The sequence below is a fragment of the Mirounga angustirostris genome, unplaced genomic scaffold (assembly GCF_029215605.1).
Source record: "Mirounga angustirostris isolate CCGP_5_RB_7025 unplaced genomic scaffold, mMirAng1.0.hap1 SCAF_3, whole genome shotgun sequence".
NCBI lineage: Eukaryota > Metazoa > Chordata > Mammalia > Carnivora > Phocidae > Mirounga > Mirounga angustirostris.
The window spans coordinates 95,716,818-95,777,597 of record NW_026991711.1 but is presented as its reverse complement, the minus strand read 5'-3'; the positions used below and the strand labels follow the sequence as shown (position 1 = coordinate 95,777,597).

The 60,780-nt window shown below is 42.3% G+C and overlaps 1 long non-coding RNA gene across 1 annotated transcript; it reads left to right on the top strand.

Annotated features, from left to right (window-relative positions):
* The first annotated feature begins 11,617 nt into the window (after positions 1-11,617).
* Positions 11,618-60,020, top strand: LOC135363765 (uncharacterized). The gene is made up of 3 exons (XR_010409823.1): positions 11,618-11,650; positions 23,009-23,175; positions 58,961-60,020. It is a non-coding gene; the product is annotated as an uncharacterized LOC135363765 (long non-coding RNA).
* Positions 60,021-60,780: the final 760 nt, after the last annotated feature.

Here is a 60,780-nt window from a genome sequence, read left to right as displayed (position 1 = left end):
CTTCTTTTAATCCCACTTTAACCTAGGATGGCGTCTGAAGTTATTTTGGCCCTTGATTTAGACAACTGCTCTCTTATAAAGACTTGCCTCTCTTAGCTTCTCAAAACACATCTGAATAGGGACATAATAGTTATTAAATGTAGCCCCTCAACAGAGAAATGTTGAAAATAAAGTGCAGGTTGGACCACTGTGGAAACTGTTATATGACATACTTGGTCTAAAATACAGCTGAACTAACAAGAGGCTATAGAAAGATAACACTTTGGCAACAAAGAGAAAATTTCTGCTATCTCTGGATTGGAGGGCATTTTGTGGAAATGGCGATAAGTCAGTCTAGAAAGTATCACAGTCAACAGTTGCTCATCAGCACAGTGGAGGAAGGAAGAAAATCCAAGAATAATTCTCTGGTGCTCTGAGCTACACCTCATGATCTGGTGGCCACAACCCATCAGTCAACAGACATTTATTTAGCCCCTGTGGTGTGTTCAGCACCAGGTTGAACACTGAGAACCAGTTTGACATCCCAGTCCGCTCAGATAACAGTTGTGGGAGGCTGTGTGCCATCCAGGCCACAGGGAGGGAGACCCAGGGAGGGTGTGGAGCAGTGGAAAAAAACAGGCTGGAATTACAAGGGAGCCACATGTAATCCATAAACAGGAAAATCCTCTCCTGCAGAACCGAGAGTTGACTGCCTAGGTGCAGACCAGGCCAAGCCAGTCAAGACCTGCCTTTCGCTGTGGGGAGGGTGGGACATGAGCAAGCGCAGCTCAAGCCCTCAGTTCTGTCCTCATCTCTGCTCAAGGGCAGCACCGCATCCTCCCATCCAGGCGCGGAAAGCAGGGCTGGAGGGGCAGCCGTAGGTTCTCCTTCATTCCTTGTCTGGCTGGACAGATAATGGGGAGATGCTGAAGGAATTGTTCCCAGGGTTTGTGATGACACTGTCCACATTGGACCGTCCCCAGTGGAGGTGGAGAGTGGCTGGCCAAGGGTCCCGGGAGCGTGCTTTGTGGTGCGTCCCAGGCTCCATAAGTTTCCCACAAAGCTGCCTGTTAATGCGCCTCTGCTTGGGGAAAGTGCCCTGGAGCTCAGGCTCATGCCCGGTGGTGCCTAAGCAGCTGGCCTTCCCTCTCTGCCTGAATTGGTGATTTCAACTCTGACGACCCATTAGAATATCCTGGGGAGATTTAAAAATAGACCCATGCCTGGGCCCACTGGAGATCAAATGAACCTGACCCCCTGGGGGTATGGCCTGGACATGAGAATGTTTGGAAGCTCTCTGGGCAATGTTAATATGCAGCCAGGGTTGAGGACTGATTATTAAGGGCACTCTTTGGGCTAATTAATCTCTTATGGTCTGTCTTTGAAAATTACCCCCCACCCCACCCCCCCGAATCCCTATTCAAAATCCCTCTGGAGGCGGGCCCACTTGTCCGGAGCCCAGGGTCACAGCCCCCCCTGCTGCCGGGTGGGAGCACTGCCACACACAGATTCCACCCCCGCAAGGATCTGGGTGTTTCTGGGTTGCCTGGAGACCCCTCCCCAGGCCAGGAGCTAACATCAGTGGGCTTCCTGCCCTGTCGCTGTGCTGCTTCATCGACATTCCCACCAGTCCTCCTCAGTCCTGTGAAGAGTCACCCCACTGAACACACGAGAAAACTGAGGCCCAGAGAGAGAAGGAGCTCGGGAATTGCTTTCTTCTATGTTTCTCCTCAGAGCCCCAAGCCTGGGTGTCCCGAGTGTTTCCTCAGCTGGAACATTTCCTGCCTCCCAGGTCTCCTCAGAGATCTTGCTCATCCCAATTCAGAGAGCCCCACCCCTACTGGCAGCCCTCCCCATGGCCTGCTCCATCCCCCCACACCTAGACAGCCACTTGGCATCTTTGATCCTCCATGCCTGCTGGCTGAGAAGCTGCTGACCCATGGCGTCGCCTGGGGTCTGTAGGATGTAGCAAGCACCTGAGGCCCAGCCTTCCCTTGGTCCAGGGAGAACAAACACCCCACAGGAGGAGCCACTTCCTTGGGCAGTTAAAATCCAAACTTGACAGGACATGAAACCATGGCTGCTCAAAAGCCCAGAAGGTGTTCTGATGCACTCCCCATCACGCTCACACAGGCAGCAACCCTGTATGAGGGCTCTGAGTGTTCCCATTTAAGCTGTGGAGTGAAATCCTGCACTCATGGGAATCATTCACTCACTTTACTGACCATGCAAATCAAGGGAGGAACGGTCCAGAATTCGAAACTACCACTTTCTTGCTCTGTGGCCCTGATATGTAACAAATGGAGCCTTTGTGTCCTGATCTGTAAAATGGGATCATAATGGCCTTTTCCTCACTAAACTTCTGTGAGGTCTTAAAAGTGAGGTAATAAAAGTGCATTTTGTGCAGCGCCTGGCATGCAGTAGGCACATAATAAATGTTGCTTGTTGTCTTCACCTTGCTCTTCTTGCCTGTAGCCCTTCCCCCCTTCCCTTTTGTCCCCCACCCTCACCCCACCAATAACGTAGCTGTTACTTAAAACCAAACTCAAAAGCTTTGCCTCCTCTCAGAATGTTGTGGAGTTAGTTGGGCCTCTGAACGGTTTCGGCACCATGAGCCCACATGTTCCTGCCTAGGTCAACGTAGACTTCACAGCCCCTGCCTGGATCCTACCACCGACTGTCTCTCCACAGACTCTCGGCCACCATCTCTTCCACACTCCAGCCTGCGGCTGGGCCAGTCTTGCAATGCTGATCTTGTGACTATGCAGCTGAAAACACTTTTGTGGTGCCTTGATGCCTCTGGGGGTGAAGCCCAAGCTGCCGGCCCACCATGCTTGTTGTCTCCACGGGGCTTGGTCCTTGCTGGCCTAGCCGGAGCCCTCCATCCCCACCACAGCCGATAAGCTTCTCAGCTTTTAGGAACAGCTGTCCCTCTTCTTAGAAGGGCACCTACCTGACGCCCACCACCACCCCACTGTGGACCTACACAACACAGCAGCGTATTTACTGAGTGAGTCAGCTCCACAGATCTCTTCTGGGAAGCCTTTCCTCACATACCACACCCCGAGCAAACAGACCACATCCTGCGTTTGTATCTTTCAATAGACTTTGATCCCTGCCACTGCATCTGAACAATTAGTTCTGTTACTTACTTCTTACACATCTGCCGCCATCTTGACAAGGGAGACATCTGAATGAAAATTAGCAACAGCAACAACAAAACAGCTCACCTTTATTGTTTGCCAGTGCCAGGCACCATTCAAGGCACTTCAATACCTATTATTAACTCACTTAATCTTCATGACACAGTGAAGAAGTTTCTCTTATTAACCCATTTTACAGATGTCAAAACCAAGGCACAAAGACATTAATAACAATTCCAAGATCAAGCAATTAGTAGGTAGTTTATGCTCAGAGTTTAACACAGTGCTGGTGTATAGTAGGTGCTAGGTAAGTTCTGTGGGGCTGAAATATATCGTTTGTGGTTGAAGCATGCCAAATTCAGTTGCGTTAGAGGCCGGCCTCTCCCGCCCTGGTTAAGGCTCTTCACCTTCTGGTCATTAGCTTGTATTCCAGGCTGAGGCCACATGGTGTGGGACTCAAGCGGGTGCCCGGCTAGCACGCATTCCCCCTCCAGCTTCTCAGTTGGTTGTTCTGTGAATTCATAACACACAAATATTTTATGACTGCATTTATTCTTCATAACAATATGAATGAGCAACTGAATAAAAGCTGAATCCCTTGTGAAGCCAGAGGAAGAGTGATTAAATTATAATCATCCTGGATTAATTAATCTATAATATTTGCTCTTTATATGAAAGAAGAAAATCAGCCTTCAACATAAAGGTTATGTACTCCTGAGGTCTGTGTCTTAATAAAGGAAAGGCTTGGGGAAAAAACTTGACAAGCCCCCAAGATACGACATGTTGTAAATGTAGACAGAAGGTTATTACTGATATAAAATATATTCAGTGTAATTATCAGCCACAACAAATAATCAGAGCAATGATAATGAATAATTAACATTTTTATATTCCTATAGTAATGTGTCTAATAGATAAGTGCACAACATTGAATTAATTTATTGTGCTATAGTGCTTTTAGTAATGAAAATTGCCTAATCAAAACATCTCTTCCACGGTATTGCCAGATATTGGCAGAAATCACCGATAAGGTTTGTTTCTTTGTCTTCAGATCTCATTGTAGTAGAGATGCTATGAAATATTTAGAAAAACCTAAGTTGAGAAATTGCAGGAAGAATAAACTCAAGGCAAGCTATAGATCTCAGTTAAGGGGGAAATAAATTTAAAGACATCACTTTCCATCCTTGGCGTTAAGGGTTAATAAGGGTGTAGGAAGCAGTCATGTCTGCCTGAGAAAAAAAAGGCTATACACAGGAGAAGGGGTCTTGTGAGTCAGATTCACAAAGGTCTTCCGTGGGTGTCCCTTTATTCTCCTCTTCCTGGGGTCTTCTTTTCTATAAAGCAGGAAAGGGAAAGATGACCTTCATCAGCAATTTCACCCTGGAGTTCAAAGTCCCGTCATTTTGTCCGCATGTTGGACTGTAATGATCTGTTTCTTACACCCACCTTCTTCATCAAGCATGGCAAGGGCCATCTTCTGTTCATCTTTTTATCTTCAGGGCCTCACCCAATGCCTGGATCCTCAGTGAAATCATTGAGGAATAAATGAATTGTAAGCCTATCTATGTCTACTGCCGGTGGGAGATATAAATGTTAATGGATCTAACATGGTCATAATCTCATCCCTTTAGAATCTATTACCTAAAGCAAGCCTGGTGGCCGAAGATATTGAGGAGCAGTAATATGTGAACAATGACTGATTCCACTTCTATTAAGGATGCCTATGAAGCATAAGTCAACAAATACAGGAGCCCCCTCTTCTGAATGTGGAGGGAAGTGCTACCTAGCAGGGCATAACATCAGTTAAGACTTATGGGGAGAGACCAAATGGCATCTTAGACCTCTTCTTCCTGTTGTTCTTACCAATGGTTCTCTATAGCAGCCTCTTTTCGAGCTCTAAGGTGCATACCAATCACCTGCAGATCTTGTTAAAATGCAGATCCCAATCCTGTAGATCCCAAGTGCAGCCTGAGATTCTGCATTGCGCTCATAGGCTCCCAGGTGATAGTTCTTCTGCTGGTCTGCAGATCCCACTTTGCATTGCAAAGATCTGTAGGGACCTCTCTGTCTCTGTTTCACTCTCTGTTTAGGTACTTTTAGATATGTTTATGTTTGCAAGATACATACATAAGGGACAATCTGCTGGTCTCAACTTGCCAGGATATGGTTGTCTTTCTAAAAAAGCTACAAAGGAATCGACTTTGTTCAGCCAGTATCTGAAGAGTCCAACTGTGTGTACAGGACCTAAAGAGAAACAAACAGCTTCGTAAGTGTTAAGCGTATATGCTAAGTGCACATCTGTGGTGTGACTGTGTCTCATTTTCAAATGTAGTGGAGTTGCACGGTATGTGGTCTGTGACAACCAGAACATGCCTGCCGATGTAGTTTATGCATCCTCCTCACGTTAGTATCTCTGCATTATTTTCACGCCAACCACCAGAATTTTGTCCGAAGAGTGGAGGAGATAAAAAGAAAGAAAGCAAAAGAAATAACCAAATCTATCATAACAACTACTTTACTCAGGGCCTAGTTCTGTGACAAGCCTTTTACCTGCCACTGAGGCAACTGAGGGAACTTAGGAATCTGACCAAAGTCATAGGTCTTAGATGTTGCAAAGTTGAGAATTAACTTCATAGTTTGGACAACTGCAGAGACTGTCCAGGCCCCGTGACTTTGTCACAATGGTCTACAATGGTCTAAGGGACTATAAGACCAGAAAGTATACAACAGACATGCGGCCTATAAGGGTTTACACTTTGATAAATGACATAAAGCATACTCATGACAAGAGAAATCACCATGGCTCTGTGGATTCACCCCAATGAGGGGAGGGCCCAACATCAAACAGCCTGGCAGAGAAAGAGGAATCATTGCAAACCAGGATTGCCACTGAAGGCTTCAGGAAGATGGTTAGGACCAAATTCAGCTCTAGGGACTGAAGTGATAGTTGGATATCAATAATATCATGGATAGGGCTTCAGGGAGCAGTGAATGGAGCAATCTGGCCAGACCAGAGAATTCTGTGTGCCTTAGGAATGTGGTTCCCCAATCTGGCTCTGCATCAGACTCCCCAGCAGAATGAAATCAAAACACTCCCAGCCTCCCTTTCCCCTAGACTGATGGCATCAGCCTCTCCCCAATAAATCCTTGCCAATATGATTCCCAAGAAGTTGCCTACATGGGTAGACAATTGGCTTCTGGGAGTGCTCTACCAGCCCAGGAGTCTGTGGGGGTAGGACATGTGTCCTTCTTCTCAGTGTTCTCAGCCTTAGTGAAGTGGCTGGTGTGGAGTAGGGGCTCAGCACGACAGGAGAAATGGACCAGAGTGACCCCAGGAAAGAGCGAGAGATGAGGAGGCTCTGCTTCGAGAATCTTCAGAGAACGGTTTAACCCTGGGACTCTTTGCTAGTGGAAGAGGAAACTTGGAAATGTCTTTCCACAGAATAAGCCCATCTCAAGTGTGTGCGAGTTGTGGGCCCTTTGACCAGGAACAAAAGTAGGCTGCACCAATCCTGGCTGGACCGGAGACCTCTGTCCTGCCATGCCTGGGACTGAACCTGGGCCTTGAGATGAACTTGGTGAAGCAGGCAGAGCTGGACTTAATGAAGAACACATACTTTTCTCTGCTTTTATGCCGAAGGCAGCCCTGACCCCCTCTCACCTCCATGAGGACTCCTAATGCAATCTCTTTAATTCTCGTTTTCAGATTTCTTGAGGGGTCCAAAGAAATTTGAAAAGAGGAATCTCCATGTTTAGCCACTATTGATTTATTTTGGTTCTGGTTGGCCGATTTTTATATAAAAACAAAGAACAAAGTAATTCTCCAGGGCTGGCCTAAGCTGATTACATTAGAACCTGTTCTACCCCATAGAACTGGAGAGGGCCTGATTTCTATCTGAACAGCGAGTCTAAGACCAAGAATGATGCAGACACACCAATAGAGGAAAAAGAAAACTTAAAGCAAATACCTGGATGTTTGGGAAGTAAAATTCTGCTACAGAAGGAGTGAGGCAAGCAAATGACTTTCACTGCTGAGTCAAAATCTCGAATCAGTTGGTCGACCTATACCGGTTGAATGTATTACTCATCGATCCTCTAGATATTCCCAGTGTAGACATACAGCTTCAAAGATCCGTCAGTTAAGAACTGGCTATAAGTGACTGCAATCTGCAAAACAATGGCTTAGATGATTGAAGCACAAATGAGTTACCTGGAAGGAGGTCAGGCAGGGATGTTATAATGGCTTCACAAAGCCATCAGGGACCCAAACTTCTCCTATTTTCTGCTGTCATCCTTCCCCTCTGCTTGTTGCCTCATAAAGATAAGACGGCTGCTCTACCTTCACTATTGCTTCCAAGATCCAGGCAGAAGTAGAGAAGATAAGAGGCAGAGGGACATGTGCCAGCTGAGTGTGCTCTCTTTTTAAGGAGATTGCCCCAGAAGTTCCACCCAAAACTTCAGCTAATATCTCATTGACCTGAACTGTTCCTAGCACCTCATTTGCCATAAGCAATATATCAACCATGTTCGTCAATCTGAAAGTTTCCAGTATGGCCATTCCCATTGATCTTCACTTATAGCCCTACTGCCAGGCAACCACTGATCCCTGCACTTTCTGAAGGGATCAGACCATCATTCAGTTTTGAGAAAGGCCAAGACAGACTTCAAAAGTGGAGGACAGTGACTCTAGAAACCACAGTAAAATGCATATATGGTTCTGGGGATTATGGGTCTTTGCTGCTGGCGGAACATAGGTGGGTGAAGCTATGGGATCTGATGTGATAAGACAGAAGAATGGAGAAAGGAGCAAAAGAGATGAGGAAGTGAGAGGTAGGAGAAGGAGAGAAAAGAAAGAGCGAGTACTCATCAGACGGATGAGAGAGACCGGTCCAACAAAGCTTCACTGAGGAGATGCAACAGGTGAGATTCTAAAAACTATGAGCACAGTTTCCAGGGACAATGGAGAAAAAGGGCTTCCCGGCAGACAGAAGCACAAGTGCAAGTGCATGCGAGCTTGAGAGAGTATGAACTGCAATTAGTTCTAGCAGGAGGGACCATAAAAAAGATAGCCAAGTGAGGGTCACACGTGACATTGTAAGCCCTGTATGCTGGGGAGAGTCATTAAAAGATTTCAAGGATGGGGAATCATAGGATCACATTTGCGTTCTAGAATGGAAAGCCTGGCTGAAATCTGTAGGTAAGATTGAAGAACAGCAAAATTAAGGAGTTAGAAACTGGTACAATGAATGATCCAGGTGAGAAGTCACATGGGTTGATATGGAGATAGAGTGGGAAGAGGGAGGAACGGACTCTAGTGAAGACAGTAAGGAGGTAGAATAGGCAGGTTATGTAGATTAAACAAGGTCACATAGCAAAGAAGAGGCAGAGTGGAAGTTTAAACCTGGCCATGTGACCTTGAGCAAGTTACATAATCTTGGGCTTTAATCTCTTCATTTGCAAAATAAGGTTAATAATAGTACCTGTTGTTGAGATAGTTCTCCATGGAGCTCGAGTTTCTGCACATCTTGTTGAGCAATGCACTGACTGCCCTTTGTTTTGGACTATCTTTTCAAGGATGTTTCTATAGCCTTGGAAGATAGAGATCAAGTCTCCCTCTAGAGTGAAGGGTAGGCATGTTTACTGCCCATTATAAAAGATTCAGGTCCCCTAAGCTCAGGGTCTACCTCCTGCAACTCAACCCACTGTGGGTTCAGGTGTCATCCAGCCCTCTTTGTACCACTCTGTGGGAATTGTCACAAAAATACTGATATTCTGGCTAGTTCTATTGCTGTGAGTAACATTGTTCTTTGTCTTTAAGCCAGAAATCTTACCAGCATCCAACAAATGCTGGCAGGCTAACTTGTTAGCTTGAAAGCAGGATTAAGTCTTACTCAGACCCTTCATGGTTCCTACCACCTGTGTCACATGATTATTGTGATTAATTGGGTTTATACTTGTAGAGCCTTTGATCAGTGGCTTATGGTAAGCCCTCAGTAAGAGTCTCATGACTGAGGTGGCAAGCATAGTGTCTTTCTTTTCTTTCTTTTTTTCTTTTTTTAAGATTGTATGTATTTGAGAGAGAGAGAGAGCACAGCAGGGGGAGAGCAGAGGGAGAGGGAGAAGCAGGCTCCCCACCGAGCAGGGAGCCTGATGCGGGGCTCGATCCCAGGACCCTGGGGTCATGACCTGAGCTGAAGGCAGATGCTTAGCCAACTGAGCCACCCAGGCGCCCCTGCAGAGTGTCTTTAGAGTATGCCTCCTGAAGCCTGAATCCCTGGCTTCAAAGCTGGCTCTGCCACTTATGGGGCATAAGAATTTGGGACTGTTACTTCACCTCTGTGTCTCAGTTTCTTCTTCTTTCAAATATATATAATAATAATAATGATAACTACATCACAGAGTTGTTATGAGGTTTTATTGAGATAATGCACATACAATGCTTAGACAGTATCCAGTATATAGTGAGCTTTTAATAAAGTATAGCCATTATTACTATGTTATTATTTTTGCAGGAGACAAACCATTATCTATAGAAATAGAATCATTAATTGACCATATTTCAAGAAGTTGTTAACCAGCATTGAAACTTTGTGGATATCAGTTTAATTACAACCTGAGGATGATGGTGATGATGATGGTGATGATGATGATTACTAACAAATACTGGGCATTTTTATATGCTGGGCACTATGCTACTACCTTTATATGCTTTATCTCAATCTGCAAAGCCATCCTATGTGATATTATTATTTTGATTGTTATTTTACTAATGAGAAAACTTAAGCCACTTGCCTAAGGAATTGGTTGGAGTACTGACTCACACCAAGAATATCTGTTTGGGAATCCTATCAAGAAATAAAACATTGTCCCAAACTACAACTGACCCCATGGCAGCAATGTGGTGGCTTGCATTCCAATTTCATCTAAAGAAACTCATAGTAGACCTCTGGGCTAGTCATACCTGGACCACTTACTTTAACTTTAACATCACTGACTTCCTTGACACCTCAGCAACGACTGTCCAGGAGCCGAGATGACCTAGGAACTTGTACCCCTTCTCCATTCCTCCAGGAGGCAATGAGGCAGCAACCCACTGTGCCAGTTAGGGTACTTTCAGCTGCACCCAATGAAAAATTCTAAATCGAGTGGCTTAAACAATGATAAACATTTATTATCCCATAAGATTAGTTAATTCAGCAGCACGATAATCACGCATGGACCTAAGTTCTTTGCATCTGTCTGTTCTATCACCATCACACTTTTTGGTCCCAGTACATATCATTTCCCCATGACACATTCATCTGAATTATCTCTCTTGTTCATGCTCAAACCAATCAGTGGCAAGGAATGTGATGTTCTAAAGACTATTTTAGACCAATCAGCATTCACACCCAGAGGGTGGAGTCTACCTCCCCTGAACCACATGGCTACATAGATAAACATGCATACTGGAATCTAATGGGACACCATTTGGAAGGATTGGTTCTTGGTTAAGTAGCCAATAATGTTTTCTATAGCTAACTGGAAAAAAAAAATGTGCTAGTTCATTAAATTTCTCTAGCCCAAATAGAGTGCTTGTCTCTCTGCCCAACATTTGATTGGCATAGCTAGCACTTTTCCAGATAAAGTGAGCATATAAATAAGGAAGAGAGAGAAATGTACCTTCTGTGCTATCTCCCAAGCTACCATCCAGAGTTCTGTCTGGGGAATCCCCTTTAATTAGTGGGCCCTTCCAGACATGTCCTAATCATTTTGACTCCTAGTGAGAATGGATTAGGCTCAAGGTAAGAGCACTGATACCTGTACACTCCCAGTGAAACTGAGGCTCAGATACATATTGTGTAACTTGCACAAGGATAAAAAGTGGTAACCTGAGATTCAAACCTACCTATTGGATTGTGTACCCAACCTCTTTTACTACTTGGGGATGGGGGGAGGGGGGAAAAGAGGTGGAAAAGACTTAACATTTTGTTTCCCATCATTGGCTTAATGAGCATATATAAAACCCCTAGAGCATAGGAGGCACACAGAAAAAGAGAGAAAACCTCAGAAGGCTCAGTGAGAGACACAAAGATGCAGGGCAGGCAAAGCTAGGATGGGAGCTGGACTGGACTGGGACTCATAAGAGAAGATGGTGAATATTTGTTCCTAAGCAACACAGCACTGTAAACAGTATTTTTCTTCTGTTAAAATTATCTGCTTGTATATCTAAAAGAGAAAGTAAAAAAAAAAAAAAAAAACACACAACTCAGTCTCCAAATCACGTTGTTGGTTTTTTTTTTTTTAAGAAAAGAATTAAAACTCTGCCTGCAGCAATTAAATATTCCCAGATACCCAAGTTCATCTTCTGTTAACTTTATTGAATAAGTGGAGACCCACGTTAGCAAAGTCGTTGCCTTTTTGTTAAGCCACCCCCTCAGCATCTTTCTTAGGTGATTTAAAAAAATGGTTTGGGGTCTCCCTCCTTCAGATTTTCCCTATTTTTCTCTGCAGATGTCTATCTGGAAGCACTCCAAAGCTGAGAAAAGGTGAGAAGCAAATACTGAACGAAATGTTAAAACCACTAAGAATTTATCATTTGTTCCAAATATAAGAAAGAATTCCTAGATAAAAAATGTACATTTTACAGAATCAAGAATAGCTGCATAACCCATAACAAATTAAAAATCATTGCTCTCTTGATCAAGACGCACAGTAGTTTGACCTAAGATTTAGATTATGCATATCCCATCAAATGCTTGTATTTGATATAATTTTTTTTATTTGAGTATAGCTGACACACAATGTTACATTAGTTTTGGGTGTAAAACATGGTGATTCAGCATCTCTATACCTTATTCTGTGTTCACCACAAGTGTGGCTACCATCTGTCACCATGCAATGCTATTATAATACCACTGACTATATTCCCTATGCTGTGCCTTTTATTCCTGTGGTTCCTTCATTCCATAACTGGAAGCCTGTATCTCCCATTCCCCTTCATCCATTTTGCCCATCCCCCACCCTCTCCCCTCTGGGAACCATCAGTTTGTTCTCTGTATTTATAGATTTGATTCTGCTTTTTGTTTGTTATTCATTTGTTTCATTCCTTGTATTTGATTTTCATCTTTAAGTAAAATCTTAAGTTATATGGATGGGCTATTGAAGATTTCAGAGTCTGAGTCAATAGCATTCATTACCATGAAAAAGATTATTATTACCCTTTACATTTGGGAAGCATTGTTCATATGCATTTATCCAATAGGAAGCATTCATCGATCACTGATATAAATATTATACATTGTGTGCCTGATGGCAAGCCAGGAGCAGACTTCAAATAATTAGGATATCAGATACTGACCTTGGTACCCACAGTGGAAGCAGATGTATCCCGATTAGTAAATTCTATCTCTAATCCAAAGTGAATGACACTTGAATTTCCTGAACAGCTTAAGTTGAATGTCAAAGATGAGCCCTCCTCAGGAAGTAGAGTGAACATGAGGAAATTAATCAGGCCAAAGAGAAGAATCAATAATGTATAGAATAGGAATGGAGCAAGAAAGAAGGGGTCGGGAGGGTGAAGGAAGAGCCTTCTCTAAGCCACTCCAGAGAGTGAGACATTGCTGGTGTGGAGAGACTCCTTTGCCATCACGCCATCCACCATCCTTTATCTTTATTTTGGGTGAGTTCAGAGCTTGGAGATGTGGGTTGACTACCTGCGGTCCCCCAGGTAGTTGGGCTGAGCCAAGTTTCCTGAATCCCAGCCAGTTGTTCTCAATTCTCAACTCATCTTCTCTTACCAAAATCTCCTAATAATTCCCTCTGCTCAGGAAATCCACACCAACCGGGTGGGTCTTGAAAAAGACACATCATGGAACAGAGAATTTCCAAGTTGGAAGAAACGTCAGTGATCATCCAACCCCTTCATTTAAAAATGGGAGTTGGAGGGCTATAAAGGATTCATGAGTTGTCCACCATCACCTCTTTTCCATCCTTCTCTCTGGAGAAGTGATATGGAAGGAAAGAAAGAAGGGAGGACGGCCAGCATCTTTTATCTTGGTGGGCACCTCTGCTTCCTCCCTCACTGTTGCCTCAGCTCCTCGCTCACTCCATCCCTCCTCACATGATGAAAATCAAAAGAGATGGAGAAGCCTGGGAGCCTTCCACTTATTCCACTCCCTCTGCCCACATTCTCAACCCAGATATTAACTGCTGAATACCTCCTTACTCTCCTCAGCTGCCACCTCTTCTCCACTCTGCTCCTTCCTCCACATTCCTTACTTCTCACCTGCATTTCTGTAACAAACTCGACACCTCTCCAAGCTTGTCCATCTCCAGTCCACTTTCCACACCTCCAGTGGGTGCATCTGACTATAGCACTTTCCAGATGAAAATCCTATCTTCAGAATAAAATTCAAACTCACTTTTACAATTATACAAGATCCTTCCTGATCTGACTACTGCCTTCTCCAGCTATACCTCCATTACCCATTTATTCACTGAATACAGATAGATGGAGACTGGAATATGTGCCAGGCAGTCTAAGCACTGAATGCACATACACATACTTAGCCATTCATTGCCCTTTATGCTTCTGCTCTTGCCACATGGAATGGCTTAATTTTCCCCAAGGTGGCATGCTTTCTCAAACTCTGCTTACCTCCTGCGACTCTGACCCTATTTCTCCTTTCTCACTCATACTTCTTTTTGTTTTGTTTTATACTTTTGTCATTGGCTTGGATACATTCTCCTCCAAGAATCATTCTCTCACCCCCTATGCTGAATAAATGACTGACATTTTTCCATAGTTCCCAGAGCTTTTCATACATTATAGAAATTGTTGGTTTGTCTGCATTCCCCATTAGCTGTAAGTTTGTAGAAAGCAAAGGTTATTTTTCTATCTCTGTACCCCTAGCACATGACCTGTTGCATAATAGCATAATAGGCATTCAATAATTATTTGTTGAATGAGTGAATAGATGAATGTAGTCTTACCTCCCCAGCAGATGGCTGTTAGTCCTTCTCAGCCTTGTCTGTGGGACTCAACATCTTGGCTCTACAATTTTATCTCTAGAGGATGTGAGGAGTGTTTATAGACCCAGAAAAAGAAAAAAAGGCTAAGGATTTTAGTACAAACCAAAAGAGGGTTGAAATGATAAAAACAATTCTTCTGCCACTGTTTTCTGTGTAACCTTGGGCAAATCACCTCCTCCTTTTTCACTTTCTTCATCTGTAACTGGTGATAAGGAGGACTGAGGTTTACCCTAAAGTCATATACATCATTTGACAACATAATTAACAAGTGCATCAGTACTGACTTCTAGAAAGTTAACCAGAGAAAACCTTTAGACAAAAAGATGAACTCCAGGAGCAGAGGTCTGATAAAACAATGAACCCTGAGTGTGTGTGTGTGTGTGTGTGTGTATGCTCACACAAGCCTAGGAACTGAAGTGGTATAAAGAAAGGTAGTGAAGGGCGCCTGGGTGGCTCAGTCGGTTAAGCGTCTGCCTTCGGCTCAGGTCATGGTCCCAGGGTCCTGGGATCGAGCCCGCATCGGGCTCCCTGCTCTGTGGGAAGCCTGCTTCTCCCTCTCCTCCCCACTTGTGCTCTCTCACTATCTCTGTCTCTCTCTCTCAAATAAATAAAATCTAAAAAAAAAAAAAAAAGAAAGGTAGTGAATCTTCATTTTCCACATGTCTTACAGTAAAAGGAGAATATTTGCTTTACCTTGTTACCTTATGGAAGTTACTCAGCTTCTCTAAAGATTAATTTCCCCATGTTTAAATCCAAAGAATAGTCACTTAGCAGATCTGAGGAACATCAAGAAATGGAACAGAATAGTTGCACCATATATAAGAATTGTTGTGGTTCTTAAAAATTAAATTTGTTCTTTTCCTTGAAGGAGGTAAACTATTGTAAAGAACAAAAAGAAACAAAAAAAGCCAAGACCTCTAAAAATCTATTGGACTTGATGAACAAGTTCAGCAAGTTTCAGGATAGAAGATCAGTATTCAAAACTGAATTGTTTTTCTATACAGGAGCAATGAGCAAACAAAAAGTAAAATTAAGAAAACAATGCCATTTGTAATAACATCAAAAGGAATAAAATACTTAGGAATACATTTAGGGAGTACAAAACTTATACTCTGAAAACTCCAAAACATTGATGAGATAAATTATAGAGGACCTAAGTAAATGGAAAGACATCCCATGTTCATGAATCAGAAGACTCAATATGGTTAAAATGACAGTAATCCTCCTGCTGATCTATAGAGTAAAGGCAATCTCTATCAAAATTTCAGCTGACTCCTTTACCTGAATTGACAAGCTAAACCTAAAATTCAGATAGAAATTCAAGGGACCCAGAAGAGCCAAAGCAATATTGAAAAAGAAGAAAAAAGTCAAAGGACTCACATTTCCCAAATTTAAAACACACTACAAAGCTACAGTAATCAAGACAGAGAGGTACTGGCCTGAAATTAGGTATATAGACTGGTGGCATAGAATTGAGAATCTAGAAATAAACCTTTACACTTACAATCGATTTTCAGCAAGGTGTCAGGACAGTCTGATTGGGAAAGAATAGTCTTTTTCCATAGTGGGGCACTGGCACATTCACATGCAAAGGAATGAACTTGGAGTGCTACCTTAGACCATATACAAAAACCAACTCAAAATGAATCAGAGATCTAAGTGAAAGAGCTAAAACTATACAGTTCTGACAAGAGCATAGGCTTACATTTTCATGACCTTCATGACCTTGGATTAGGCAAAAACACAAGTGACAACAACAAAAACATTAACTGGACATATTAAAATGACAAACTTCCGTGTTTTAAATGATACCTTAAATAAAGAGAAAAGACAACTTGCAGAATGGAGAAAAAATGTTTCAATTCATATATCTGGTAAAAGGCTTGTATATAGAATATGTAGAGAACTATTACAATTCAATAATTAAAAGATAAATATCCCAATAAAAATGGGCAAAGGATCTGAATAGATATTTCTCCAAGGAAGATATGCAAATGGCACATGAAAAGATATGCATCATTAACCATCAGGAAAATGCAAATCAAAACCACAATGAGATACCCATTTAAGATGTCTGTAATCAAAGAGAAATAATACCAGGTATGACAAGGATGTGGAGAGCCTGGAACCCTCATCCACTGCTGAACATTAAATGGTGCAGCTGCTTTGGAAAATAGGCTGGCAGTTCCTCAAATGGTTAAACATAGTTACCATGTGATTCAACAATTCTACCCCTAGGCATATACGCAAGAGAGAGCAAAGTATATGTCCACACAAAAACTTGTCCATGAATGTTCATAGCAGCGTTATTCATAATGCAGCCCAAAAGTGAAAACAACCCAAATGTCTATCAGCTCACTAACGGATAGATAACATTTTAGCGTATCCATTACAAGATTATTCTTAATCCATACAAAGGGATGAAGTACTGCTTCATGCTACAACATGGATGAACCTTGAAAATATGCTAAGTGAAAGAAGCCAGTCACAAAGGACTACATATTGTATGATTGCCTTTATATAAAATGTCCAGAATAAGCAAATATATAGATTAATGGTTGCCTAGAGCTGAGAGGGATAGAAGGACTGGGGAGTGATGGCTAAGAGGTATGGGGTTGCTTTTTGGGGTCATGAAAATATTTTACTGATGGGATGGGATATACAACTCTGTGAATGCACTAGAAACCATTGGCTTTGACAGTTTTACTGGATGAATTATATGGCGTGTGAACTCTATTTCAATGAAACTGGCAAAAACAAATGAGAAAGCTACAGCCCCACCACTTTAAGATTGTTTTTCATGCAGAGGATCTTCTCTCTTCAGAGCCTCCGTATCCTGTGTTCTACGCTAGTCAGCCAAGGGCTTCATTACCCAATGCATATGCACAGACACATTCACCCAGACAGATAAACACGCACGCTTACATATACACACAGTCACACACACACATGCAGTCACCTGGACTCTTACACAAACACACACATGCACGCACACAGACACAGCACACTTACACACTCATCAGCCCTTCCAGCAGAAGAACTACCCTGGCTTTTTGGTTGGGACAATAGTTAGGGACTAACATAAATCAGTACCAAAACAATTGTTTTCATTTCTTTTCTCTGGAGCTGGAGGAAGGGAGTGGAGGAGGGAAGAATGAAGGTCTCGCTTTCAACTTCTCACTGACTGCGAGTGGGGGGACTCTGATCTCGCTTCAGCAGCCTCCAAGCACAGGTCCCAGGAGTGAAAGAAATAATGAAGTCTGGTTGGACCAGCTGAGGCTGCCTTCCCTGGGTCTCTCAGAGGCAGCTGCCTCAGTGGTGTGATGGAGGAAGAGCCAGACAGGACTGTGCCCACAATTCTCCACCCTGCGCCCTAGTCTGAGCATAAGGCTGGTACTGGGAACTCACTTATTTGGCACAGATCACTTTCAGGCTGCTGCGCTTCAGGTGCTTGACTTGCCAAAATCTGTTTCATCACTGTGACTCCTGCCTCGGGAGGTGGACTTGCTGGATTTAAGTACCATCCCATCTCCTTGACTCAGGAAAGGGCCCTGCCCTAATTAACAATCTTTGACGTGGAGGAAGAAATTTACCATTGACTTTTGGAACATTCTTCTCTGCTCTTAAAAAATAGGCTAGGGAAACCTCTTGCTTTCTCTTCCAGGATATGAACTAGGAAGCATGTAGCCCTGATTGCTCCTGGGAGCCATCCTGCACCCACAAGGGGAACCAGGCTCAGGGTATTCCTCGAAATGGTAGGAGGGACAGGATGAAGTTCAGTGCTTGGTGACAGCCTCCAGATCAATCAGTCCCACAACTGTCTTTGTTCCTCAACTTCCTGTTATGTGCAGCGATAAATCCTTCTGTAGTTGAGGCTTTTTGGATTGAGATTTTTGACCCTTGAGGTTGAAAGCATCCTGACTGTTGAAGAGACTTCTAGAGGGTGTGTTTCACAGCTTGGAGGGGACAGGGAGAGCAGTTGACACATGTGTGGAGAGCTGTGGGGAGGGTGCTCCCCCACTTGCCTGCGTATCTGTGAGCGGACATCGTATGTGATGAGTATGAGGACGTACTTGGACGACTGAGTTTACTTGCTCATTCACTCACTCATGAAATAAGCCCATGTTAAGCCACCACGACGCTCAACAAATCCCCTAATGTGAGGGGAGGGGTATAAGTGTACGAGTTATGTATGTGCAAATGTGCACAAGTGCCTGTTTTCTTCCAGAGGATTATTGGATTTGCTGCAATCTGCCATCCTGGCTGAAGTCAGTGGCTCCATAAAGAGGAGTCCTTAGCTCCACGTCCTTCCCATGTCTTGTCGCTAATTCTGTGCTGACCAGAATGGTGAAGACTCCTGTGACAGGGGGACAGTGTGTGCCAAGTGGCCCACAAATGCTAGGTTCTGGCATTCATGATCTTTGCACCAGGAAGCAAGGCCTTGGACCTGAGGGGGCGGTGCACAAAGCACATCCAAACAAGGTTCATCTCCTATAATTGATTTCTTCTGGCAGGTCTGACCTCCTAATAGTGTCCCTGCCTAGGCTGGAGCTTTTATAATTAGTCTCTGGTCCCCGAGACCCCAACCACATGCTGACTCATAGAGACTGGCTTTCTGGGTTTAGAAGCTTGTCATAGGTAATTCGCAAAGCAAATAATTCACTTTACAAAACAGTGCTATGTTTTGATACCCCCCCTTTTGCAAATGCTAGATTCTTGGTGTGATTTAGTACTCAAATTGTTACTATCACACAGTGCTAATGTAATATGTTAAATAAAAAAATAATTATACTATCCTCTCTATAGATACCAAAAAAGCCATCAGATTAAATTCTGCTTCTGTTTCTACTTTCCAAATGTTTTAGTAAACTAGAGATATATATTTCTGCAAAACAATAAATAAAATGTAGTTAAGGCCAACAGCCAGGGTTACATCTAATAATTAATCACTGGAGATATTTCTATCAAAATTAAGGAAAGATGAAGATGACCTCTATTAGGCACTATATTTAAGATTGTTGTGGAAATTCTACCCAATGAAACAGAATTTAAAAAATGAAAGGAAGAGATACTAAAAATAAAAGAAAAAAATTATCATTATCTTGCTAGATAATTATCATTATCTATCATTATCTGTCAGAATCATGATGCACTTTATTTTAACAATGATCTCAATGATTGTAACTGACTTCTGAAGGAACTAGATACGTACTAACCAATCTGGAAATTAAATACTCTTCTCTACAATGATTATTTGATCTTACGTTTACGTTTACGTTAGGTTTGTCCCCGGTGGGACTTCAACCCGATCATTACTGTCCACTGGTTAAAGTTTACTTATTTCAAAACTCAAACCATCATATTCAGCGAGTGTTGTGCAACATTAAACTGGTTATGACTAATAATTTGATATAATAGCTGGGGGTCCAAATTTGCAAAACTCCTATTTCTTTGATTTTAAGGTGCATTTTAAAAATTAAAAATATTTGAAAAATTGAAGCATATTTTATAGCTGATGTATATGTTTAATATGTTAGTGTATACTTTTTCCTGAATGGTTTTTATTACTTTATAGTCCTAGAATGGGGCAACATTGGCCCAAATCAGATGTATGATGAGTGTTTTGTTGTGGTTTCCAGAGGGCCAGGGCAGGTATATAGTAATGTCCACAGTGAGCATTTTCTAAGTTAGACAGGCTGGGGCTCCCTGAGGCAGGAATATGGCAGCTTCGTCCAAGCGTGAGTCTAGTGTGTTACAGTCCTTTGCAAACACTCTTGGAGGACTGTGCTGGCCCAACCCATAGGTTTTCCTTCAGCCCCCATGTGGAGAGGGGGTGTCTTTCCTTTCGATCACAGTTATTGGTTAAGCTTTGTAATTTTTATAAGGGAGTTTTAACCTGATCTACCTGGTTGCTCATCAAGGTGTGTGACCTGTCACTTCTGGAAAATGTTCACCCCAGGTTCTTGCTGTGGAGAACAACCTTGAACTCACTTTCATCCCAAACTCATCAAGAGATTGGCGATGAGAAATAATCCCTGTAGTTAATTGTCTGAGGGGCACACAGACTCAAATCTTTCTCTAGATCAGCTGTATTTAAGTGTTTCTTAACCATGGAAATGTTTGTTCAAGGATAGAAGAGATGGATACAAAGCTCTTCCAATTGAAGTGGATGAAGGAATAAGAACCTCATCTATACCTTTATTTTCTCCCCCACCATACCCCAACTCCCAGGAGAGTCTGAGGAGATGCCAGAGAGCTTAGTTTGAAATCAATCACTCTAGATGTCTTTCATTTGTGCCCGAGTCATTCAAAATCACCAGAGAGCTGGTTCTATGAACAATTGTTTTTATTCCCTGAACTTTGGGTATAAGCCATGAATCTGAATAAAGAGATACTATCAAAACGTGTGCATGGGGCGCCTGGGTGGCTCAGTCGTTAAGCGTCTGCCTTCGGCTCAGGTCATGATCCCAGGGTCCTGGGATCGAGTCCCATATCGGGCTCCCTGCTCCGCGGGAAGCCTGCTTCTCCCTCTCCCACTCCCGCTGCTTGTGTTCCTGCTCTCGCTATCTCTGTCTCTGTCAAATAAATAAATAAAATCTTTAAAAAAAAAAAAAAGTGTGCATGTACACACTGGGCATGCTCGTTCACACACACAAACCAGCTAAATGAAACATATTGTGTCTTACTGAAGTAGTTGAAACTTACTGAAATTGTAAATGTTGGGATATTGTTAAGGACACTGTCGGCTACCATTGAAGAGGATACTTAAATTTTTTTTTAACAAATTCTTGTATGACACTACGTGCCAGGTACTATTCCAAGAGATTTGCAAATATTAACTCATTTAAGTTTCATTAAAGCCCTACAGGGTAGATTCTACAATTATCTACATTTTGTAGATAGAGAAACTGAGGCACAAGAAGTTACCCAAATCGCCCAAAGTCACACAGCTCTGAAGTAGAGGAGCTGGCATTTCTTTTTATTATGTTGTTAGCCAACATATAGTACATCATTAGTTTTTGATGTAGTGTTCAATGATTCATTAGTTGCGTATAACACCCAGTGCTCATCACAACATGTGCCCTCCTTAATGCCCATCACCCGGCTACCCCAGCCCCCACGACCCTCCCTTCTCTAACCCTGATTGTTTTCTGGAGTCCAGAGTCTCTCATGGTTTGTCTCCTTCTCTGATTTCTTCCCATTCAGTTTTCCCTCCCTTCCCCTATGATCCTCCGTGCTATTCCTTCTGTCCCACATATGAGTGAAACCATATGATAATTGTCTTTCTCTGCTTGACTTATTTCACTTAGCATAATCCCCTCCAGTTCCATCCATGTCGCTGCAAATGGTGGGTATTCATCCTTTTTGATGGCTGAGTAATATCCCATTGTGTTTATGGACCACATCTTCTTTATCCATTCATCTGTTGAAGGACATCTTGGCTCCTCAAGATGTTAAAAATAGAGCTATCGTATGACTCAGCAGTTGCACTACTGGATGTTTACCCCAAAGATACAGATGTAGGGAAAAGAAGGGGCAGCTGCACCCCAGCGTTCATAGCAGTGATGTCCACAATAGCCAAACTGTGGAAGGAGCTGGCATTTGAATCCAGGCATTCCAGCTCTTGGGTCTACTTCCTGATCCACTAGCTATCTCCTTTTTATAAACACCCACAGGAAAAAAATAATCCTTCTGGATTTCAGTAGTTGGACAAGCCATTGTTCTGAACAGATAATTTTCTTAGAAGTTTCAGACATTGATTCTTATAACCAAACTTCAGCCCTCTTGACTGAGCCTTTAGTGGAGCTCAGAGGTATCAAATCAGCTTGCAAGAGGCCCTCCCGTAATCCCTACAAAATCTGAGGCTCCTGCAACCCTATCCTTTTTTTTACTGTGACAAGTTTACAACATCCCATGACCTTCCACGCTATGCACGTGGTGGGAGGAGAGCCCCTCCATCGCCCACCACAGAGGCCTCACTCCTTCTTCTCTGCATTCCCAACTCTCTACACAGATCAGGCGTCAGGAATCTCTCCCTCTGCTGACCCATAGCATCCACCCTCTGGTGCTCAGAAGGCAAAAGCACCCATGGGCCCCAGAGAAGCCCACACAAGCCCAACAGAAGAGACAGAGGAGAGGAGACAAAGGGCAGAGCAGCAGGCACAGGGCAGGAGTCAGGCCAGGCAGAGGTCCTGGCCAATCAAGGGAGCCCAGTAACAGGCAGGAGTTTGAATCCGGGCAGGAAGTGATGTCATTGTAGGATCTGGCAGCTGACACTGGAATTCAGGGGCAAAACCCCCAAGTCCTCAAGAGGATAAACGGAGGAAGAGGAACTGAGTTTTTCTCACTGAAGTGGGTGCCTTGTCTTGTCCAGTTTATTATCAAAGCATATGAATCGTCCCTCAATCTGGAAAAGGAAATACCCACAGATTTTGGTGGGGATTATAACAAGCTTTGAACTCACAGAGCAATCTGAGGTAGGAACTGAGACACAGTAGGAATGACATAAAAAGGGAAATGAGTGGGCTCTGGGGCCCATGAGTGCTCCCCACTGGGCAGCGAAATAGAGTTGGCCAGGGAGTGAGGTTCTTGTGAGAGGGGCATTGAGAGGGTATATGTTGGTCCTAGAAGTGGGGGACATTCACCAAAAAATTGAAGGCAAGTGTTTTGGCCAGTCATATGGTCCTTGTAGCTCTGAGCACTGTCTTGGGAGGTTCCTAGAAGCTCAGAGCCACTGTAACCTTGGGCTTGTGTCCTGCAGTAGACACCACCTGGTCACACAGAGGTTCAGGGAGTGTCTGTACCCCTCCCCCAAGAAAGCTTTGACCCCACTTTGCACATCCTGGACCCCTCTTATTGCCCTCTCTCTTTAGGTCATTCAAATTAAGAAGTTACCTCAGTAGCTCAGGCCCCGGCTGAGGGACGTGGGTGTTGGCCACACCTACGTGGACGCCGAGGTCATGGGTCCTGATCAGCTGCAAGAGATTCCTATTGCAAATGTGCGTGCAAATGAGCCAGGAACCCAGGTGCTGGAACTGAGGTGAGTGAACAAAGCAACAGTTTCATAACTGAAAGCAGGAGACCAGGCAGAAATCAGAAGGGTAGCTAAACCAAGAGGTGACAACCAAGAGGTGACAAACAATGAAGCTAAGGCATCTGGGACTCTCTATTCCCAAGACAGTGTTCTCTATTCAGCCTGTCTCTTACATCCCCCAGGGATATTTATTTTTTAAAATATTACATGCCAGATCCCATTCCCATAGAGTCTAATTGGTCAGCCTGGGGGTGGGTTCTTGTCTTGGATTTTTTTTTTAAGCACCCATATAATTCTAATATGCTGCTGGGATTGAGAACCACCACTATACCAAGCCTGTTTGGATGCTCTGCCTACTGGTGGGGTTTAAGAAGACCTGGCTAGACTGACAAACAACCTTGGGGTCTGGTTTTTATGAGCACAGAACATATGCTCCTCTCCTCCTTCCCTCTTATCCAAGTTGCAATTTTACATTTCTGAGATTATTTGAATAACGTCTTCCTCTTCAACTGGACTATGAACTCCCCAAGGTAAGAACTTGTCTGTCACTTCAAACATATAAAGCAAACAAACAGAAAAAAGGACAGAACTAAAAGGAGAACTAGAACTAGAAATATTAACATAACTCTTTAACAAATCAAAAAACAAAGAAGAAAAATATCATACGGTATACTGATGGGTTAAAAGGCATAATTAACAAGTATAACTAGATAATATGTTGGCTTCCATCAACAAATAAAGAGCTGACCAGACTGAGAATCAAAAACTCTCCTTAAATCTGTAAGAGAGGGGAGAACACAGAGCAAACCAATATTGCCCCCAAGATTAGAGAGACAGAAGGTGGCCCAAAGTGTCAAGGCATACTGGAGCAGAGACTCACACGCAGGAAAACCCGAACTATAGTTGACAAATTGTTGAAAGCTCAGTGTGGACAGCTGTGAGTTGAAAAATTTCAGAGGGACCAAATCATAGGGGTGTCCTCACATTTTTGTGAGTTTTATCTCCAGTTGCTGAACCAAGTTCTCACAGTAAATATCAGGGAAAAATTCCCCCATGCTTCCAGCAGGGGGAGGGAAAAAGGAATTATTTTAAAATACAGTGAATATGGGCAGTCTACGGCTAATCACAAGAAGCTTATCAATTCATGCTTGGCCAGGGGTTAAATCAATTCTCAGAAAAATGATGACGAAACCATGGAATGATTTCCTCCTACATAGACTCCCAAAACACACGGGCTACCTAGGATGTGTGTAGATTTATTTGCTGAATTCCCTTATCTTATCTCAATAACATTTTCCCCTAACCAGGAAACCCCCAGCTGTCTCTTTGCCAGTAACTATGCATCCCATGCCTGATATGGTCATTATATTACTCTCCTTCAGTTTTCAAATGAAAAAAAAATACCATGTTAAAAATTGCATTAGTCAGATTTATACCTTCAGTCATGCTGGGATAGCTAGTATCAGATTAATTTTCTTGCTAAAAATAATTATAAAAACAGAATATAATTTGAAAAAAAATGCTTGAAGCCATTAAACAATGACAAGGAAAGCCAGGATTTAAGGGACAAAGATACAGAAGAAAATAGAAATGCTTTGTGTTGAGTGTTATGGATTGAATTGTATCTCCCCCAAAATTTCAACGTTGAAGTCCTAAATCCCAGTCTCTCTGAACATGACCTTATTTAGAAATAGGGTCTTGCAGATGTAATTTTAAGGTGAGATCATACTGGAGTGGGTTATGTCCCTAATCCAATATGATTATGTACTTATAAAAAAGGGGGAATTTGGACACAGAAACAGAGATGCAGGAAACCATGTAAGATTGGACATATGCTTCCACAAGTCAAGGAACTACCAAAATTTAAGAGCGAGTTCTAGAACATATCCTTCCCTAGCACCTTCAGAGAGAGCAAGACCCTGCCAATACCTTAATCTCAGACATCTAGTTCCCAGAGCTTGAGACAATAAATTTCCATTGGGTAAGCAACCCAGTTTGTGGTACTTTGTTATAGCAGCTGTAGCAAACTAATACATTGAGTTTGATATTTTGTATACAATTTCCTAATGAGTCATTTGTCAACATATAAGTTACATGTTGAGAAGCCAAGCAGGAACTGAAAAGCTAACAACTAAAGAGAGATTTCCATGGAGTTATAGTGCTGGGGGGTCAAAACCTGATCTTAGCACCTACTAAAGTGGAAGGGTCTTGTTAAGCAAGCTAGGACCCAGCAATTGTACTCCTGGGTATTTATCCCAAAGACACAGATGTAGTGAAAAGAAGGGCCATATGCACCCCAATGTTCATAGCAGCAATGTCTGCAATAGCCAAACTGTGGAAAGAGCCGAGATGCCCTTCAACACATGAATGGATAAAGAAGATGTGGTCCATACATACAATGGAAGATTACTCAGCCATCAGAAAAGATGAATACCCAACTTTTACATCAACATGGATGGGACTGGAGGAGATTATGTTAAGTGAAATAAGTCAAGCAGAGAAAGTCAATTATCATATGGTTTCACTTATTTGTGGAACATAAGGAATAGCATGGAGGACATTAGGAGAAGGAAGGGAAAAATGAAGGGGGGGGGAATCGGAGGGAGAGATGAACCATGAGAGACTATGGACTCTGAGAAACAAACAGGGTTTTAGAGGGGAGGGGGGATTGGTTAGCCTGGTGATGGGTATTAAGAAGGGCACGTACTGCATGGAGCACTGGGTGTTATATGAAAACAATGGATCGTGGATCACCACATCAAAAACTAATGATGTATTGTATGGTGACTAGCATAACGTAATAAAATTAAAATAAATAAATAGCAAGGATATTAAATTAAAAAAAAAGATTCAGGAATTAGGAGAAAATGGAAATATACCAGCATTGACTGGATCAAGGTAATATGGCTATAGTCTAACTGCTTATCAGGAGCAAATTAAATGCTGGAGGAAGATAACTTGCCCAAACCTCTACACTTTATCTTATATAAGCCAGCCTAGACACAGACCCATAGGTGCTTTGGATAATGTAGATATCAGATCAGGACTTTACAATATCTAAGATTAATTTACTAAAAGAAAATTTGGTAAATTTCATCACAGAATTGGACTCTATCTATAAAAAATCAAATAAAAATAAAATTACTGAAAGAAAAATGGAATAGACAAAGTTAATAATTACATCATGCAAAAGGCAGAATTAATAAACTAGAAGATAGATCAAGAGGAAATATCCAGGTGGAAGCCCATAGAGATAAAAGAACAGAAAATGCAGACATTTCCATTAGAGACATATAGAATATGATAGAGAAATCTACCATTTATGCAACTGGAGTTCCCCCACCTCCCCAGGAAAAGAGAGAGGGGGACAAAAGTAATATTTGAAGAGATACTGACCAAACATTTTCCAAAACTATTGAAAGACATTCAGCCACACATTCAAGTAACTTTAAGAATCTCAAACATATTACATGAAAAGAAAACCACAATTAGGCACTTCATTTTCAAACACTGAAAACCAAAAGAGAAAAACTTGAAGGTATTCAGATGAAGATATCAGCATGATGATATCCTGTAAATGGATACACATAGATGGATATACAGAGAAATATTTATAGATGTGTGTATATATACACAGGTTAATGTGCATACACATGTTTTCTTGCTCTGTCAGCTGAGAGAAGCAAAAACTCCATTAATAATGAGCACAACTAGCACCCAGATCTTGGTTTCTGATAAAATCCACCAATACAAGGAATGATGTATCCTTGAAGAAATGGCTGATTCTTGGGACTGTGGTTGGGAATATGCAAGATGAGCCTGGAGTATCTTGTAGGCCAAAAATTAAGGAAGTGCTAAAAAAAATAAGCTTACATTAATGATGGCAAAGGAACATAGGAACACAGGAGCCAACTGAAAAGGCAACCAACAGCCAAAGCTGGAACAAGTTAAGCAAAAAGTAAATTAGTGTTGGATTATAACAGAGTATAAAATATCTGCGAGTTCATACTAACATAAATAAATGATCAAATATGGTGCCTGGATGGCTCAGTTGGTTAAGCATCTGCCTTTGGCTCAGGTCATGATCCCAGGGTCCTGGAATCAAGCCCCACATTGGGCTCCCTGCTCAGTGGGGAGTCTGCTTCTCCCTCTCACTCTGGCCCTGCTCATGCTCTCTCTCTCTCAAATACATAAATAAAATCTTTTAAAAATAAATGATTAAATAAATAGATGGATAGATAAATAGGGGATAAAAGACAAATCTGTGCATATTTGTGCAAATGTGTACAGAATTGCAAATAATTCATGTAGGTGCTCCAAGCTCAAAGGCATGGAGCATAACTCTCCGCTCCTTAAGTGTGGGCTGTCATTAGTGACTTTCTTCCAAAAAATACAAAATAAAAGAGGAATCTGACAAACATTTCCTCAGCCAGGTCATCAACAATGATTTCATGCTGATAACATGTACCCTTGATATGATGTGATAAGAATGGCACTTTACCTCTGTGGTCTTTCTCCCCAAAACCCACAATTCAAGAAAGAGAACAAAGACTGGAGGAAAAAAAAAAACAGAATATCCAAGGACTGTGGGACAACTACTAAAGGTATGATATACATGTGATGGGAATACCAGAAGGAGAAGAAAGAGAGAAAGGAACAGAAGAAATATTGAAACAATAATGACTTTGAATTTTCCTGTACTAATATCAGACACCAAACCACAGAACCAAAAATCTCAAAGAATACCAAACAGTATAAATGCCAATAACATATAGAACACTGGATGTAATAACTGAAAACTAAACATTCTTTTAAGTAGATGTGAAATATCTACCAAAATTGACTATACATCGGGCCATAAAGAAAGTATTAACAAATACCCAAGGATTGAAATCATACAGGGTATGTTATCTGACAATGGATCTAAGCAAGAAATCAGAGACAAAGAGTAACTCAAAAATCCTCCAAATGTTTTTAAATGAAGCAATATGTTTCTAAATAATCAATGGATCAAAGAATAAATCACAATACATATTAGAATATATTTTGAAGTGACTTTTAATCAAAAGATTACATATCAGTTTTGTGGGATGAAGCTGATGCAGTGCTTAGAGGGAAATGTATAGCCTTAAATGCATATATTAGCAAATGAGAATGAAAAACAATGATCTAAGTACCCATCTCAAGGAACTGCTATTTTGCTTAGTTCAAGTTAATAAACATAGCAATTGAATCCACAGAAACTATAACAAAGGAAATAACAGAAGAGCAGAAATTAATGAAGTCAAAAGCCAACATATAATGGAGAGCATCAACAAAGTCAAATTAAAATGATTTGCTAATAAATCCCTAGCAAGATGACCAAAAAAAATATTAGAAGACAAAATATCAGAAATGAAAAAGGGATTGTAACTACAGAGTCTACAGGCATCAAAAATTATGTAAACACTATAAGCAACTTTATGTCAATAAATCTAAGCTAAGTTAAGGATGTCTATCATCACTTATATCAGGATTGTACCAGAGGTCCTTACTAACTTAATAAGTTAAGGAAATAAATAAATAAATAAATAAATAAATAAATAAATAAATAAATAAATAAATATTAGAAAGGGAGAAATTCAACTTACCGTATTTGCAGGTGATGTATTTTGTGCATAGAAAACCCCAAAGCAGGTAGAAATAAATTATTAGAATTCTAAGTAAATAAGTAAAGAACAATTTTGGATATAGAGTCAATAAAAATAAGTTCTATCCTTCTATAGAGACATAGATAATTAGAAAATGAAATTTTAAAATGAAACCATTTACAATAACATCAAATCCATTAACTACATAGGATGAAATTTAGCCAAAGTTGTACAAGACCTCTGCACAAGAACTACATGACCTATATGAACTATATATACTGAGAGAAAGTAAAGAAGACCCAGGTAAACAAAGGGATATAGTACGCTCACAGGTTGGCAGGGGAATATTTTACAAATGTCGACTCTTCCCACATTGATGTCTCTATTCAAGGCAACCTGAATAAAATTTCCAGCAAGTTTTTTCTGGACATTGACAAACTTACTTTAAATTTTATCAAGAGAAGCAAAATGTCAATAGTAGTAAGTCAGTTTTAAAGAAAACAGAATAGAATTGGAGGACTGATCAAGACTTTTAGACAAGAACAGCAATTAAAACAGTGTGCAACTGATACAAGAACAAACAGACCAATGGAACAGAATAGAAAATCCAATATCAGACTTATGTATATAATATCATATGTGCCACTGAAAAGCAGTGAAGAAAGAATAGCATTTCCAATAACTGATGCCTGATCAATTGGTTATTCCTATGGAAAAAAAATTGAACTTCACCTCTAGATCACACCATATGTGGAAATCAATTCCAGATAGATTATAGATTTAAATGTGAAAAGTAAGGGGTGCTTGGGTGGCTCAGTTGGTTAAGTGACTGCCTTCGGCTCAGGTCATGATCCTGGAGTCCCAGGATTGAGTTCCGCATCGACTCCCTGCTCAGCAGGGATTCTGCTTCCCCTCTGACCCTCCCCCCTCTCACGTGCTCTCTCTCTCTCTCTCATTCTCGCTCTCTCAAATGAATAAATAAATAAAATCTTTAAAAAAATGTGAAAAGTAAAACAATAAAGTTTCCAGAAGATAATGTAGGAGAATATCTTTATAGCTTTGGCTGAGATACATAAAGATATCCTAAACAGTATATATAAAGAAAAATCACAAAGGAAAACACTGATAAACTGAACTTTGTTAAAACTAAGAACTAATGTTCATCAAAAGATATGATTAAAACAGTGAAAAGGAAACTATAGAGAAGAAATTTGCATAACATGTATCTGATAAAGGACCAGAATATGCAAAGAACCCCTATGAATCAGTTACAAAATATAGACAATCCAATAAAAAAATGGGCAAAACATTTGAATAGGTATTCTTTTGCAGTAACTACTAAAAGTGAAGTTTTGCATACCTTTGCACCTAGAAATTGCATTCTCTTGCCTAAACTCAGCTGCCAGAATCTTGTCCTGGGTCACAAAGAAACATTTTCTTATCTAGCCTCAAATGAGGCTTGATACATCAACTGTTGAGAGTGTCATAGAGGGTATATTAGGATTTTTAAAATCAAAATCAAACTGCTTAAGTATGAAAAAATAAGTATTTTATATAACAGGAAAGAAAATCCAAGAGTAGAAATAGTTTCAGATAATGTTTGACCCCAGAACTTAAATGATGTCATTTAAGACCTAGTTACTCTCTCTTTTGACTCTGTCACCATATGGGTTTTATTCTCAGGCACCATGTAGTGGTAAAATAGTGCCCATAGCTCTCATCCTACTTCTTTCCAGGTTCAAATCCAGCTAAAAACTGAATACTTTTCCACGTTGCTATATCATAAGTTGCAAAATTCACTCTAATTACAATTTGAGTTGTGTGTTAACATTGAAACAATAACCATGGGTCAAGACAATGGAATTACACTGATTGGTTAGGCTGGGTCACGTGCTCATCCCTGAACCAATCCCTGTGGCTGGCGAATGCAAAGTGTTGTCTGGCCAGTCATGAGTTATGCTCTCCTTACCTAGAATCAGGATCCTCACCAGATCCATATGGACTGAGCTAGGAGTGGACAAAGGAACTTTGAGATGTTGTTCCCAGAAGAAATGGGTGATAAATGCTGAACATTTTAAAACCACAAACATGCCAGATGGTTATTTTGTGAGCCTGAGTTTCAGAGAGTAAGGTGACAGATCCACAGTGTCAGAGATGGAACATAAGAACAAAAAGCGTCAGCTAAAAAAGCTTAAGAAAAGTGGGGTTTTCCTAAAGGCTGTGAAGATGCAGACAGGCCCCGAGACCTGAATTTTGTCAGGCATTCTTTCCCCAAGTTCTGGCTGGCTCCAAGGCCAGGGAAGGGAGGTACCTCATGCTGGGGGAACAGGTTGCCAGACAGTCTCCTAAGGTATCTGGATGCAATCCCACATGGCCTTCATGGGGGAAGGCTGGGATCCTGACTAGGAGCCAGGAATCTGGTGGCCTGGCCGGGCCTAGGTGTCCAGGATTGGCAGGAGGTGCCTTCTGCACACTATCTCTCCATAGCACCATCTGCAGCTGCCGTCTGCATTTGGCCCAAAGACAGTGTTGCCAATCACTTCAGGGGATTGCTTGGCCTTCTGTAAGCAAGACTTGGGAAAGGCCAAATTTGACACTTGGCTGCTCTCCTTGAAGTTAAATGACCCGGCTTAGGTCAAGAAACATGAAGCAAGAAAAAAGAAAAAAGCATAGCATGTTGCCTGAGAGAATGCAGCCCTATAAGATGGCAGACCAGAAAGTACAGGCCGAGGAAATGGATAAAGGAGGCAGGGCAAGGATCTATGGCCTTGGAGTCCCTAAAAGATGCTCTAGCTAGTTTGAGGATTTTGTTTTTAAGAAACCATGAAGCCCAGAATGAGGGCAAGACAGAAAAGAAACAGGGGGTTTATTCTTCTAATTTCTCTTCCTAAAAATCAAAGGCACAAGTAAGTAAGCAAAGTCAGTCAGTCAGTGAGGGGCTCACTAGTTGACTATGACTGGCCTGAACAGCGTCTGGTCCTTCTTTATTACCAGGTGGGGGCCACAGCAGTGGTAGACTTAGTGAGGAAGGATCCACTCTTATCATTGTCACAAAAACAGGGTGGGGACAAAAAGTTGTGATCTGGGGGAATACTAGAGCCTTAGGAGAGCAGGGAGGAGGGGAGACACACAGGCAAATCCAAGGCTCCAGCCCAGTGAGTTTTTTCAGCTTGCTCTACTCCACGCCCTCACCCATCTAGGCCCTAAACTAAAAGGATACTCACTGCAGCCCCCATCAGCGGAGAGATGCAAGCATAATCTCTCACCCTGGCACAATGCATTGAGGAAACTGCCAACCTTCAGCTACTTTTCTGAATTTCTCACTCCTCATGTTTGGCCTGCAAGCCTTCTAACTTCCCCGGAGACTGTCATGATCTCCTGACCATGGCCTTGCTTCTCCATGTAGCTCTCACAGCTTCTGTGTCCGAGATTAATGTATCCTCCAGAAGACACTCTTAGCCCCTTTCTCAAGTTGACCCTGGAGAAGGTAAAGCCATCTTGCCTTATGGCCAACTCCAGCCCTAGGGTGAACCCAGATGCTGATATCCAATATCCAATATCCAATTTGATAAGGAATCAAGTAGCTATGTTGGTGGGAGAGGTGAGACAAATGGGCAAATATAACTTTAACTGAAAGCCAGGTGGATTCACTGTCAAAACTGAAGTCGGTCAGATTAAAGGGCAGGTAGGACATCATCCAGAGTCAAGACTCTCTCTGCCCCCACTCCTCTGAATTCCCAAGGAAGACCCTCCAAGACAGCTCAAAAAGAGGCTCCTTCCTCAAAATAACCCCAGAGAAGTGGCAGGCATGAACTATAGTCCCCAAAATCTAAGTGTGACAAAGGCACTACTTAGGGAAGCCCCAGGTGCCAAGGCCATTCTATGCTGAAGATGATCATCAAACAGTGATTCCCTATAGTCTGCCATGAGATCATTAACAAGTAAATGATGCAGTGTTTGGTTTTCTTCCATTAAACAAATACCATACAAGCATTCTTGAAACTTTCAGGGACACTGTAAAAAAAGATCCCCATGCCCAGTGGGAGGCTGGATAAAATTATGTCAAAGGTTCTTTATCAGCTCTCGGTCTGTTTCTTGGGTTGCTCGTTGGCTGGGTGATCAGAAACTGCCCCATCATCTCTCCCAATCTCAACCCTTTCATTGGCAAACTGGTGAGAATCTCACCTACTCTATCAGCCTGAAAATTTTTGCAAAGATGTGCAAAGAGATTTGTAGAGGACTAAACTTTATATAGAGTTGGAAAACTATGTTGATTGTTAAAAGCTTTTGACAAAATTCCTCCCTGGGGAAAATTTGGTCAGGGAGTGGAGAAAGGAAGCAAAAAGCACATACGAAAGTGTGGTGTGTGATGAAATGAGAACATTTGAAGGTGCTTGGGCAGCCTCAGAGAGGGAAGAGAGGATGCCTGGAACCAAGAAAGACAAGGGAGAAACCAAGAGGTTTCGGTAAGAACAGAAGGGCAGAGAAGACCTGCCACCTTGGGAAAAGCCTAGTACAGGAGATGAAGAAACCCCAGAAAGTAGGTCCCATAGGTAGAAAAGGCTGAGGACTTCCCACATTAAAGCTGGAGGTTCATTTTGAGTTGCGAAATAACCTCCCTCCATTCCTCTAAATCTGTTTCACACAACTTCCTTGTGCAGGAAACATTTAGGGGGAAACAGCAGAGTTTTGTTCCCCATTTGGGGTGACTCAGGTTAGAGGGGAAAAAAAGAGCCCCAGAAGGAAAGATAATTGAGATCTCAGGAGCAAAAGGAAGGCAGAACAAAAGCTGAAAACAAAAAATTAAACCCCTCAAAATTCATGAAAATTTTGGGAGGACATTGGCTCTAATAATAAATGTGATAGAGGCTTGAAACAGTTTTATTTTGACTGTTAATTATTATCCTTATGGTGGCTTTCAAGATAAGAGTGCTTGGTACTCATATATCCTTTAGCTTGAGGGTTTAGAAAGGCTCTAAAAGTATTTTGGTTGGCTGAAACACAGACCTGAAAGTAATCTACATTAAATGAACTGAAGTGCCAGAATAGTCTTGGTATACTGTAGAGACAGGCATCCAAAGGCTTAGGGAGAGTGGAATGGTAGAGTGGATTTCATTATGTAAGACCTCCTCCACCCTGAAAGGGCTCAGAGGACACACATTTACCATAACTATGAATATGTGAGGGGATCTGATCTCCAGCATCCTTGAAGAACTTTGTGGTTGTTCTTCTCATAGGTCCAGTGAGCATTGCTACCACTGAACTGGGATGCTTAAATGCAACGGAGATCATTGGAACCCAGAGTGACAGGGGACAAGTGGCAGCACTTAATTACCAAAGGCAATGTGGGTGTGGCTACTGTAATGGACAACAGTGTCAACGTAGTAATCAGAGCAGGCTGATTTGCAGAGACCTACAATATTGGTTAGTTATCTTCATATCCTTAGAGAGGAAATAGAGAGGCACTCTATGTAATTTTTACTTGACCTATATAAGTGGAAGAGTTCCAGATAGAATAAACAGAAGTCTAGTGTGAGTCATCAAAACAGAGGGTCACAGCACCTCAATCAAATTCTAGACTTGAGCAGTTTGTAGACCCAGAACCCACTGAATGAAAGTGTTCTCTTGATGGAGGACCTCTAATACACTATCAGAAATTGATGCTGTTAATTTTTCTCCCAGTCTACCTCAAAAGGACCTATGTTTGATACTATATGAATGTGAATGTGCACTGGGGAAAGAGAAATATTCAACCTTCTGAGGACTATCAGGCACTGGCTCTGGACTGACACTAATTCCTGGAGACTCAAAATGTCACTGCAGGCCACAAATCAGAGTAGAGCTTTACAAAGGTCAGGTGATCAATAGTGATTTAGCTCATCCATCTCAGAGTGGGTCTAGTAGGTCCCTGAGCCCATCCCATGGTTATTTCCTCAGTTCTCACATGCCTAATTGGAATAGATATATTCATACTTCCAGAACCAACTGATAGAATCTCAGATTGGTTCCCTGACCTCCAGAGTGAGGGCTATTATAGTAAAGAAGGTCAAGTGGAAGCCACTAGAACCCTACCTACACAGTAGTAAAGCAAAAGCAATACTGCATTCCTGGAAGGGTTGCAGAGATTATCGACACCATCAATGACTTGAAAGATGCAGGGGTGGTGATTCACACCACATTCCCATTCTCCTCTCCTATTTCACCTGTTCAGAAGACAGATAGATCTTGGAGTATGGCCATGGATTATCATAAACTTAATCAGATGGTTAGTCCAATTGCAGCTGCTGTTCCAGGTGAGGTGGTGTTGCTTGAATAAATTAACCCATCCCCTGGTACTTGGTATGCAGCTATTGATAAGGCAAATGTTTTTTTTCTTGAAAACTGTTAGCAAGGATCACTAAAAGCAGTTTGCTTTCAACTGGTAAGGCTAGCAATACACCATCACTGTCTTATCTCAAGGGTATGTCAACTCTCCAGTCCTATGCATAATTTAGTCCATAGAGACCTTGATTACTTTTCACATTCACCAGACACCACACTGGCCCATTACATTGAAATATTATGCTAATAGACCTGACTGAGCAGGAAATAGAAACTACTCTAAATATATTAAGACATTTGTATGTCAAAGGAAATAAATCAGACAAAAATTACCTAGGTGAAATTTCTAAGAGTCCAGTGGTAGGAGGCATGTCAAGATATCCTTTCTAAGGTGAAAGATGAGTTGTATCTGGACACTCCTACTACCAAAAAAGAGGCACAATGCATGGTGAGCCTCTTTGGATTTTGGAGGCAACACATTTCTCATTTGGGTGTGCTAATTCCAGCCCATTTACCAAGTCACGTGAAAAGCTGATAACTTTGACTAGGGTCCAGAAGAAACAAGGCTGTTGCACAAGCTTCTCTGCCACTTGATCCAGCAAATCCTATGGGGCTTGAAGTATCAGTGGCAAATAAAATGGCTGTTTGGGGCTTTGAAGATTAGCTGCAAAGTCCTGCCATCCTGTCGATAACTACTCTCCTTTTGAGAAACAGTGTTTGGCTTGCTACTGGGATTTAATAGTGACTGAACACTTAATCATATGATCTGAGCTGCCCATCATGAACTGACCCACCAAACCATACAGCTGGTCATGCACAAGAACACCCTATTATCAAATGGAAGTTGTATATGTGAGATTGGGCTCAAGCAGAGCTAGAAGGCACAAGTAAGTTATAAGAGGAAATGGCCCAAATATCCATGGCTATGATTCCTACAACCTTCTCTAACCCAGACTGCATATATGGCCTCATGGAATATTCCTATGACTGAATGACTAAGGAAAAGAAAATTCTGCTTGGTTAATAGTTGGTTCTACCTCTTACTCAGGCAGTACCTGAAAGTGGACAGTTACAAAACTATAGTCCCTTTGTGGGACACCCCTGAAGGGCTGTGTCTCATTTTCAAAGAGACAGGCAGAATTTTAAGCAGTGCACCTGACTGTTCATAGGAAGGAGAAATGGCCAGAGGTACCAGTCCGTACTTATTTATGTTCTTCAGCCAATGGTTTTGTTGGATGGTCATGGACCTGGAGGAAATGTGATTAGAAAATTGGCAACAAGCAGATCTAGGGAAGAGGGATATTAATAGACTTCTCTGAATAGGCAAAGAATGAGGAGACATTTGTGTCCCATGTGAATGCTCACCAAAGTGTGACCTTGGCAGAGAAAAATTTTAGTAATTAAATGGATAGGCCCATTCTGTGGATGTCAGTCAGCCTCTTTGCCCAGCCATTCCTGCTGTTGCCCAGTGGCCAAAAAGTGGCCATAATTGAAGGGATGGAGGTTATGCAAGGACTCAGTAACATGGACTTCCACTCACTAAGGACAATCTGGCTATAGTTGTGTGCCAAATTTTCCAGCAGCAGAGACCAACACTGAGTCCCCAGTATGACACCATTCCCTAGGATAATCATCCAACTACCTGTTGGCAGATTGATTACATTGGACTGCTTCTATCATGTAAGGGAGAGCCCTTTGTTCTAACTATAATACACATTTACTCCAGATATAGATTTGCCTTTCCTTCATGTGATACTTCTTCCAGATGTACTATCCATGGGCTGACTCAATGCCTAATCCACCATCATGATATTTTATTCATTGTTACTTCTTGTAAAAGAAGTCACTTCCCAGAAAATGAAGTATAGCAATGGGCCCATACCCATGGAATTCTCTAGTTTTAACATGTTCCCCAATATCCTGAAGCAACTGACTTGATAGAATGGAGGAATGGCCTTATGAAGACTCAGTTGTAGTGCAATGTAAGTGGTAGGTGGCAATATAAGTGAGGCTTGGGTAATGTCCTGCAAGAGGCTGGATATGTTCTAAATCAGCATCAAATATGTCATGCCCTGTCTCCCATACCTAGTATTTCATGGGTCCAGAAATTAAGAGGTAGAGGTGGGAGTGGCTTCACTCACCATTACCCCTAGTCATTTACTAGCAGAACTTTTGCTTCCCACCCCCGATGATCTTACACTCTTCTGGTCTAGAGGTTTTAGTTCCAAAGGGAGGAATGCTTCCAGCAGGAGATGCAACAGTGATCCCATTAAACTGGAAGTTGAGATTGCCACCTAACTACTTTGGGTTTCTCATGCCTCTCTTCTCCACAGGGAAAGAAGATAGTTATAGCCATGACCAGTTGCAGAAATCAGGACTATAATAGTTACGAGTATTTATTCCTTATTTTGTTATAAATATGCTTCTCTATATACTAACAAAAATTTTTGTTTTCTTCTTCTATTGTCCCCTTATCATCTAACATAGGATAATACTAATGGTAGTTAGCCTTGTATCACAGTATTTAAATTATAAAATATCAGAGGAGAAAAATGAACATTTTCCAAGGACTTTGCATGGTCTCCTGAGGAAAAGGTTAGCATGTTTTGGTTGTATGCAGAGTAGTTGTCTCATTTTACGTGTAAGTATCACTTTGCTATTACCTTTATTTGGAAATGAATACTGGTTTAAGAAGATCTGTATGGATGCCAAGTTGACGAGGAGTAGACTGTGATGATCAGTTTAGTCTATCAACTTGACAAGGCTGTAGTCATGAGTCAATCAAGCACTAATCTAGGTATTGCTGTGAGGGTATTTTATAGATGTGACTAAAGTCCATTATCAGTTGATGTTAAATAAGGTAGATTATCCTAGATAATCTGGGTGGGCCTGACTCAATCAGCCGAAAGACCTTAAGAGCAAAACTGAGGAAGAAAGAAGAAATTCTACCTGTGGATAAGTAGCTCCAGCTCTTGCCTGACAGTTCTAGCCTGCCCTTCTTGATGTCCTGCCTTATGGACTTTATACTTGCCTTGTCAAACCTCACAATTATGGAGGCTAGTTCCTTATAATGAATCTCCTAATATACACCTACTTATCTTCTTCTTCATATTATTCCTTTACTATGTGGTCCAGGCTAGAATTGATTGCTTCCTCCAATCAAACAAATAATTAACCAGAAAAGCTACAGTCTTTATCTGAAGCTGTCTAATTCAAACTTTTTAACAATAATCCAACTGCTAATTTTAAGAAGGATTTTTTTTCTTCCAATAGTTTCTGGAAAACATCTGCCTCTAATCATTTAAAATGAGGGCAGCTCTTCTGTATTTGCAGGGTTCTTTCTGTATGTGTCCTCTACCTGATGCTTTTTGGGCTGTTATAATAATAGCTTGCACTCTTAGATATACTTGTTGGTTAATCTTTACAACAACCTCATGGGGTATATACATGTAATTAACTCCTACTGTACAGATGAAGGAATAGGCACACAGACAAGTTCAAGGAACTTGTCCACAATCACATGGCTAGACAGTGGCAAAGCCAGGCTTCGAACCCCAGCAATGTGGCTCCAGAGTCTGTGTCCTTGACCACTGTATCACACTGCCTCTCATTACCAAGCCTGCATCATCTGTCTGGAAGGACAATCGTTCTGTGGCTAAACAGAAGCCTGGGTAATGGGATGGGTTCTCTGTGTCAGCAAATGATAGTACATGATTGTAACTTGTCTGGGAAAACCTGGACAGGGTAGACTGGGAAGAACTTATCCACTCCCTGCTGGTGCTTGGCCTCCTTCTGTCGAGGTGGGAGAGAGTTCAAACCACAAAGTCTCTGTACATTTTCCTGAGACAATTTGCTGAAAACTGTCTTGTTTTTGCAAACACAAGTTATCTGCAGAAGGTAGCACAGCTCAGGTCTCAATTACTGAGATGGAAGCCACTCAAGATTCTGAATATCTGGAGTTCACCAAAGATCTATTCCCACTGAAGCCTGCATGCCCACAAGGTAGAGGGATCCATGAGAAAGGATTGGGCTCTGTCCATGGTATCTCTGGGGGTTTTGTGACTTTGGGGATAAGGGAGGGAAGGAGGGAGAAGAACCCCATAGCCTCCAAACACTGGCCTATGGCCTGGCAGCCAGGCCCGGATCTCAGATAATATGGAGGCTCTCCAACACTCATCTACACAACTATTTCTCCCCTGTAGGAACCCAGTGGCCTAAGCTCACTACTCATTTCCATGAAGCGTGCTCTCTAGAAAGGTCCATAGGGCACCCACTATAAGGAACCCACCTTCCTCCTGAAGGTTGATTTGCAGCCTAATCCTCATACCGTGACACCATAGATGGTTGTCCCAGATGACAGGATTTCAGAAACCCAGGAGCAAATTGAGAACACTTTCATGTGGCAAAAAATCATTCCCTGGGTGCTCCCTTGCTCCACACGGGTATTTGCCTTATCTAGCCAGGCCATCATTCTCAACTTCGGCTATCATAAAACCATCTGGGGGCTTTAAAAGCATTCCAATTCCCATGTGGCACCCCAGACCCCTAAATCAAGATCCCAGGAGCAGGACTCAGGCTTCTGTGTTTCTTAAGCTCCCCAGGTGATTCCCATGTGCAGCCAGGTTGAAAACCACTGGGCCAAGTCCTCATGGGCATGGTGAGAATTTTCATCATGTATGTCCAGGAGTCCTTATGTCACTCAGAAAAGTTCTAAGTATCATGACCAGTCCCTGTGGACTAACAGACCCTTCTCTCTGCTGTGAGATTACTCACCTTTTGGGGGACGAGCAGGGCTCCTCTGAGCAGAACCAGAGCACGACGGGTATGAGTGTGTGCACACGCTCCTAAGGGATATGGACACATGGTTCTGTTTCAGAGAGGCTTCAGGATAATCAGAGACAGCTGTGCTGCTGAGAAATCATTGGCCCCCAAAAGATTGGTCCTGCATACTTCCAGGAGAGCTGCAGGTGTGCTGTGGGTGTGCCAGAGAGTGCCCCTTGCAGGAGGAGACGCACTGCTCATCTCTCTGCTTCTTGGCATACTCATGTCTGAGAGAACTCCCCATCATCAGCAAAGCTGTGACACCAGGCCCTGGGGCTCATTATTGCAACGAGAGGGCTCTGCAGACCCTGACCCCGCATGGGCACATGGAGATCCTGTGATAAAGCTGCCTTGTTATTGGACCAACACCCCACCCACTGGATACTGAAATCACAACTAGAGTATTCAGAAGTGTTTAATATGGTACAGATGCCCAGGACAGGGACTTGTAGAGGACAAAAAAAAAAAAAAAAAAAAAAAGAAAGGCCAGAGTTCTAAAGTCCATTGTAGTCATGCTCCTGCTTCCCAGAAAAACCAGCCTTTCAAGATTCCCATACAGGGGCAGTGTTGCCGATTTTTCCAGTCTCAGTGGGTAGGAAAAGGAGGTAACACTTACTAGCACTTGTGTTAGAATCTCCACGTGCTTTAAATTATTGAATCCCAAATAGCCCCAAATGTAAGATAGGTGTTTTTACTCCATTCTCAAATCACAAAACTGGAGATGTCAGACATTAGGTAAGTTCCTCAAAGGGGAGGACATTTCAGAATTCCTGTTCACCCCACCTCTTTCTGGCTCGAAAATCCAGTCTTGCCTCCAGACCAGGCTGCACCGGTGTCTATGCTGAGGCTCAGGCTCTAACTACTGCTAGCATCAGTGCTGTTAACTCCCATTTCTCAAGCACTTTTTGCGCACTGGGTATTCTGTGCAAGCTGTCTCTGTTTTCGCCACAGCCGTGGGAAGGGGGTAGTATTCTATCCATTTCACAGGTGGGGAAACAGGCTCAGGGAAGTTAGGGTGACTCCTTGAAGACCCACAGCCAGTAAATGCAGTCGGATTTACCCCCAGGTCTTCGTTTTGCCATTTCTCCCTGAGGGGACTTAGGAGACGTCAAAAGCCAAAGTGGTAAGGGGCTTATGATCGAATTTCAGCCTTCAGGAGGTTGTGGGTAGAGATCTTAGGGTATCAAGATAGGGACTTTCCACTGACCTCAGACCACCCCGCGCTGTCTTTCTGACTCCATCTCTGCATAAAGGCAGCTCAGAACTTCCAAAGTGATTTCAGGACTCAGAGGGGCTGCACACAAGGCAGTGGGCATGGGAAATGTGAACTATGACAGTGTCACTTCCTTTGGAACATATTTATAACACTGCAGCAGAGTCATTTTGCACGTTCCCTGGACCCAAAATTTACATCTAATCCATCATCCTAATCAGGCTATGATGCATTGCAAAGGCAGACAGTAAATATTTTCCTTCTTTGATAATGACAGCAGACAAGCACCTTCTAAAACGCATTCAAAGATGAGAAGCACGCCCAGACAGCCAGGTTGCCGAGATTCGCGGGCAAGTTATGAACAATATTTATTTTTCTTATTACATTTTTGCAAGTTTCTAAATGAAAAAAAAACTGTTCTTTAAGGCTTACACATCCTCACTTTGGGCACCCCCTCCCTTCTGTCCTTTCTATTTTGGCATTTCATTTGCAAGAAGTCCCCATCTCCCTGATTTACATGTGAAAAAACGTGGAGCATCATGTGGTGAGGGTTTGGGCAGACACTGAATTCCATTCAATTCTCATTTCCTCTCTGACAGTCACCATTGAATCAATCATGTTCTCCCTGCCCTCTCTCTGACCACCTCGGAGATCCCAAATCGCTTTTCATCTCATGTGTCAATCACCCTCAGACCATGTCCACTTTTCATTACTAACACGCCATCACATGACCCGCTAATCTGTCACTTTCTGACAGCGGTTAGTGTGCCAATTGATTTAATTAGCAATCAATTAGCTTGTTACTATTGGAAGTAATTACCTTTTATAGAGAAAAGAGTGCAGCTGGTGAGGGCAATAAAATTGCACTAATAAAACTGCATCTACTCCCCTCTGTACAGCAGTCACTGCACTCAAGGGCTGGCCAAATTATGGGTGACACACACATCTTTTGAATAGCCTCTGGGGATGTATTTCCCCTCCTTATTATGTGCAAAGCCCCTCTGTCATTGATATTACCCAGAATTGGTATTTTCAGGGGAAGATTGGGTTAATTGTTCACGTTCTTGCTCTCATAGCAGGGACTCTTCAGAAGCCTTATGTTTCGGAGCAAGAAGAAAACTTGGAAATACACCTAGACCCTCCCTTTTCCAAAAATGGAGCGTTTAGGGCTGCCGAGGGGCCAAGTGACTTGCCCAAGGCCATACAGCTAGCCAGTGCTGGACCCCCCACCCCTGCGCCCCACATGTTGGGAGGGGCCTCTTCCCACCATTCCTGCGCTTCTGCAAGTCTCATCTCTGCCTGAGGATCAGGGGTCTCTGCGAGAGGGGATGGTGGGGGCATATATTCAAGAGGAAGACCCTCATGGTCTTGAAGATAACAGACGCTCTGATTTTAGAATCACATTCTGAAAACATGCGGAGAAAACTCTGCCATCCAATGAGATGTGGGCACGGCGCGGTCTTGGGTGGCACAGACGGGTAGCGATTTTCGGCACGATTGCCTGTTCTTGTATACACAGACTTAAAATGTACCCTCCGCCACTCCTGACCCAGGGCTGCAATACATTTCCCGCACTTTCGCTATTAAATTCAGCCTCCAAACTACTCCCCAGGCGCGCGATGACTCGCTACATTAGCTCCGTGGTGAAGGGGAGGCAGTAATGAGATGACTAAGGAGACCCGGATTCCATTCATCATCCTGTTTGCTCCAATATAAGTGTTCTTTTATCAGCACTATTCGTACTGATGTCATCGCAGGAGGCATAAATCACCTCACCAGTGACAGGGTCCTATTAAGGGTCACGGCCTAAAATCATTATTGACAAATTAAGGATCACACTTGGCCATTTTGTCGGCGTGCCCTCAGTTGGGGGTACGGCCTGCTTCCTGTATCTGGTCAGAAATTAAATAGTCATTTAGAGTCCTGAACAACCGTGGGGATTAATTCCAAGTGCAGTCACCTCCTCCTCTCCCTCAAATTTGAGAAACTCGCTGCGGAGTTTGGCAAAAGCAAGGAGTCCCGTGTTCTTATCAATTCTCCTCATTCCAGCGGCTGTGGGGACACATTACAAGACGTTATAGAGTGCATGGCACACATATCCTGGGTTTGGATGGGAACGGGCAGCAGGGGGCTTGTCAGAGAATTACTGAGAATTCTCATTCGGAATGCTGTCACTTTGGTCTTTCTCCATCACCACCGAATGTAACTGCAGGTGACTTTTTTGGAGGGCAGGTGGAATGTAGATGAGGGGACAAGGTGAAGAATTAACACAATCATATTTTCCCCCATTAAAATGTGATACCCCCCATTAAAAGAAAAATGTTTTTTCCTGTAATATTTGGCAAGGTTATTGCTCTTAGGTTTTTTAGGGTGAGCACCAAAGTTGGCTTCGTACTTAAGTCAGTTCCAATATCTGGACTTCAAGTACTCATCTTAAGAAAGTGATCTGGGGGTGCCAGGGTGGCTCAGTCGTTAAGCGTCTGGCTTCGGCTCAGGTCATGGTCCCGGGGTCCTGGGATCGAGCTCCGCATCGGACTCCCTGCTCTGCAGGAAGCCTGCTTCTCCCTCTCCCACTCCCTCTGCTTGTGTTCTCTCTCTTGTTGTCTCTCTCTCTGTCAAATAAATAAATAAAATCTTAAAAAAAAAAAAAAAAAGAAAGTGATCTGGACATGTAAGTAAATTTGGTACTCCTAAGCCATGGATCATTGGTAGGTTTTTAGCATCCCATGAGTCATTTTAGATAATATAATCTGAAATGATGGTGAAAGTTGTTTATAAAACACCTGAATAAATAGCCTTATCACGTCCTTGCTTGGAAAGTGTCACTATTGTTAAGATGGCAGTCTGCTCTAAGTTAATCTACAAATTTAATGCAATTTGATATGAATTTTAATGGTATATGTTTGTGTGTGCTTGTGAATGACATAAAGTGATTCTGTAGTTTATATGGAAGAATGAACAAGTAAAACTATGCAGGAAAATTTTCTAAAGAGTGAGAGAAGACTCCTTGTTCCATCTGATTTTAAAATGTATTACAAACCTATAGTAATCAAAACAGTATGGCAACAGCACCAGAACAGATGTGGAAAATCATGAAAAAGAAAGTCCAGAAATAAACACAAGTATAAGAATTCAGTACAGGGCATCTGGGTGGCTCACTCAGTTAAGTGCCTGCCTTTGGCTGAGGTCATTATCCCCGGGTCCTAGGACGGAGCCCCACGTAGGGCCCCTTGCTCACTGGGGAGTCTGCTTCTCCCCCTGCCTCTCCCCCTGCTCGTGCTCACTCTCACTCTCTCTCAAATAAATAAATAAAATCTATAAAAAAGAAAAGAAAAGAATTCAGTACATAATAAGGTGGCATTTCAAGTAATAGGGAAGATATTAATTATTTGATAATTAACATTCTAAAACATTGATTAAACATTTTGGAGAAATGATTATGTTCCTAATGTGTACCTTATGAAAACTTAACTTCCTTAAAAATATAAATGTAAAATATAAAGCCACAAAAGTAATGAAGGTTGAAAGCAAAAATGAAATTATATAAATTTTACTTGCAGGTAAAAATGTATATAATTTTGGGAGAAGGAAGGCCTTTCTGACACCAAAACCAGAAACCATAAAGCAATAAAAGTGAAAGATTTAGTCACATAATAATTATGTAAACATGGCAAAAAAATAAAAAATAAAAACAAACCACAACTAAAAATGTATGAAGTAGACAAAGGATTGATAAAGAATGGCTACTCCAGTAGGGGGAAAACATAAGCCAAAGCGCAAATAGAGTACAGTATTTACTTAAAAAGGAAAATGGATAACCAATAAATACAAAGACCATACAAGTAATTAGGGAAATGAATTTGGAACAATACAAAAAAGAAAAGCACTTTCATTTATCAAATTGGAAGTACTTTTAAATAATACACAATGCTAGTGAGTATGTGAGGAAGTAGGCACACTCATATTTTGTGGAGGGGTATAGAAATTGTTACAGTATTACTGAAAACCAATTACCAAAATCATTAAAAAGTACATTTCTTCTTTGACAAGCAAACCAACTACTAAAAATTTATCCTAAGAAATACTTAGATAAATATGTAAAGATGTTCTTAACAGATTTTTCATGAAGTGCTATTTAGAACATTTTTAAAAATCGCAAAGAACCTAACTGTCCCATAGTAGAGAACAAGAAATTTGACACATATTATTCATTATAAAAGAAAAAAGTGGAAACAATCTAAAACTTCAATTGTGGGTTATTAGTTCAATTGTTTCAGATCTACTTATATGGAAAGTTGTTCACAATATCTTTGGAACAAAAAGCAGGTTGCACAGCATGAAAATATATAGATTTGCATGAGGAAAAAATATATACACAAAATTAAGCTTCAATAGACTTTGATCTGAATACCCAATTTAATTTATTTCAATTTGAATACAGTTATGAGTTTGAGTACCTTATATTAAATTTTTTCTTTCTTGAAAAACAGTGCAAATGATAATTTTGCTTATGTGGGCAAACTGCACATGGAAAGGAAATATTAACTAGCAATGTAATAACGAAATGATTTCTTTAGGGGCCTTAAACTCAAGCCTTCAAATTTATACTGCTTCCTTGTGGAATTACTTGATGAAACTAAAATTAAACCCCAAAGATCTAACTGGGTCTGGTCAGACTTCCTTGCTGTCCCAGATAACTTCTGGAACTTTCCATCTTCTGCAAAACCCTAAAGCAACTTATGATTGAAACCTTGCACGGAATTCATCATTTATTCAGCTAATATTAATGGAACACCTTCGTTTATCCCAGTCACCCTCCTGATGAGACAGATTGCTTATGGCTAGTGCTTGGAACACAGCAGGTGGCAGTAACAAGAAGGCAGAGCCTGGTCTTGGGGGGGGAGGGGAAGGGAAGGTGGGGTATGAGAACTCAAGTTTATAGCAAGTATGAACCCAAGGCACAGCCCAAGTGAAAACGCAGTAAATCTGATCATGAGCATCAGCACCTGCTAAATTTTTGAGTTAGAATTTTGTCACATTTATCCCAGAATCTTCACGTGTATATAATATTTAATGCAATTTATATAATAAATAATACACATAATATATAATACAAACACAGTTTCTGAGGGAGGTAACTGAACCCCTGTGGTTCCCTCAGTGAAGAGCCCCAGCTCTGTCAGTTAGATGGGCCTGCCGTACACATTGGGAAGCTGGCTCCATCAAAGTAACTTACCTTTTTTTCTGGGTGGTGGTCTGCCTTGGTGAAAAGACTGGCAGAGTGGTGGTGGGGGGAAGAGGGGGTGTTCTATGGAGCTGAATCTGGCAGCATGGGCCACCAGCCTTACTCCACGTGGGCACCAGCCTGGAGTGAAGAAGTGCCTTTTGAAGAAGTTTGATGGACTGGTAAACCAGAGACCACCCAAACAGGGCAGGAGGCCCAAAACAAATATTGATGCCTGGGAGATGCAGTTAGAGAACTGGAAGGCTGGGATGAGGAATGGGGGCTAAGAGAAAATGGGTACTTGGAGTGCCATTTTGGTCCAGCTGCTGAGGGCAAGGATTATTGCCTTTGGCAAGTTCCCACCTTCTCTGTGTTGGGTTTTTCCAAACTCCAGCCCCATTCAAGCCCCATCTGGAATAATTTTTACTTAAATCAACTTCCTTTTTCCCCCTATGTATTTAAAATAAAATTTTAGACTTTGTACACTGCTATTAAATGGAAAACTGGCCTCATTCACCATAAAGAGATGGTAACTATAAAAGTATATATAATAAAACCAAACATTAGTATTGAACATTTCCTGATGAAGGCTCTGAGCCCAGAACTTATTGTCACTTTGTTAAATAGGAACTTTAGCCTGAGTTAGGGAGGGAAAAAAGACCAGCACAAATAGAGACTCTCCTTGGGCTCATCCAAAGGACTGAAGAAGCATTCCAAAGGGGGCCACTCTCTTTCCTGGTGGGCTTCAGTGGTTTTTAGCCCCTTTTTCTGGGTACAACACCTAAAATCATATGCCAGTCTGACCAAATTTATCTTGTGAACCTCTCTTGGTGTGTCCTCCTTTTTCAGGACATGGTGGTCAGAGGCACTCAGAGGCACTCAGAGGCAGGGAGCTAGGTGCCCTGAAACAGAGGGACCATGGTGCTGGGAACCCACTCTCAGTCTTGATGCCTGATAGCTGCAGGGATGATGGCTTGTCACGGTCTTCCTCAATGGGGGCTTTGAGAAAGAGAGCTCTGAAGCACCTGTCCCTAAGGGAGATGCAGACGAGGATTGAAGGGTAGGCTCCCTATGTAAATTCAGCCAGTGGTGTGAGATCTCACTTGGAGCCCTGGCTCAGTGGGGCAGGAGGGTGTGGGAGAGCTGGGTGCTGGTGCTCACACCTCACCTCTTCCTCCTGCGTACTTTGCCATGCTCTGAGCAGAGCCTCGGGTCATACAATGGGGGGTGTTGGGATCATCCAGTCCAAGCTTCTCATCCTAAAAATGGGAAGACTGAGACTCGAGCAGAATGCAGCTGATCCAAACCACAGGAACTGGTTCTGGCTTGCCGCCCTGCGACAAGCACTTGTCCACCACCTGCTGGCCCAACACCTCCTTTGTGCTCCACAGGCCGCCTTGAAGAGGCATACCTCTGACTGTCCCCTGGGAGCAGTTGCAGCTGGTGACCTTGAGGTGAGGGGACACAGATGGTGCCACTGATATGCCCAGCCAACCATAGTTTTGGTTTGGGGAGCTCTCCTGACAGCCCTGCTCGGCAGAGAACAGGAACTTTTCTTTAAAGAAAAGGAAATAAAACCTTTTCTTAGAGAAACTGAAGAGTCACAGTGCCCTTCCGAACCTTCTTTTTCGGTGACATGGTTTCAGCCCCAAATCCTTAGAACTTCCTTCTCGAACAACTGACCCCACCTTGCTACTTCCTGGGGCTGGCCCTCACAGTTCTGCTCCCTCAGTCACCCTCCTCTGAGAAGAGACAGAGAGCATGACACCCTCTTCTTCACTCCAGCTGCAACACAGGTCCCCCGTCCCTACCCCATGTCCACCATGCACTGTAAAGTCTCGAGCAGGTCATGGCCAGATTTGGCCTCTGTTCCCACCTCTGTAAATGGAGAGTGTTAGCTTATCAGAACTCTCAGGCTCCTTCCAGCTCTCAAATCCTGAAAACAGAGCTGCAGAGAGAGAGGAGGAGGAGGAGAAAGAGAGCTCATATTTGAGATTGTCACTGGGGACAGTGGGAACTGGGCAAACGTGAGGTGGGCATATGGCACGTCCTACCATGTGCTGCCCTACAGCAGCTTCCCCACCTGGCTGCCTAGCCCTGTGCATGCATGCACGAACAGCATGAATGTGTTCAGGGCATGGAGAACTCCACAGCTTTGGACGGTAGGTGGGGTAGATACAAGCAAAGGGAAGAACCGGCATGAGGTACTCCAATTGCACCAGTCCAATCATCAGCCCAGAGTCACAGCTGTCCTTAGCCACCTGGTGGAATTCAGGACCCTCCCCGCCTTTGGGTCATTTGGTGAGGCAGCCTGGTCCAGGCACAGGTGCCTCATTCTTCTCTACCGGCTTTTCACTAAGGGCAAAAGAGAAGGAGCCCCAGGAGGAGCTCAAAGCAATTGTGTTGTGAGATACTGAATTTTATTATTAAAAATTACCTCTTGGATGGGGGCACCTGGGTGGCTCAGTGGCTTGAGCATCTCACTCTTGTTTTCCCATCGGTTCACGGTCTTGGGGTCCTGAGATGGAGCCCTGCCTTAGGCTTTGCTCAGCACTGAGTCTGCTTGTCCCTCTCCCTGGTTCTCTCTCCGTTTCTAGAATAAATAAATAAAATCTTTAAAAGAAATTAACTCTAGGATGAACGGTACAGCATAGGGAACACAGTCAACAATATCGCGATAACTTCGTACGGTGTGAGATGGCAACTACCCTTATTATGGTGAGCATAGCATAGTATATAGAATTGTTGAATCACTCTGTTGTACGCCTGAAACTATATAACGTGTATCAACCATGTTTCAAATTTAAAAGAAAAGAAAAAACATTAACTCTAATTTTGCCTGAAAATGTACTAAGAAAGCAGACAAAAAACAATAATCTTTCATAATTCCATACATTTTAAGGTTATTTGCATTAAGAAATAAAATAATAAAATGAAATTTCTTTTCAGGCCTCATCCCCCTCCTTAGCGCTAACGACTGATAATTGCTAGGACCTTTCTCAACCACTTCCTGTACTTCTGCACATATATTTGTTTACATACTTCTTTTTCCTAAAAAAATGGGATGATGCTGGTGCAGCCACTCTGAAAGACAGTATGGAAGTTCCTCCAAAAGTTAGAAATAGAGCTACCCTACGACCCAGCAATTGCTATACTAGTTATTTATCCAAAGAATACAAAAGTACTAATTCAAAGGGATATATGCACGCCGATGTTTATAGCAACATTATCTACAATAGCCAAATTAAGGAAACACCCAAGAGTCCATGGACAGATGAATGGACAAGGAAGATATGGTGTGTGTGTGTGTCTATACACACACACACACACACACAGGAATATTACTCAGTCATAAAAAAGAGTGAAATCTTGCCACTTGCAACAGCGGGGATGGAGCTAGAGATTATAATGCTAAATGAAATAAGAGAAAAACTACCATATGATTTCACTCATATGTGGAATTCAAGAAACAAAACAAATGAGCAGAGAGGAGGGAACAAAGAGAGGCAAACCAAGAAACAGACTCTTAACTGTAGAGAACACACTGATGGTTACCAGAGGGGAGGTGGGGGGGGGGATGGGGGAAATAGGTGACGGGGATTAAAGAGGGTACTTGTGATGAGCATAGGGTGATGTATGCAAGTGTTGGATCACTATACTGTACACTGGAAACTAATATTACACTGTATGTTGACTAACTGGAATTTAAATAAAAACTTTTTAAAAATGGGATGATGCCATACTTATCACTCTTCAAATTGCTTTCAAGTTTAACCTTACATGATAGGTATTTTTCTGTATCAGCCAGGGAGGTCTACTTTGCTCTTGCTCATGTCTGCATTGTTTTCAATTGAATCAATACATTACAATTACTTTATTTATGGACATTTACAATGTGGCCAATTTCATGTCAATTTTTTGTGACTTCAAACAATGCTGCAGTAAACATCCTTTGGACACATATCCTCATTATTTTATTGTAATTTCTGTAGAACAGACTCTTATGTGAAACACTGGCGGCTCTTATCCATATTTAAATCTGTAGTAGATACAGCAAATTGCTATGCCACAAGTGTTCTAATTTATATTTTCACAAGTAAATTATGAGAGTGCCCATTTACCCACACATACACCAGTATTATACATTATCAATGAAAATTACATTTTTTGACCATTTAGTAGATGCAAAGTGCACCATCGTTATTGGCTTACATTGCATTAAGATAGTATTTAGGACGAGTTCGTTTTCCTATATTTATTGTCTGTTAATATTTCTTGTTTGAATTTCCTGGTCATATTTGGTTTTTCTTATAGAAGATCATTATATGTTAGAGAAATTGACCTTTGCATATTAAATATGTTGCAAATATTTGGTGATGTCTGCCGTTCAGAAGTTTTACCTTTAATCTGGCCAAATCGTCGCTTCTCTTCCTTTTGTGATTTTTGAGGTTTGTGTCTTTTTTTTATAAAGGCCATCCTCCCCGCAGAACTCTAGAATATGGTCAGCTCTACCACCATCTGATACTTCCATAGTTCTGTGTTTACATCTATAACCCACATAGATTTTTTTTAATAGGGTGAAATCAGAATTAATTTTTTTCCCAAGTGGAAAGCCAGCTACCCTTATATCAGTTTTGAATATTTTATAATTTATATAATTTATCCTAAATTGTATAATTTATCCTTTTCCTAAGCATTTAAAGAATGTGTTTTTCTCTAGATAGTTGAGAAAGTTAAGGCTTAGGATAATGGTTCTCAAAGCATAGTCTAGGGAGTTCCAGGAGTCCCTAGGACTAATTCAGGTGAAAACTATTTTCATACTAATATTAATACACTGCAATACTAATATGAGATCATTCCCTCATGAGTATACACTTGAGTTTTCCAGAAGTTATATGACATGCCATGATGTCACTGTTCTTATGGATATTGGAATGTATGCTTCTATATTCTTGTGTCTCAAATTTTTCTGTTTTAATTTCTAATTGAGTAAATATTGATAGATATAACTCACAGAAACAAAAGATCTTTGGCATCCTCAGTAATTTTTAAGTTATACAAAGAGGTTCTAAGATCAAAAAGTTTGGGAACTGTAGATCTAGGGGAGATATGGCCTGTTTATTCTAGGACTTCAGATTTGCTCTGGCATATCTCTGCCTAACAGAGTACACATCCCTGAGACTGAGAAATGAACAGTGTGAGTAGAGAGACAGAACATAGCTCCGTAAGGGTCTATACCCTGTCATCTGTCACCTCCCTTTATTAGTTCTGTCAATTTGAATGAGGAGTCTAACCCAAAACAGCCCCTAGGATGTGTTTGGCCAGTGTTTTCCTCTTCATTTACCATTAATCTTTTTCAAATTGAGATACAATCATTTGTGGTTCCTGAGATTTCTGGTGTGCAAATGGGATCTACTCACCACCCAATATGATGGTCCTAATTCAACCAAAGCTCTTTAAGAAGGGGGACCAGTTTGTGTTTTACTGGTCAAGAGATGGAGTAGAACTCCCAGGTTGAGGGGATTTGGTCATTTACTTTCTGGCAGGTGCAGCAGCCTACACCATGGGATAGAGGGATGGGGAGCAGCGGGGATCTGGCCCCTTGAAACTCAGCCTAGTGTCCTGGAATCATTGCAACTGACAAGCCTGCATTGGCAGTCAGCCCTGCCAGCACAGGGAGATATAATAAGATGGGAAAAGACAGGGGTCATTAGAATCTTAAGTTCAGAAGGCATTTCAAATTTGCCTAGTAATGAGTATAACACTTATCTCGTGAATGCATTGTCCTTCATAATCTCCAGCAGGCAGTTGTACAATGTGTGTATTTAAACCCTTGCTTGACAGGAGGCTCACTACCTCATGAAATAACCCTCATTGTTGAACAACTCCATTTATTATGTCTGGCTAGAAGTGCTTAACCTCCCTTCCCCTCACACACACACACACACAAACTGTGCCTAATACCTGCTATTTCACTCATGTGTCAATTCCTTCTGAAATTCATCCCTGACTCTTCTCCCTCTGGTCTCTATCTAGAGGGTTGGAGATGCTCTCCAGTGCTCCCCCAGCACTTTGTCTTACCTTGACTATGCACTTAGAGTGTATTAGTTTCCCAGGGCTGCCATAACACAGCACCACAAACTGGGTGGCTTACAGCAACAGAGATTCACTCTCTCACAGTTCTGGAGGCTTGAAGTTTGAAATCAAGGGGTTGGGCAGGCTGTGCTCCCTTGAAAGGCTTGAAGGGCGAATCCTTCCCTGCCTCTTTCAGCTTCTTGTGGCTGTTGGCATTTCTGGTCTTCTTGGCTACATCCCTCCAATCTCTGCTTCTGTCTTTTGTCTTTTGTTTCTTATAAAGACACCGGTCATTGGATTTAGGGCCCACCAGCATAATCCAGAATGATCTCACCCATAATTCCTTTACATAATACATTTACAAAACCCTTTCTCTAAATAAGGTAACATTCCAGGTTCTAAGGGTTAGGCCACGGACAGAACTTTTTTGGTGCCACCATTCAAGTCATTATATAAGGTGTGGCAAAATGGCCACCCTTGGGTCAAAGTCTGCCCTTCCCTGCATAACACTGTACGCATTTGGACATTCCACACCAATACCTGGATTTCCAGCTTCTTTGGAAAAAGAAGAGGATCTGGCCACACAGGGACTGCCTTCACAATGGCATCAATCAGGGGACCTGCATGGAGGCTGCACTCAGGGGATGTCTGTGTTCTCTGGCTCACCCCATGCCCACCTCAGTCCACCTCACTCACTTGAACCTGACCTGACCTGTCAGGTCCCCATAAGCATTCGATTTTGTGACTCTTAATTTAGATTCTGTTAGTCTTGTCCCAACCAGACGTTAAGCTGTCTTATTTGACTTTGCATTCTTAATATCCAGGACAGAGCCTGATACAGAGTAGTTGCTCAAAAATAGTTGTTGGAGGGCACCTGGGTGGTTCAGTCATTAAGCGTCTGCCTTCGGCTCAGATCATGGTCCCAGGGTCCTGGGATCGAGCCCCACATCGGGCTCCCTGCTTGGTAGGAAGCCTGCTTCTCCCTCTCCAACTCCCCCTGCTTGTGTTCCCTCTCTCGCTGTGTCTCTCTCTGTCAAATAAATAAATAAGATCTTTTAAAAAAATAGTTGTTGGAATAAAGAATGTAGAACACACACTGAACTGAAAGATGTTTCCCTCTAACTCCTACCTGCAGATAGGTCTTATTCTTGCATTCAGAGCCACACAGCATAGGGTCTTTCTTCCTTATGAACATGTTTTACATTTAAAAAATATATGACATGGGAGAGGACACGAACATTTGCACTGATAGATCTCTATTAACAATGAGGGGTGTTTCAGTTAGCATTTATGAGTAACAGGGCCTGAAAAATTGTGGCTAAGTCAAGATAGGCATTATTTCTCTATCATGAAAAAGAAATCTGGAAGTATGCAGGCCAGGAGCAGCATGATGGCATCTTTGTCTGTTGTCTTCCATATGTTGCTTCCAATCCTGGACATTCTCTCTCCAGATACCTCTTCTTCCTTATTCTCCCTTCCTGCTCTTTCTTGGGCACTGGTTATACATATGCTAGACATTTTCACCATGCCCTTCAGGTTTCAGATGCTCTTTTCTCTATTTCCCACACTTTTTTCCTTAGGGGCATCTGTCTGAATATTTCCTCTTGAACAACATTCTGGTTCGCAATTTCACTTATGATTATGTCTGCCCTACTTTGAGAAGCTTTCTGCTGAGCTCTGAATTTTGATTACTTTATTTTTTTCTTCCAGAATTTCCCTTTAAAACTTCTTTACATTTTCCAGTCCCTCTGCTGAAATTTCCCATCTAGTTATCTCATTTTTTTAACATATTAATCACATTTATTTTACAATTCTTATCTAACTCAAATACCTGTTTCATTTATGGGTCCATTTCTACTGACTATATTTTCTCTTAGTTTTAGTCATGCTGCCCTTGTGGTATGCTTGGTAAATTGTTACTGCATGTCAGATATTGTAGCTGAAAGTAATAGAATTAATTTTAAGTCCAAACATGATGACCTTTTCCTCCAAAGAAAATTTGCTTTTATTTCTGGCAGGCAGTTAAGGTAGGAGTAGTCTATTTTATTCCAGTTAGGACTGAGCTGATTTGAAGGTGTACTTCCATTTTTATAAGGACCAACCTGTCACACCCCTTCTAGATAGGGCACTACGGGGTCCCAACTGAAGCCTGGATGCTTGCCATGGCCTCTCCTGATTCTAATTTTTGGCCATGGCCTTCAGCCTGGTGAGACTGCTGGAAGCTCTCTTCAGCTCTCAGTATCTCAGCCAATGCTTTATGCTGCTTTTCAGCCCTAAACCACCATAATGGAATTGACAAATGCCTTAGTGGAGAAAGAGGCAGTGAATTTGGGGCTCACTTGACTCTCTTCTCTAAGAATCTCATGAATACCTACCTGTGGTGCGTGAGCCTCGCAGGGGATAGAAGAGAAGGTTCCTCAATGGGCTTCATACCCTCTGTGCGGGAGGTAGTAGAGCTTACTAAGCATATCCCACCTTCCATGACGTTTTTCAGTGCTACCAGATTACCCTACTTAAAGATGGTGCCTTTGTGCTTCTTACTCTTGAACTTGGGGAAGAATCCAGAAAAAAGGCCAGAGATATCTGGGGATGTCAAGGGCTCTGAAAGACTTTGGAATGTCAGTATCTCTGTCCTTACACTCTCAAATTGACAGATGAGGGCACAGCATCCCTCCCACTCCTGCTGTTTGGTCTTTTGAATCCCTACCACCTTGACAGTTCCTGAGATCTTCAACTAGATATTTTGTTAAAAAAAATAATAAACTGGGCGCCTGGGTGGCTCAGTTGGTTAAGCGACTGCCTTCGGCTCAGGTCATGATCCTGGAGTCCCGGGATCGAGTCCCGCATCGGGCTCCCTGCTCGGCGAGGAGCCTGCTTCTCCCTCTAACCCTCCTCCCTCTCATGTACTCTCTCTCTCATTCTCGCTCTCTCAAATAAATAAATAAATCTTTAAAAAATAAAATAAAATAAAATAAAATAACTCAGTTTGTCTAGTTGTTCTCAGTAGGAAGATTAATCTGCTAAAACTAGGTGCCAGTACCAGAAGTGGAAGCAATTTAAGTTTGAAAGTCACCTCATGATCTTAAATGGCCACAAGTACTCCACTCAGTCTGTGTCCAAGGTCTCCAGTGGAGGGAGGGGTCAAATGTGGACCTCCCCTCCCTTTATGGAGCTGTCAAGAAAGTACCACACACAGCACTGTGTCTTCATCTGACTGGCCAAAACTTAATCATGTAGCCACATTGAGATGCAAGGGAGGCTGAGAAATGTAGTCTGTTGACTTAGTATGTAGCTGTGCACTAAAATACCAGACTTTCGCTACTAAGGAAAAAGGGGAGAAAGTATAGTGAAGGTAAACCATTAGCACACGCTGCCCACAGGGATGTTCCAAAAATATCCTTTGTGAGAAATTTCATAACTAGGCTGAGAGGTAACATGAGAGCTCTAAGAATGAGTTCTAGGGGGGCAGGCTGCAGTATGAAAATGCACCAAATTATTAAAGAGTGATATAAATAATATCTGATTAGCATAAGACAAAAAATACATCTCGGGACAGAAGAAGGAAAAAAGACCACGTGTAGAAGGACGGCAAATCCACATGCCTATAACCACCAGGCAGATTATCACAATGAGTAACATGGGTGTAGGGTGGCAAATGATGTGTTCTTCATGCTGGTAACTGAGTGGAGGAGCTACAGAGGGACTCCTCTCCCTTGATGGGTAGTCTGCCACAATCTAATGTCTCAGGCCCTTGAAGCTGCATCTCGACTTGGCAACAGACATGACTAATAAGTGCAAGAACCAAGCGTGGACATCGGCGTGGTTTCTTGAAGAGCTGTCTTTGGAGTGAAAAGGAGAGCATCTAGATGCGGCCCTGACACTTCCCTCCAACACTGGGCCTGCCATTTGATCCTTTGGAGCCTCGTTTTCCATACCAGAAAGAAAGAAAGAAATGATCATCATAGTAAACCCTCAAGGGCTCGTTGTGAGGCTCCAATTAGCGGACCTGCAGCAGGTCGCTAGGAAGTCTGTCCCGGTGTTCCCTCCCATGGATAGGCAGTATGGTGGGCACACCCCACTGACCTGCATCCGAGGACATGCATTGTTCGGGCGAGTGAGAGTCACCTGTCAGGTGCTGTCAATCATACCCAGCCAGGCGAAAGCTTAGGGAGGCAAACCCGGTGGTCCGGGCCCCGATAAGTCTTCTTTGTTTTACCCTCCTGCTTATGACTCCTCTTGGCTGGTTCCCAAATCTTCAGTATTAGATTGGATAATCCCACTTTTAATAATGCTCAGGATATTTGCCTCCCTTGGGGGACTGCGATCACAGCAGTGGAGGGTATTAAAATGGAGCTGAATGCCACGCAGAGCACTTACCCTTTAAGCTGTGTGTATGTGCGCATGGTGTTTTGCATGTGCACACACAAGGGATTGCCTGTGTGCGTGTGCATGTGTGTACATTCTCTTGGCCTTCTGAGATTTTTGTAAACAAAATATTACATGGAACACCCAGTTTATTCTCAGCATTAAAGCACTGCCGAATCGGTTCACAACTCAGATTTTCTAAATCACTGAGGTTATTAACTTCCAAATTCTGTGTTTTTATTTCTCCTAAATGGCGCTAGTTTAGCATTTGCCTTAAGGGCATAGTAACACCTCATGAGACCCCAGAAAAATTAAGTTAATACATTGTTGAATTTGTTCAAAGTTATTTGAATTGTGCCCAGTATTTAAAACTTAGCATAAACCGAGTAGTGATCATGGACATGATTGGCTCCCATTTATAATAATATGTTTGGGGGGCCATGTTTTTTACCCCCTTCACCTGACTCTTCCGGTAATCAAGAGGCCATCCTGAAAAATAATTGGTAGAGAACAGAGAAAAGAAATATACAGAGTTACTAATATACACCAGGGTTTAAGCTGACATGAAATTTTATCTTAATTATCGGACAAATTTGTACTCCCACTATCTAATTCAATTTGCATGCATCGGTAGACACTTATTAAAGGTAATATTACATCTGTCATTTTAAGACTGGTGAGAATTTTATCATATGAGCTGCATGAAACAGCCACTCTATTATGTACAGAACTCTTTTGTACGGCTTAAAATAACCGGCATTGCATCCTAATTAAGTATTTTTTGTAATTGTCTTCAGGGCAGTCATAGTCTTGTCCATTTCGTGTCCGTCTTGTAAGTTATTTGGGCACAGAATTGAAGTTGCAGGAATGTACTTCTCCTCCCCTCTGCTTCCTCATTCTGGGTGAAAAATGAGAGCTTTGCTAATAAAATGTAAACTGGAATCAAATGTTCAAATAAGGTTTTATGAGAAGCATGCAATGCATAAACCCATCTTATAATTCTCCGCTGGATTTAGAATTCTGCTGTATACAGATATATCAGGCTGCTGAGGCATTAGCAGTTGAATACATCAGGGCTATTTTTGAGATGAGTTTATTAGATTTGTACTTTGTGTGAAATGAATTGGTGGAGTGCTAATATAGCATCATCAATTCAGGATAACAATGGCAGTTTCTGAGCATAGAAAGCCCTGAAATGCCATTAGATGTTGATATGATACTTTCCAAACAGACCCCAAAATCAGCTCACAGATTCTTGCTCTGAGCTTCAGGCCTTGGGTGAGGTTTGAGATAAAAATCCAGTTGCACAAAGCACACATTTAATCTTACATTTGCTGCCCCAGCTACAGCCATCTTGGTTTCGGAGCTCTTTTGTTCCACCCACTGAAGAGAGTGAAAGAAGTGAATCAGGGATGAAAATAATCGGCAGCATGCAAGGAGAGAAGAGAGGGAAGTCCGGTAGGGCAAGCGTGCCCAGACCGGAACTGCCAGAGCCAGGCTCTTGGGAAAGTGCGGGGTGGGGGACGTGGGGTGGTGATCCCTGACTCCCTATCTGCCTCTGTTTTCCTGGGGACCCCGATCCTCCTGGAAATGGAAAAATCAAGCGTTGCAGCTTTTGACTTGCTCGTCCCTGGGCCCGCAGGTACATTTGACGTGCTTACAGACCCTTTTACTGATTGGTAACGGCATTTGGCTTTTTTGGTCCTATCTTTTAAAAAAAGCCACTTTTGTCTGTGACTGGGGACAAGAGCTCCCACAGAGTTCAAACCAGACATCACCCACTCATAAAATTGTCAAAACGTTCGGCTGGTCACAATGCTGCTTTCTTAAATGGGAACTTTTGTTGTTGTTGTTAATTTAACCGAGACATTTTATCATGGGAGTTTTTTTTATTCTCTTATTTTAATTTCTTTTTTCTTTTTTACGGGGACAGAACCCAATCTTCCACTCCCTCCTTTCTAGGGATGACTGATTTAAGTTGCATTAAGTTATGAAAGTGGTTTCTTTCATCATTGTTTTACAACACCTCGGGTCTGTAACTGGGTGCACTTGGTCTTTGAGAAGGATGCTCCTGTTTTAAACCATCTCAAAAGTAAGATATTCTTACACCTCTTCCATGCCTTTTCTTTTTTCCTCCAACAGCCATCCCCTCGCTATCCCTAACTCCCCACATATGTGGCAGTGCGTCTTCTGGGTGTATTCTCCCTCACCACCATCCAGGAGAAGCAGATGAATAATTCATGGTGCCCCCATGCAGGTCTTCTCTGAGACTTCCCTGCAACACGTCTGAGCCGGCGAAGGACCAGGGAACTTACAAACAGCCACAGTGTGCTGTGTCAAAGAACAGTCAATCAATCTCCAAAGAAATGTGAAGAGAACAGGTTTTTCATGCCTGTGCGTTGGGAGGAAGCCAAACGTGTGTTGCTATTTGATGGTAGAATCAGTGTACACCTGTTCCCACCAGCTGCCAACATAACCTGTGTCAGATGCACGCGTCGCACCCGCAGCATCCGCACAGCGGGCCGTGTCTGTGTGACAGTCGGGACAGACAGCACCAGGAACTTGGGGACCAGGCAAGGGGGAGCTTGCAGAGCCACTGCAGGGACACAGATGTGTGAGGAACGTGATAAAGGAAGGAAACATCTGAGGGAATACGCTCAAACAAAACAGCAAATGTCATTTGCATTATATAATTATGGCCAACCATGGAGTCCTTTGTAATAACACTCGGTAGGCCAATGTTAAACCTACAGTGACTGATAAAAAGGCCTCAGCTTGAAAAAAGGTCAGCGTGAATTAGTATATATTTGCTGATTAATTCAGAGTGTGCCTTCGTAAATTTTATAGTCCGCGGCCCCAGCCTGGTTTGAGACCTATGAAATTCAAATGCACCTGATTCAGCACACACTAGCACTCGGACCTGGCATTGTGCTTTGTGGAAAACTTCATCATGCACATGCGGACACGTGCAGGCATGTGGCCGGATGGACAGACCACTGGATTTGGGAACGTACGTAAAATAAGACACGTGCCCGGGGACAACACTTGCCACCTGCCCGTGTGTGCCGGGCTGTGGCAGGTCTGCTGGAAGGATTCCTGCCTTTTTTACCCAAATCTCCATAATCAGGGCTGTTGATTGCAATGTGAGGCTCTTATGATGCTGTCTAGTCAGTGTTCAAAGGAAAAAGTAGGTGTGTGTGTGTGTGTGTGTGTGTGTAAGGGGGGGTGCGGGTGGATAAATATGCATTCGAGGAAAACATTTAGCCTAAAAGACTGTTAGCCTAAAACTATTTTCAAGATTATAAATACAGGGGCACCTAGGTGGCGCAGTTGGTTGAGCCTCCGACTCCTGGTTTCAGCTCAGGTTCTGATCTTGGGGTCATGAAATCGAGCCCTGCATGGGGCTCTGTGCTCAGTGGGGAGCCTGCTTGAGCTTCTCCTTCCCTCTCCCTCTGTCCCTCCCACTCATGTTCTCTCTCTCTCTCTCAAATAAATAAATAAATCTTTAAAAAAAAAGATTATAAGTATAGATTCTGCTTATAGAAATGCATGCTAATGAGCACCTACTATGTGCAAGTTAATTTGTCAACGTAAATTCTCATTATTGCTCCATGATATACCAACTATTATCTTCATGAAACAGCTCTCCCAGGGTGGAGTTATCAAATGGTGCAGTTGGGGTCTGACCACAAGTTTGACTACTGCCAAAAGCCCTTGCTTCCCATTTCACCTTCATTGTCTTTGCAATTGTTTGTTACACCTATTTTTGTACATATTTGCTAAATCCCTTGCCAGATGCTCTGAGTTGGGGACCCCCACATAGAGCACAGACCCTTAGCAGATTTCAAACACTTACCTTGGCTATTCCAACCAAGCACCTTCCCCTGCAAGCTGGAACGGCAGCCAGAAACTCCATCCCATCTAGATCTACGATGAAAAGATCTTTTCTCCCACCTTCAAAC